This window comes from Aquila chrysaetos, chromosome 13 (assembly GCF_900496995.4).
Source record: "Aquila chrysaetos chrysaetos chromosome 13, bAquChr1.4, whole genome shotgun sequence".
NCBI lineage: Eukaryota > Metazoa > Chordata > Aves > Accipitriformes > Accipitridae > Aquila > Aquila chrysaetos.
The window spans coordinates 34,257,190-34,329,278 of NC_044016.1; the positions used below are offsets into that span (position 1 = coordinate 34,257,190).

At 40.4% G+C, this 72,089-nt stretch overlaps 1 protein-coding gene across 1 annotated transcript; it reads left to right on the forward strand.

The window, feature by feature from the left end:
• Nucleotides 1-9,091: 9,091 nt before the first annotated feature.
• THBS2 (thrombospondin 2) lies at nt 9,092-44,203 on the forward strand. Its single transcript, XM_030035939.2, has 22 exons — nt 9,092-9,305; nt 10,498-10,572; nt 11,489-12,045; nt 13,588-13,672; nt 18,130-18,323; nt 19,120-19,260; nt 19,512-19,608; nt 20,808-20,978; nt 21,833-22,009; nt 23,347-23,520; nt 23,969-24,096; nt 24,203-24,355; nt 25,395-25,613; nt 29,237-29,344; nt 31,137-31,296; nt 32,761-32,879; nt 33,152-33,386; nt 36,478-36,705; nt 37,164-37,435; nt 38,389-38,486; nt 40,770-40,909; nt 41,611-44,203. The coding sequence occupies exons 1-22, from the start codon at nt 9,299-9,301 to the stop codon at nt 41,616-41,618; spliced, it is 3,546 nt and encodes a 1,181-aa protein (XP_029891799.1). The 5' UTR covers nt 9,092-9,298; the 3' UTR covers nt 41,619-44,203.
• The last annotated feature ends 27,886 nt before the right edge of the window (nt 44,204-72,089 follow it).

The following is a 72,089-nucleotide window of genomic DNA, read 5'->3' on the forward strand; positions in this document are numbered from 1 at the left end:
CAATTACTAGCTGCTTTTGAACGTGGGAGACAATGGCATTTTAGTATGATTTTGGATGTCTGAAAGAATAAATAAAGATATATAGCCAGCTTTATGTAAAAAGATCTTCAGTTCTGCTGGGACACACAGGGTGGTAGCTGTGTACCTCCCTCTGCCATCCTTAAGTACATCAAACTGCCACAAAATTCTGGGGCCCAAAGGAAGGAAAAAGCTGAACAACAGCTAATCTAAGACAGCATTTGTGTAATTTAACAAAAGTATTTATCAATGTTACATTATTTACTTTGGAAGAAAAATATGGTTGACTTTTTCTTTCTCAGTACTAAGAAAGCACTTAGTAAGAAATTTAGTAGGAAAGCTAGTACAAAAATATGTTCTCTTCTCATTTTCTATATGGGCATTTCTTATTCAAGCCCATAGCCTTACTTACACAGCAAGTTCCATTTCAGTCAGAGACAAAAATATCTATGTGTATACAGAGACAAAAATATCTATGTGTACACAGAGTCATCGACACCTCTTGATAAGTGTAACAGGCATAACAGTACATCATTTAAATGATTTAGATTTTCAGGGCATCTTCTACCTCAAAATATAAAACCACCCTCAGGCATGACTAATCTATGAAATAAATAGTCCCATGAGGGAAGTAAGAAACATTACAGACATGGTAGAAAGGAGTAGATCTTGCCAAACACTAGGAAGATTTTTAACAAAAAAGGGTTTTGGCTTTTTTCCTAACTTTCTTTCAGATTATAACATAGAAATTCAGCAATGTTGTATGTTTTAGATTTTTTTTTTATTAGCTCAAGGACAGAAATTTCATTTTCCTTGAGAGCAGGATCAAGAAAATAATGAAATGTTTTTCTGAGTAAAATTTAAACTCTTCTGCTATCATGTATATTAAATGTTTGTCAGTTCTTTTCCCTAGAATCTTTTCAACACAGATCCATCACAGTTGTAAATAGAGCACAGTAACTGCTGTACTTGTAGGAATGGTTGCAAGTGAAAGATCTTCACTGTGGGTGGCTGAAGAGTTAGTAATGCAGAGAGGTCCTACAAGGGGCTCTTCTCGATGCAGCTATGTTCAGTAGTTGTATGTGCCTAAAGCAATATACTAAAACTGCTGAGGTTTTCAGATTACACTTAAATTTGAGGTGTTCTCCCTTAAGAACACGTATTTTAATTCAATGAAATGTGAGAACATAGGAAGTAGTGACTCTAATAAAGATTTGTAAAGGGTCGTGATGCAATAATTAATTGAACAATGCATCCAGCACTATGTTAAGATTATGAAAAAGCATGTAAACCTTGGACACACATACATAGGCAAATACTGAGTAGAACAGGGAAGATATTTTTATCATTCATTTGACTGCAAAGCTCTATCCATTTCTGATGTTCATATTTCAAAAATATACATTGATTTTGAACACAAGGCTAAAAAAAAAAGAAAAAATAAGAAAAGGAAAAGGAAAAAGGAATAAAGCAAATTGAAAAAAAAAAAATTATATCTGAGGTGGAAGAAAAACCCAGACTCCCAGACTCACACATGTTCAAAATTTACATCACCAAAAAATCTCTGTACCAGGACTCTGAAGGAACTGGCATGGGAGGTTCCAAACCCAGTAGCAAATAATTAGAGTGAATCTGTCTCATCTAGGACAGTCTCACAGGAAATGGGAAAAATTAATATAAATATATTTCATAAAGGAGAAGAGAGACCAAATCAGATCTCAGTAAAACACAAAGAATTTAGAGTAAATACTGAAACAAAAATAAGTGAAGATAGGGAGAAAAACTGGATGAAAGCAAGACGGATTTACCAAAGCAAGCTCATGGTACCTTTTTTGGTAAGATAGACCTTGTAGAGAAGGAAAAGGCAAAATATCTAATTCTGTAGTTGTTAGCAAAACACTAAGCCCAGTGTCAAATGAAGAATTATTAGTTAAACTGCAGGAAACAAATTGTGCTACAAGAGCTGGACTTTTGAATGAAGAGCCTGGACTTTTGAATGAAGTTGGCAGATAAGTAGCTAGCAAGTTGCCTTGGAGATGACATTGTCTGAAGGTTGTTATTGAGCTGGTGTCTAGATGGTTTCTGGATGGAGTTTTAATAAATATGCAAGGGATTAGACCTGTAAGTGGACATCTAGACTCGAATCCAGATTTTCTGTACTTTTTTTAGTGACTGTTAAATGTCACCTTCATTAAGGATTTGGGAGCAGAAGAATGAGGAATAACAGTAAGCACAATTCAAATTAAGTAAAGAATTGCTTGTTTGCTTTTTTAGTTTTGAGAAAAATGTATTAAATCCAAATGAAAAGACAATTGAAAGGCATTCTGCTATATTTGAACAAGGGGTGTCTGATGACAGGATTAACATGTAGTATATGATTAACCAAAACAAATAGAAGTAAAGCTACACATTTTTACCCAAGCTGGGTCTGAACTTCAGCGTCTTTAATCTAGCATAACACAGGTAGCTTCCAGGGATACTGTAGTGAAGGACACATCTTTGAACAGTCACACACTTATGCTTACACAAATGCATAAACAGAACACCATGCAAACCTCACCAACATGTAGGAACCCACCACAAGTGACACGAACGCAGGCTCATCCCCACCTCTGCAAAAACATTCACCCAGTTGCAAAAATGCCACAACCATCAACTTAACGTTTTCTCTTTTCCTTAATGTTGTGAACCATGCAAATTACCATGCACACTTAAAATGCATTATGTGGTTAGCTGAAAGAAAAATGAGACAGTTTCTGGTCAGCAGAGCTTTTCCTGAAGTAGAACCAGCTTTGTTCATGTGTGGTTTCCTAGAAGTGAATATTCTCAAAACACAAAATAAATAACTAAATAAATGCAAGACAGTAATCACTGTCAATGTCCCTCTTCATGAGGGATGAATATCAGTCCATTCCTGTGTCCCCATTTCCAGCACATTATTGTGAGCATTCATGGAAAGGAAAATGAAGCCATGTTAAAAAAATAATATTGTTAGGGAGAAATGCAGTTAATTGCTGTAAGGTAAGTAAACAAGCAAGAATATTAATATCAGTAAACCATGCATAGGTTGAATTATATCACTGTTGATCAGCTTATAATTTTTATTGCCAGAGAACAAGGATAGAAATAGGAAGAGTATGCTTTGTAGGAAGGGGAACAAATTACAGTTTCCTTATAGTCTTTTGACTGTTGTGAAGCCAATTAGCTCTTAAATAGAGTGAAACATAGCACTAATTACAAATAAATAAATAAATAAATAATAAAGCTAATAACTTGCAAGAACTGGCAAGTCTGCAAAAAATGTGTGTGGAGATATATTGTTCTGTTTCTGGTGTATGCTGTAATAGATATTTTTCCCATTGCTCTAGTTTCCCCAGCATTTCATTACATGACTATACCAAACTGAGTAGTCTATGGTTATCATCTGAGCAAATTTCTCCCTGTTCACTTTTCAAGAGAACCAGAGACAGCCACAGTGCAACAAGGAACATAACAGCAAAACCAATTTTCTTCACCTTTGAACTATTTCAGAGGGGTTTTTGAAATGATTTAATTCTATGTGGATGATGGCTTTCAGAGCAAAAGGGATGATGATAAGCATGAGTACTATAACAGGCCCCACCTTTAATACATATGCCCCAGTATTTGTTCGGGAAGTGATGGTGTGCTGACTGGGGAGCCAAAATGCTGCCATCTGACTCCTCTGACCATTCACAGCTAAGTAAGGTGATTTGGATTTTACATATTCATCAACAATGCAAGTAACGGCTATATGAGCACACCCAAGTAATTAATATGCTAGGGGAAGCTGTGGTCTGTGTGTGGATGTTCTTATGAAGGGAAAAAGAGGTGACACACATATTAAAGTAAAAAAAAAAATAATATGGGAATTATTTGTTCAGCTTTAATCATCATAATCATTATCAGGCCACAGCTGAATGACGCTCTTTCTCCCAGTTAGAGACCCACAGCCAGCTGTAGTAGTTTCATGAATTGCTTTCTTTCATCTCTTCACTTCATCCTGTGGGACCCATGACTCCATCTGTGGACTTTTGAACATATGGAGAGATATCAAACCCCCAGACTGTTCTCTGTGGCCTTTCAAATTTTTTGCCATCAATTTCAATTCTTTTGAATACGTTTTTTCCTTGCCTTGCTGGGGCTTTCGTCTATTTGGTTTCTCTTCCCAGTTGTGCCTCTTGATCTCTTCAGGTTCTGCGAGTCCCGTGTTTCAGGGATGCACAGTACCTGGTGAGACCATACTTTGCCGTCGGCCAGCCACCCTGCCATACCTATAGAAAAATGGAGGGCAAGGGGAAGGGTGCAGATGCCCAGGCCCTTGCTGGGAGGAGGGGGAAAGTGCGGCAGAGGCAGCACCCTCAGACATGGGGCTGCATGTCTGCCCAGAAGAGGGGCCCCTGTCCTGTGTTTGCACCTAGAGTCCCCTCAGGATGGGTCCCCCAGCAGTCAATGCATGCAGCAGTGGAAATAACCCACATTTCATGGGGCTGTTGTGTGGGTAAGGCAAGGACCTGGCACGATTCTGGTCAAACACAAATGTGGGTCTCATTGCAAGAAAAAATTGGTTTTAGACTGGGATCATTCAAACATTCCCTATAACTTGTTAAGCCTTCAGTAAGCGTTTGGTATTTTATTTCACCTAAATAAGTGAAAAGAAGCTAGGCCCCAGCCTTCAAAGGTAGTTTGGCTCTACCTCCTCCTGAAATGAATGGCATCTGGTCTCCTGAACAACTTTTATAAACCAGCTGGACCACTGAAGTTATCATTTTAGTTGTATTCACTTGCTCCTCAGCTAAAACTACTATCAACTTCGGTATGTTTTACTTCTAAATAAGGATTGAATCCAAATCATCTAAAAGCTTTGAGATCTGGGCTGTCCTTGAACATATGTAAATACAACAGACCAAATTCCATTTGACGTATAGAAAGCACAGTACTACAAATAAAATAAAAATTATAATATTACAGCCTGGATAATAAGCATAGTCTTAGCTGTTCAAAAGTCAGTGCTGTAGTGATGTATTCTTTTCCTGTTGTAAGTGAAAATATCAATACCTTTGTGATAGAATGTGAAACTATGCAACAAAATTGTAATAAAAGCAGGTCTTTGGGTAATAAATCTGTTCTGAATCTAGTAAAAGTGGTTTTTTGGAACCCAGAGCAACAATGTGGGATTTACTGAGCATTTTCAGTGCTCATTTGCGTTGCACTTGGTAGGGGAATGTTCCTTTTTGGAGGCTGAAAATATTTGGCAGCCCTAACATGTTCAGCAGCTCACATGTGGGGAAAGAATACAAAAATTCTGTAAAATGGTTAAGAACACATTTAACTGTTTGTAGATGGGTATTTGTTTTGTCACATGTACGTTAAGGACAGGAAAAAAACAGTTTCCAGATTAAAGTTTCCAACTGTGAGTTAGAAGCCTAGGGCTTCATTTATGGCCCTTTCCGTAAGTTATTGTGTGACACCAGTTAAATCATGTAGGAACCAATTTAGCAAAGCACTTAAACATGTGCTTAGCTTTAAACTCAAAGTCCTCCTGCCGACACCAGTGAGCAAGCTTCTGGGTATGAGCACTTTGTTGAGTAAAGACGAAGTTTGTAAACGGCTGGTAACAAGACTTACTTCCCTCTTTGACAAGACTGTTGTAAAAGTATACCAGCCAGTACTTGTACAGCCCACAGCCATTTGTGCTGACAGAATGTGTTAGCATTTGTATCTGGATACATTTTATACCTGGAAATTATTTAAAGAAGGTTGGAAATAAAACACTTCTCCCTCTGATTCAAAGAATGGAAAACTAAGTACCTGATTATGATGCCCATTTTTTCTGACTACTTATGCACCAGAACTTAAAGCATACATAAAAGCTTTGTCAAAAATAACTTTCTCCCTCATCACAGATGAATCCACTGTCCCTTGTGCAATCTATTCCAATACTCAAAATCTGCATTTAGCTGGAGTACTTACAACATGTTGTCTGAAGAACCACCCAGGTCTCTCTCCCTATCACTACAAGCTCATTCAAAAAACTGAATGACTGAGTCACATGCTAATCTGAAGTCATCTGTTTCAGTTTTGGAACCCCAATACAGTGAATTATGAAAATCAAACCTCACCACAGGAAGAAAAAACTGAAAAATTCTTCATGCCTGTGGGACAGCATTTCAGAAAGAATGTTTATCAGCATCAGGTGAACAGCTAGGACTGCAGGATAAGACCTGAAGGACTCCTCATCATATTTGTGCAATTAGATTCATTTCAACTAGTAGGGACGCTTTTGTGGCAAAAGAAAAGAAAGACGATCAGGATTTCACCCAGCGAAACTCATGGAATTTGTCTTCCGGCATCATGCCACAGTAGCTTCAATTTTATCCGAAAAGCAGTCAAAAAAAATTTTCTAGTATGTATAGCATATTCCACTTCATTAGTGGGATTTCTTCTAGTGTAGGAGAGTTCAAGTCTTGCTCCAAGCTAAGCTAAGTCAGAATGTCAGTCATAAACTCCTAGGCAAAACCAAGGATTGTTTGGTGGAGATCCGTTGAATCACAGTTCTTTCTGAGATAGTGCCGTACCAGAATCCTGCCATTCCCCAGTGATTTTGACTAGTGCACGTTACCTTGCACGATGCTCGCATGATCTGGAATGGAAGTCCCCTAGGGCTGGTGCAGAAGGGAAGAAAAGCAAAAACCCAAACAGTAGACTGAAAAAGGCAAAGGGAGGTGCATAAAGAAATGAGAAGTTAAGGACCTGTGCTCATGCTTGATGTGCCAGTCTGAAGCAAAACGCAATGAAAGGTAAAGCACTACAGAAAACCAGCAGTATGAGAACTACTGTTACTTCACTGGTGTTCCTAAATGTTAGTAAATCTGACTTTATTATCTCTCTAGTTACCATTGCTCACTTTCGCCTTGTACTAAAAAAACCAGGTAGCTTGAGAAACGTGAACGTAATTCCAATGTTTGCGTGTGTACATTGACTAGCTGGGGAAAGCAGAGTGCGCATTCGTTCCTGCGAGCCGTTCCGTCAGGAATCCTGGAAAGGAGAGGATGTTTACCTCTTCCAAGGTGGCCAGAGGAAAGTGAGCAGTGAGGGTTTTCACAGTCGTGGAAAGAACAAAACCAAATCTGTCTTCTGAAAGGTCATCATCCTATATATACATCACTCAACTTGAAACAATATGCTATCAACCATTCATTCCTGCAACGCCTACAGAGATGGAAACAAGAGTTTTGTTATGAGGTAGCTGGTTAAAAGCAATCACCATAAAATTTGGCTCTTTTTTTTGCACTGTCCTTTTACTGGTTCAAAAATTTCCACTGTAAAAGATGTTCTTATATGAACGTACAAATAGTAAGCTGCACTATCTCAGATACCTTCTAGGTCTCTTAAACACTTTGCTGCCCTCTCTTCTCCAACTGTAAACCTAGAGCAGCTTCCTGACGAGAGTTGTGCCAGTGCTGTTCAAAGTCTTGTGGAGAACACACCATACAGCTACATATATAGATATAAAGACTAAGTCTTAATGTAGTGGGGGGAATGAGTAAACTCAGTAGAATTTGAGGTTTTGTGAACTTCATTAGCTATTTTTTTAAATTCTTGAGGTTTTGCAAAACTGAAAACCAAATGTCTTCGGAAGACAAAAAAGCCCTCTCCCTCCTAGCTTGGCTCAGTCCCCTGGACCCTGTGAGAAAGGGGAAGGCTCCTTGGCTCCCGCTAGCCTGCCGGGCCACGGCCAGCCAAGTTGGAAGGAGCTTCCATGGCAAAAGGAAAGGCAGTGATGCTTGCATTGGCGTTTTCTGCTCTAGTGACAGATTAGGCCTTTTGAAGTCTTCCGAGTTCTGAAACATCAACACCTTTTTCTACTGGAATTTCAAATTGTGATGAGCAAAGTTGATGACTTCCTATGCTGTTTCTCCTTTACCTTTCTTTTTCTTTTTTTTTTTTTTTGGGTTAACATTTGGGGTGTTTATCCACCTATGCATTTGACAGGGCCCCATTTCTTGGGGATTCTGCAGGCAACTCAGCCAAATCCATGCCTCTTCGCATCACTTGCAGGATCCTTCCACAGATATTCTGCAACCCCAGTTCGGGCCTCAGGAGCAGGGATCCTGGTCTCCTCGTTTGACTTCTGAAACGTTCCCGCACGTCAGGGCAGGTTCTGTGGAACCACGCAGGCATCCACTCTCGGGCTCCAGGCGAAGCATGGTGCCTGCAGCTGCGCCGGCTGCTCCTCAGCACAGCGACCCGCTAGTCCAAGGGCTGGGACTGGAGTCCTGTCTTGTGGAGGTACTTTCCAGTCCCCCCAACGAGACCGGGAGCAGCCCAAGAGTGAGATTTCTTGTGTGCCGCTTTCATTAGCCGGAGGCAAGGCTCCCTCCGTGAGGAGGAGCAGGCCCAAGCTGCCTTTGGAGAAAAGCGGGACCGGAGCGAGAAGCTGCTGACTGACCTCCAGTAAGCGCTTTAGAAGCGGAGGGGGGGAGTCAGTCTCGCCTTTGGGCTGCCGGATAGTTTAAAAACACAAAGGATAAAAATGAGAGGATTCAGTCCTCGGGAAGGCTGAGTTTTGCCGCAGCGGCGGCAGGAGCACCGAGCTCTCCGCCGGCCAGGTTTCGCGAAGCCCCCGGCCGGGCCGGAGAGGCCGGGGACGCGCTCCCCTCCGCCGCCGCCCGCGGGGACCGGGCTCGGGAGGCCTCGGCGGCGGGTCCCGGCCGCGCTCCCGTCGCCGCTGCCGGGGCCTGGCGCCGCCTCCCGGGGGCTCTGCCGCGCCGGGGCGGCCGCGCTCGTCCCCGTCAGTGTCCGTCCCCCCCCCCCCGCTCCACACCGCGGAACCCGGGGCACGACGGCGCGCTCGGCCGCCCCTCCCCGCCAGCCGCGCGTCCGCTCCCGGAGGGGAGGGCGGCGGAAGCCGAGACCGAAAGACCGCAGAGGAGGGAGCGGAGGGCGGTAGAGGGGGGGCGAGCGGGGAGGGAGGGCAGGGATGGGAGAGGTAGGAGAGGGAGGGAGACAGGGGGGAGGGGGGGGCGGGGGGGGGGGGGGGGGTGGGTGGGTTATGTCACCGCCGCGGAGGGGGCGAGCCGGGGGCGCGCCCCGGCGCCGCTGATTGACAGCGGGGCCCGGCCCGCAGCCCATAAAGGCGGCGGCGCGGGGCGCGGGGCCGCGGAGGGACTTGCGACGGCGGCAGGGCACCGCGCTCCACTCCCCACCGGCCTCGCCCCGCCAAAGCCTCAGCTCGCCGTCGGCTTCCCCCCCCCGCCCCATGCCAGGTGAGGCGGGAAGGCGCCGTGTCCCGCCGTGAAGCCCCCTCCGGGGCGCGGGGTCGGGGCGAGGGGGGGGGGGGGCTGCTCTCGCCGCCCGGCCGGAGCTCGCCGTGGGGCAGCCGGCTGGGCGCCCCGCGCTGCCGTCCCCCGCAGTGGGGACTCGGGGTGGCGAGGGGAAGAGGAAGGGCCGTGCCCCGGGGAAGGCTCGGCGGGGGCGGTGTGCGGCACCTGTCCGCTGCGCAGCCGCGCCCGCCGTGTTCGGCGGGGGCCGCGCCGGAGCCGTCCGGGCAGGGTCCCGCGGGGTTTGTGAGGTAAAAGCCGGCTTGCAGGCGTTCGCCGGGAACTGGCTGTAGCGGTGATACCTCGGGCTGACAGATGCGAAGGGTTCCCCGTAGGAGAAAAGGAGCCGCGGACAGGAGAAGGTGGCATCCCTGAGCCCTCACAGAGATGTGCGGCGTGGGTAGGGCTGTAGCCGGGGCAATGGCCGGCTGCGCGTTCCCGGGAATGCCGGCCGCTCCATTCATTGGGAGTGCAGACACACACGAGGATGCAATTACGTGGCTCACGGCTGCTGAGTGGTTCGGGGCAGAAGTGGCATCACGTTAAAAGTCACTTTATCCAGCTGTGGTTGCGTACAGAGGGTTGTAAGAATGGGTCAGTGAGATGAGGTTGTATATATATACAGGAGAGAGAGAGGAGTTTGTGTGATGGCAGTGAAAAAGGTACTGAAAAGTACCCCAGGTACTCAGAACCAGCACCTAGTGAGATCCCATTATCCTACAAGGAATTTCAGCTGAACGTCGTGCTCCAAAGTAAAGGTGCAGCTACTGGTGTGCTGTATGTCATGTAATGTGGTGCGGTCCCTATGCCAGCTACTGAAATATCGTGGAGAAAATAATAGCATGTATAGTCTGTATGTCTTTTGGTTTTTATTATTAAGGACATTTATTTACATAAAAAGGAGCTTTGTCGTCCAGAATTCTTCTTCCCTTTACTTGATGTCATGTTTTACTTCTGGCATCAAGAATAACCCCTGAATAAGTATTACAAGAATCGGACAAGACAGAACTTCTGTTTTTATATATATAGTTGCTTATAATGAGAGTTCTGTTTATGGCATTTCATGAAGTAAATGAAAATATTTGTAGTTGATAAATATTATTTCCCTAATACTTACTAATTCTTGGTTTATTCATAGGAGTTATGCTGCAGAGGAGGGGGCTGTTGTGGCTTGCTGTCTTGATAACCCTGTGGGTTTCCTCAAATGCTCAGGGTAAGTTCTGACACTTCTTAACTAGATACAGAGTAAAGCTAAAAGTTGGTGTAGAACATTGGCTTACCTGAACTACAGTGGGAAAAGTCATCAGATATGTTTTTTGTAGAAGTGCCTGGAATAGTAGTTGCTGGGGGTATTTTTGGTAGATACATCTTACCACTGCTAAATGAAGATTCCCCAATAAATATCCAAAACCTGCTTTCTTTAGAAATTATTGATCAAAATGTACAGAGTCTCAGAAATAATTGCTATTATACTTTCCTCTGCGGTGGAAATGTATGGTGAAATTTACATAAACTGACTCACTGAATAGGGTGAACATTTTAAAAACATAGAGAAACAGACATCTACAGACTAAATATAAGTAAACTGGCACAGTGCCAGACCCTCATTTACATCTGACTTCTTGGCCTGAATCTTTAAAAAGCAAATCTCTTGCTTCCTGTTGTCATGTGGCCACGTCGCTTCTCATAATTTGATTTTTATTAGCTGATAGTCAAAATATAGATGTTGGCTCAACTTCCTTATCCCTTCATATATATTAAACATATTTAATGAATACATTGTTACATGCATCCATGTGTAGGCAGATACATGATATACAGCATGTATGTATATATATACAAGTGTGTATTATATAGTGCTGTAAAATATATAGCCATATGTTTAGTTATCAATCAACCTACACACATAGAAGGAGAGAGTTGTCATGTAAATGAAAATGGCAGGTGGAAAATATGATTCACTTGCATGCTAGTAGGAACAGTTCTGTTTGTGGAAGTAGGAGAGTACTGGGTTTACTCTGCTGGTCCTTACACCTGTCATACAATTGAAGTTATGAAGTATAGCGTGCAGAGTTGTTTCTTGTAAGACTTTTTGTAGACACATTATCACACAGCGTTAACTTTTTCAGATGGTGACAAGGAAGAGGAGATTACCTTTGATTTACTTCAAATCAGTAACATAAACCGAAAGACAGTTGGAGCAAAATTGTTTCGGGGTCCAGACCCCACTATCCCAGCATATCGTTTCATTCGGTTTGACCACATACCGCCATGTAAACCAGAGAAATTAAAAAAGATTGTCAAACTCATACGGCAGAATGAGGGCTTTATCCTTTCAGCCACCCTGAGACAGGACAGGCAATCTAGAGGCACTATCCTTGCTTTAGAGGGTCCTGGCATCAGTGAGAGGCAGTTTGAGATCATTTCCAATGGCCGGGCCAACACCCTGGACCTTATCTATTGGGTGGATGGCTTCCAGAACGTGATTTCCCTGGAAGACGTGGACCTCGCTGACTCACAGTGGAAGAACCTCACCGTGCAAATAACAGGCGAGAACTACAACCTCTATGTTGGCTGTGACCTTATTGACAGCTTCATCCTGGAGGAGCCTTTCTACGAGCAGCTGAAAGCAGAGAACAGCAGAATGTATGTGGCGAAAGGGTCCATTCGGGAGAATCATTTCAGGGTAGGTAAGCTGGAGAAACTCGGGTCTCTGGTGAGGTAAGAAAGTAACTGCAGGTAGTTTGAGAAGATACAATAGGTGCAGTTTTGTTCTCCCAACGCCTCTTCGATTTGATGGGGTCACAGGTGTTCCCAACCAGAATTTCTCCAGAGTGTGTTTTTATTCATTACTGGTTTTGTGTTGTGTGAATTTGGGGTTCCTGGAAGCAAAGGACTGGTAAAGCAAGGTCTAGATCCAGGAAAAGTGCACAAAACCAGTCTATGGGCTTTCCTATGCAACCATCCACTTTCTTTTCCAGATGTAAGATTTCTAAACATGTTGCACTTTTGTGGTGATTTGTAGAATTCTTTGGAGACTTCTTGAAGAACTATTTTTCCATTGAAATCTATCTATTCAAGTCATAAGAGCCTGTCAATATTTATAAATTTTATTTGAAAGAGGAAGAAAAAAAAAGAATTTTTAATGGAGCTGAAGCATGTGGTGTTGGTCCATCCCCTAACAGAATATCTTGGTTTGCCATTCTGAATAACCTTTTGTTTCAATTTAAAAAAAAAAAAAAAAAGAAAAAATTGAACACAAATTAGAACAAAATGTTTTGATCAGTCCTGTAAATGAGATATTTTTTTTTTCTTTTTGTGGAAACCGTTTATTGTTTCCCTTTTGTTTTAAAATGAAGCAATCACAAACTTTCTGGTTTTCCTATAAAATGAAAATTACGTCCTGCCTCATATAGTGATGTGATCTAGCCCAAGTGCTTTGAGAATGGCTTCTTTTCACTCAGAGCTGAAATCAGACTTGAACTCATGGCTTCAAAAATTTCAAAGTGCCCTTTCTTTCTCATGCTGTTGTGCCATCTAGTTGTCAGCCAGAGCGTGACATGCTGAAGTGTGGTTCCATGGGGTGACCAGTTTTGGCAGGGAAGCTAGAAGTTCTTGCCCACGGTCTCTCCGTTCCTGCCTCCATGGCTAAGTTTCTCCATCAGTTGTGCTCATAGAACTGGTTCTGGAGCTGTACTGTTAAGTGGGTCACTGAAATAATCTGTTTTTAAAGTAATTTTTTTCTTCTTTGAGTTTTTTTCTAAGTGAAACAGATACCAGTCTGTTTTTATAGCGTTGTCTCAGGGTAGTGTCAGCACAATTGAGGAGGCAGTGAAGTACGGTGCATGGGAATGGCTGGATAAGGATGGAAGTGCAATGGGGCAGGAACTTCAAAAGTTGGCTTTGACCTCATGACGAATGTCTCGTAGAACTAGTCTAAAAAGTGCGCTATGAAAATGGAGATTTGAGCTCATAGCTGATTAATAACTTTTATTATGACTTATTTCAGAACATAACTAATTTTGTTGCTTATTGAAATTGTATATAACAAAACTATAAACACATTTTTTTTCAGTGTGTGTCAGGTTTAATGCCTTATAGATTGTTTTTTGCATATTTACTTATGGCTGAATCCAGTCAGTAGCATGGGATTGAGACAGATCAGTTATTAGTTACTCCCAAAATGATCTAAATGTTTTTTAATTATTTTTTATTATTATTATTACAGGGTCTTTTGCAAAATATTCAGTTAATCTTTGATACTTCAATAGAGGATGTTCTGCGTAAAAAAGGATGCCAGAGAAGCCAGTCAAGTAAGGCTTTTTTACCTCATTAATACTGTTCAGTTGACTCTGAAAATGAGAAATGTCAATGGTGACATATTATCCTGAAACCATGCAACAGATCCCTTTGAAATGCAAAAGAAAATGAGTTGCTTTTTGGTGGTAAAAAGAACATACTTTTTACCTGTTTTGAGATACCATTTCTACTCTCTAGCCTACTATTTTAGTTCTTACTGCTTAGGTTTAGAACTCTGAGCCTCTGTTTCTAAGTTGGGAGGAAAGCTGTCAAGCAAGAAGTTAATAGAAATAGAAGGAAAAATGCATATGTTTGAAAATGTCTACATTCTTTCCATGAGATGTCCATGATTCTTTGAGCACAAGGCTGGTAATGTTGCTTATGAATTCTGCTCCTGACTCTCAATGGGCCCATGAACAAGTCTGCAGGTCTTAAAAGACACTGAATTCCTCGGCAGTAGGAAGTTTGTTGACTGAAAGAGGCTTTGGGTTTGAGTTCCAGAGCATTGTTAATCAAAACAACCTAAGGCAAATAAAAAAATAAAGAGGTATGGAAGGCATGTATGTGACAGGTTGACGTGTGTTCTTGTTAGTCCAGTTCATGGTGACCTCACCAGGAGGGGAGCCCTCTGTGCGTGGGAGTATATTGGATTCATCATGAAAGAGTTATGAAAATTTGTCAAGTATGCACTAAGGTTTTGTACTTGAGCTCACGAGAGGTGCTGGCTATTTTACTTTCCAGTGTTTGTAACTGGCAAGAGCTCAGTCAAGAATCAGAGACAACTGAGTCCATCCGAGGAATGTGGTGGGTGCACAAGGCAGTCAGGACTTCAGGGTTTTATTTGAAACTCCTCCCATCTGAAATGCCATTATTTCTGTCACTCGCTAAAACATATGACGTAGAGCAAATCAGTTAAGCAGACTGTATTCAACCTTTTTCCTTGTTCATGCAAAACCCAGAAATTAAGCAGTAGCAGGTCTTTACTTCTTCAAAGGGGGCCAGAGTACTGATACTTTGTCATAAAAAGTCTCTGAGATACGTAAACGTGTGTATATATATGTATGTATATATCTATATAGGGGTGCGTATATATGTATACGCACAAAAAATTTAACTGAGCTTGCTAGTCTGTTTTTAAATCTTCCTAAAGGATATTGGTTGGTTATTTCATATGTTCCAGAGCTGTGCCCGGGTGCAGGACCTCAGACACAAGTGTGACAATGTGTTAGAAATGAGTCATGTGGGCTGGAATAGAAGTGGCCTTAGATGGCACAGGCAAGAAGGCGTGCCCTCATTTTTTGATTGTCTTCTCTCCCAGCCAAGCTGTTTTCTGTACTCAGAAACTACTCAGAACTACTGATCACTAGTTTTCAGCTTCGTTAGTGGGAGAAAATGTTTGAGGAGCAGAACAGCTGTGGGAAAATAGAACATATATTTAGGTCTAATTGTAATCTGAATAAAAGAGAAGGATGATTTCAGGAAGGATGCAGTTCAGCTATCCCGCTTCATTTACTGGTGGAAAGAAAATTCCCAGAAGTGGAGGTAGAACCTTGAGGGCACATTCAGCAGTCAGAGGCAGAACAGTCTCAGTCAGGAGGATGGGATCCCTAGGTGTAGACAGATTGAACCAGCAAAACCAATGAAAGACAGTGTCTACAAATCTTTTATATTATTATTGGTTGACTACCACAAAGGGAAACAGTGTGACCAAGTGTTTTGGAATATCACCAAGTAGAAATGGGATGTTACTGTACTTCTACTGTGAAGAGGAAGCCAATGGGAGCTTAAAGGGATAATTGAGTTCTGCATGCTGAGACATACCTTAGGAGGAATTCTTACACCCTTCAGTTGTTGCAGCTGTAAGCAACAGATAATATTTGCTTAATGTATTTTTATCACATCTGTCAACTACCAAATTTTCAGGTCTGATACATTATACAGATTTGGGGTTCTTTGTTTTATCCTTACTGGGAAGTATTTAGCAAATAGTTCAATTCACAGTATCTTTACTTTTACTTTGCAACACCAAGAGAAATCTACAAGATGGAAATTACTTGTCCAACAACAGAAGAGGGCTAATAGCACACTGTGGCTTGAGGCCATCAAAATTACTTGAGAGGCTTGTTACATGCATGGCTGATTTTCTGGCATTGCCTATCCAGCTTAATTACCACAGCTGAAAAGCCATGGGCGATATGTTACTGACCACAAGGTACATATTTTCCCATTTTGATGGCCCACTCGTTGAGCTGAGGTACAGGCACTATGGTGCCATGTTTATGTGTGAGTGTCCCATAACAACATGGCAGATGTTACCAGTGAAGTGCCCTCAGCTCTGAGGACACAAAAAGCCTGCTGCTTTTTCAGACACAGGACTGTGTTTTTCTTCTGTATCTTTAATCCTAGTATGAGAATGTGAGGTATGGTGAAATGGTAGCTTGGGAATTGCTGTTGGGTTGAGAGTGGGAAAGGATCTCCGTAGTGTGGTGGCTGCAAATACTTTAGGCAGGACTTACACACAGCGCTGGATAGGAGAGATGGCAAAAACACGCCTAAATAGGCACATCAATAAAATCCCTTCTTCAGCTAGATCAACAGAATGACATTTGCATATGTGAAAGGATGCACATTCTGCTCTTCTGGTTTCTCATTTTAAAGATAATCATGTGGTCCTTAGGAAATTAGCAGGAAGCCAGCAGCAGAGGACTGATTTCCCAGTGATCCCCAGGCATCTTCTTTCAGTCACTGCCAAGTACCAGTAGGAAGTGTGGATTTAGTTCTTCTAACATAGTTTTGGTTTATGTTTCCTGCTGAGATTGCAGCTTTATTAATGTCCTCAGAATGTTCCGGTCAAGGCACACTCCGTGTTGGCTTGAAAAATATGAAATTAATGACCTGAGAAGTGCTATGGGGGAATCTGAGAAACCTAGTGTTTCAATGTGGTAGGAAAATTGCATTCTTTCCAAGGAATCAAAAAGCAGCTGAAGTAAACAGTTATGACACAGAGAGTTCTGATCTGCTATGTGGAATATTGGTTTTCTCCCATCCTGTAAGTGAAGCTGGACAATTACTTCAACTCTGGAATACTGCGAACAATTTTTTGTAGACCTTGGCTAGCGGCAGATACTTCATAGCTAATTTAAAAGCACATCAAGCCAATCATTTCAAGTATGGTTGAGAAGTAATTATTTAATGTCATCTTATGGGTTGGTTCTTTGTTCTTTTATTTTCAGCCTTCTAAATGAATGAAGAATACTTTGCTCCCATTTTCATTGCTTGTACATTTAAATATAACACTTTACATTGTATAGTCAAGCATCAAATCAAGCCCTCAAAATTTTTAAAGTGTTGCCACCTTCTGTGACGTGTCAACTATTGGCGTGTTTTGAAACATATGTTTTATGGCACACGTTCCTGTGCTGATTTCTTCTTTTTAAATTGCTATATCCTTTGCTTCTCCTTTCTGTTTGGTAACCTTGAGTTATTACAACATTACTAAATCTGGTAAACAAGTCTTTATCGAGAGGCAGGGCAGTATGGATTTCTGTATAGCTGATACCAAGTTTGAGTGTACCATGGAGTCCTTAGAGAAAGCTTCCATGGAATCCATAAGATATTTACCTGGTGGAGATTTAAATGCTTAACAGACTACAGACTGTTTTATTTAGTTATCTATGTTCTTTTTTTATTAATTACTGCTGATGCTCTTTGTTGTATTCTTTTTCAAGAATTTGCTATATGGACAGGGGCGTCTTTTAAACTGATATTAGAACACGTCCAGTTCTCCCTGTATAACGCACACAAAGTTCTGTTTTAATTATGATCTGCCTGATGGAGGAGTGCTTGAAGTGACAAATCAAATATTCAGCCCAATCTTAGCTTGACTTCCATTTCACTTCAGAATTAAACTATCATTATAACAGCTCCTCTGAGTTTTAACACCAGGCAGTGCAACATAGAGCAACCCAGAGTCTGGTATAAATTGCATAATGGTCCGAATTCGATGCAAGTAGCCATGGAATTTATGGGCAGAACACAGACAATGACTTTCTGCAAGGAAACTCTTTCCCCTGCCTTTTTCTCTGCATCGAGCAAATGTGATAGGTCATGAAAAAATCTGAAACCTTTCATGGCTCTGAATGGATAAAATGGGTTTGCTTTTTTGATACTGTGTCCTTTTGTTATGCCTTCTTCATAAATTAATGTGTTGCAGTGCCAACAATGTTTTAAAGTGAGGGCCGTGTGAGACACAGCTTGGCTCTTAATTTTGAAAAGGGAAAGCCTATAATTGGAACCAGCTGACATCTAACCCCTCTCTTTTATTCATGGGTATAATCTAGCATGAAGCCATGCCAAAGTAGATGTGTTTAAACCCTACCCATGGGTGCCAATCTGTGATTTCAGCAGGAATCTGTAATCTGTGGAAGAACTTTGTATATGCTGCTCTTCTCTTTCCTTCTCGTGCTGCCAGCTGAAGTGAACACCATCAATGAGAGCACTGAAATCCTTCATTTGAGCCCTGCTGTCACAACCGAGTACGTGGGTGAGAAATCAGAGAAGGCTGAGTTCTGCGATCGCTCCTGTGAAGAGCTGGGAACGATGTTCACAGAGCTCACTGGCTTGCGCATCGTGGTGAACAACTTAGCTGATAACCTCCAGAAAGTGGTAGGTACCTGTAAGTCTGAAGAACTGAAGGAGGTCTGCTGTGCAGTGCTCTTTCCTTCTTTGTTTTATACCAGAGGCAGTTAATAGATATTTCTGTATTGCATGTGTATACCTGTTGGTATATCTACATAATGTAGAGATGACTTACATTTTCAAAGTGACTAGTTAGGTAGTTCTTGAGTATAACACCTTCATGAAGGCTTGGTTTTCACAGGCTGGGTTCAGAAGAGCACACACACATGCACTCATACACAGAGGAGATCAATCCTCTTAAAGGTTACTGCAGGTTTGGGAATCGAAAGCTGACAAACCCAACCTTGGCTGTGTACTGTTAAAGCGTTATTGCCATGCTTATACCATTTATGAATACATCAGGGTACCTAAACTGTAATTAAATGTATGGGATTTTCATCATAGAAGTATGATGGTGACATTTTAGTGAACTCTGCCCCTCTTCTTGTGAATCAGTTAATTCTTTCTGAAGGTAGTTTATTACTATGCCATATGTCTCAGGACTAAAATCTTCCCATCTAAAGATGAGCTGTACTAGCAGAAAGCAAAACTGCTAAGAACATATTTTCCTTAGTATTATGTGACTGTGTTTGTAATAGTATCTGAAGAATTGCTGTGCAGCATTGTGGTACCTGGTATCATCTTCTGTATGTACATAAATATGTAAAAATACACTTTTTTTTTAAATGGAAGAATTAAATCCAGTAGTGTCTCATTTAAGTGTTTATTTAAAACTGTTTGCTTACAAAGTACACAATTTGTTTTCATTTACTTCATCTTCTAGTCTGAAGAGAACCAAATTATGTGGGAATTGATTGGGCCTAACAAAACACTGAAGAACCAGTCGGTTTGCTGGCAGGATGGCCGTGTCTTTGCAGATAATGAAAGCTGGATTGTAGATAGCTGCACCAAGTGCACCTGCCAGGTAAGGTTTTGGAAACATCCTCCTTCTCTGCAGAAATGGGTAGTGGGTTTAATCCAGCCCAGCTGTCCAGGTCAGGTCACATTTACTCAGAGCTTTGCCCAGTCTTACTGATATTTATAAAAAGTAGTCCCCATGTCCACGACAGTTAGAACAAATGAAAGAGTTTCCACACATGAAACTTCCCCAGATGCCCACCTTTATTTGCCTCGGTATGTGAGCCTAAGTCAGTAAGTTGATTTCTCTGCCTGTAGGATTCTAAAATTGTGTGCCATCAAATCACCTGCCCAGCAGTCTCCTGTGCCGATCCATCTTTTGTTGAAGGTGAATGCTGTCCAGTCTGCTCTCACTGTGAGTATTTAGCCAAAGAGAAGGATACTCTTTGGCAATATTTAAAATCATTACTAGTGTGCTGGAAATGTCAAAATGAGTAAGAGGTCAAGGCAGGTAAGATCAAATATAAAACTTAAAGGTATACAAAGATCATATGAAGTAACTTGGCTGCTTGAAGTTACCTTCTGGAAGAGTTGGTGTCTCTTCAGTGATTATATTGGTTACTTAGAAGTAAGCTGATAATTTGCCTAGCTAAGTGGGACACTGAAGGTTAGATGCATGCACCTCCCCAGTCATGTATTCCAAGGCTGGACATTCTGATTTTTGTTGGTTTGCAGTAGCACTGTGCACTATTGTTTCTTTTCCATACTGCCTGGTTAAAGCAGATGAACATAGGTTAGGATGTTTCCTTGTGGAGGACGTTTAAGTTCTAGATGAAAAGTTTCATACAGTTTGATGCAATATTTATTACGAGTGCAAGGTTTTTTTCCCTCTCTGTTATTGCCATTCTGTTACTGTTTTATTTCTTCTCCGTCATATATCCTCTTTTGGTGTAATGCTTTACTTAGGAACCCTGACAATCCCTTCCACATTTAAGACAATATTGCAGTCTGTGAACTAGACTTTGGAGTGACGATAGGTTTTAATGATTTCACTGATTTAAGTGACTTCAGTGTGGGTTCAGTACATTTCACTCTGTAGTAGAAAGGTCTGTTAAAGAAGAAAATGGTTGCTTAGATATTCTGAATAAAAATGCATCGGAATATACTCAGAGGTTTTTTGCCTATTCAAAGCATAGGGCATATTCTTTTACAGTGTGCTTTTCATCATGTTCACCATTATGTTGTGTTTAGAGGTGGGGCCGCATCTTATCATATTGACCTATATTCTGAAGTCAAAGGCAGTTGGGACGTGAGTTTTTGGCTCTGTCCATTCTTCAGATAAGGTGTTCTTCTTCCTCCAAAGGTCAGTGCCTCGTGCAAACAGACTGCGCACAAGTTCATGAAGATCCAGGACTCTTATCTGGGCTAACCTCTCATTACATTAAACCATAATTCCCTAACTGCAGTGGCAGCTTGGGGAAGGAAAATTAGAAAAAGAGAGATCTAAAGGACAAAGAACATGTTCTACAGAAAAAGAGAAGTTGAAAATCTTCTGAATAGGATAATAGAGCGACTTTCAATGCTAAGCACTTTTTCTTACCTTTTGCTCTGCAGCTGATGACAGCGAGGAAGGCTGGTCACCATGGTCAGACTGGACAAAGTGCTCAGTTACCTGTGGCTCTGGGACTCAGATGCGAGGAAGGTCATGTGATGTCACCAGGAGTGCTTGTACAGGCCCGCACATCCAGACAAGGATGTGCAGCTTTAAGAAATGTGACCATCGCAGTAAGTAGTAAAATTTGTCCCTTTTTTAAAGCTTCTTTGGACATCTCTAAGCAAAACCAAGCTTAGTCTGGATTTGCTATGAATGCTCACTGGTCAGGATGGTATGTATTTGAACACTTATATGTGCATAATTAAAGTAGCTATCATTAGATTCTTTGTCATCACCCCCTTTCAAATATTTCTCCTTTTCCTGACCATTTAATAGGTATGTGCATTCTGGGCTCAGCTCTGTTAAACAAAAAGATAGTGGGTGATCATTTCTTGAACATTATGAGCTGGAGTCTCTTGTTTGAAGCCACTTTGGAGACAACACTCAGTTCATAATCACGATACATAGGGTCACGTTTTCATCTGCCATTCGTTCATGATTGGCCCATTCCATTAGCTTAGTAGTGTTTAGGAATACAGTAATCATAGAAGACTTTTGCAAAGTATCAAACTGCTTTTATATTTAAGGCATTTAGAAGGGTCATACTCTGTCTCCAGAACTGTAGTTAATACTATTGCAGGTAGCTGCTATATCCAGGCTACTTTAGTACCTAAGGCTATTGCTGAAGCTGCTAGATGTCCAAATGTGCATTTTAAAGAAGTGTTTGTTTCATTGGAACAAGTTTAGTTTTAAGTAGAATATCTAACATCCATGTTAGTCATATGTTAGTCACTGAGATTCTTAAGCAAGCTGTGCTTGAATGCCTGAGCTGACATGCTGGGCTTTGTAAGCGACAGTGGTAGAAAAGAGATTGGACATGCATCAGATGTAGTGAGAGGCTTATGAGAAAGTTAACTTCACAAGTGAGTTTGTACTACTGCTGCAGGTGGGCTATTTCCTTGAGTTTTGCTCTTTTCTCTGACAGTACGTCAAGATGGTGGCTGGAGTCACTGGTCTCCCTGGTCTTCCTGTTCAGTTACCTGCGGAGTCGGAAATATCACCCGCATCCGCCTCTGCAATTCCCCTATCCCCCAGATGGGTGGGAAAAACTGTGTGGGAAGTGGGCGTGAAACAGAGAAGTGTGAGAAGGTTCCATGTCCAGGTACGTCTGTGGTCCAAGGTGATGCAATAATATTCCAGCTGAATTTCTTCTCTTTATTCATATCTAAATTACAGTGAATTTCTATGACAGAAGATATAATTTGTAGCTTAGGGGTGAAATAATACACAAGGGTGCTTTTAAAATGAAGACAACGAGGCAGTTGGAGGTTTTGTAAACCTCCCAAGTTATGATTTGGCTTTAAACATTCAGAGGTTGAGAAATTTTCATTTTATAACTTAGTGATTTATCTCTGCATATCAAAAATATAAACACTTTCTATCTAAAAGGAAGCTGATACTGTACATGTTAGGAATAGACATATAGTCCCCCAATAGCCAGGTTTCTTTGAAAGCATGCATACATATTTTATACATACTCAACACATGTAATTGTTATAATTCTTTCTTCCTCATCTACACTTTTTAACCTTTTTAGAGACCATTCATTCCACTCACTTTTACTTTCCTTTCATATAACTTTTCCTCACTTTTTTCCCTTTGTATATTTTTCTTCATTCCCTCCTCTGTTTAGCCTTTCCTTTCTACTTACAGGCTATGAGCTTGAAACTGTTGTCAAGCTTCTAACCCAATAGTACTTAAATAGCTATACACAATTCATCTATTTTTTGATCTACCTGTGCATGCTAAGTTAGTGAAAAGGTTATTTATTTAAGGACACATACCATTGCCCTTACATTTTTTTTGCAGTACCACGAACAAACACAGAGTTTGGTTCAAAGATGTTTGTATTTCAAGAAAATTCAGGTTTGATGACAACAGGATCAGTAGAGTTGTACCACCATAAAACGTGCAGAAGAATCATTGAAATAAGTTATTTATACTGAGTCAAGCAACACTATTGAAGATACACTGATGAATGGATTACATACAAAACAAGAATAATAGCTGCAACCTTACTGAGCATACAGTTGCCATAAAAAAAGCCACAGAGCTCAGGTTTGGCTCAGCACAAGTTTGTATCCTGTGGTCACACCCTGCTTTGTGTACAAAATGAAAGCTTAGTAGGGAGCTTTGAAGGCACTGTATTTGTTCTGATCAACTTAAATGAAAATACACCATGCCAGTGGGCACGGCATGTTGTTTTGAATTATTGGCCAAAAAATGCCTATAAAGCAGTTGGGTATTTTTTATTTGCTTGTTTGTTTCTGAAATACTGCTATCTCAGTGTAAGGCTTTGCCAGCATCTTTCTTCCTATGTGCGTAGTGAGAAACTGTCTCCAGTCAGGGATCTGAAGAAAGGGTTGTTGTCATTGGCACCAAATGTTGTCCCCAGTATATTGCCTGTGATACTCTTCTCCTCTCTTCTGCATATCCTAGTGAATGGCCAGTGGGGTCCTTGGTCTCCGTGGTCTGCCTGCACTGTTACCTGTGGAGGAGGAATTCGTGAGCGGTCTCGCCTCTGTAACAGTCCAGAGCCACAGTACGGAGGAAAGCCCTGTGTGGGAGATACCAAGCAACATGATATGTGCAACAAGAAGGATTGCCCAATTGGTTGGTATTTAGTCATTCTTTATTCAGTCTGAGTAATTATTATTGCTGTTATTTCTTTAATGGATAATTATGAATTGACACTACAGAAATCTACTAATTATACCTTTGTTTCAGGAAAGCACTTTTAACTATTTTGGGTGCTGTTTAGATCAGTGGGATTTTATATATATTCTTAATACTGACTTCCCCTGAACAAGGATGTGTTTCTTAAACAAGGCTTCAATATGTTGCAATGTATTCAGCTGGATGTAGCAATCTGTAATATTTTCATATTAAATCAATAGTATATTAAATGCATTTAATAACCCTAATTGTAGCGGGTTTTTATAAGAGTCTGTTGCATCACATATGATTTAAGCTGATGAACAGAGAATATCTGTTTCTTAAATGAAGTTTTATATGCCTTTATGCTCCTAACTTAATTTACACTTTTATGTGTCTTTGCCAGATGGGTGTTTGTCAAATCCTTGCTTTCCTGGAGCAGAATGCAACAGTTACCCAGATGGGTCTTGGTCATGTGGGCCATGCCCAGCAGGTTACCTTGGCAATGGTACTGTCTGTGAGGATCTTGATGAGGTATTGACTTTGATTCCATTAACCTCAGGAAATCACTGTGAAATTTTCATTATTTGGGAATTACACAGCGATCTAATTGGTGTCTTCTTTCTTTCTCTGCCGGCAGTGTATAGCTGTGTCAGATGTGTGCTTTAAGGTGAATCAGGTCCATCGCTGCGTGAACACAAATCCAGGTTTCCACTGCTTGCCATGTCCTCCACGCTATAAAGGAAGTCAGCCCTATGGGGTAGGGCTGGAAGTTGCCAAGACAGAGAAGCAAGTAAGTGATGTTGAAGAGAATTTGATGGCTTTGATACCGAGTAATTCTCACCTGAAAATACCTGTGAATGAAAGCATGACAAAGATAGCCTCGAACAGCAGTTATCTCTTTCAGGTTATTTTTGGTTCGAGTAACAAAACACTGAATTTGGGGTTGGTTTTTTTTTAAGGGTTTTATTTAGTCTAGGCATCTGCGCAGTTGCACCAAATGAGTGTGAAATGCCAGGAGCAAGCATTCCCTTGCTTTGCACTCCTTTCAGGTGTATATGCCTACTCTGGGCATTGGAAACTGAAGAATCAGGATCATTCTCTCCACAAATATAATGCTGTTAATGTGGGTGTCATCGGACATATGTCTGAAGTTCTCAATCCCTAAATTCTATTGGGCCAACACCTATCAGCGGTGAAGGATAGAATGAAGTGGAAGTGATACTGAAGACTATGGTCTGATAGATAAAAACGTTTAAACAGATGTCATGGGATGCCTTCTCTTTGTGGCTTTTGAATCAATCTGTGGTTAGTTCAACATGTGAAGTCCAAATGCAAAACATCTGTATAAGATTCTCGGATATTGTCAATGAAAATAAGCAAAGTGATAAGAAAGAGGTAAAAAAAACTTACTTGAGGGGAATGTGAGAATTCATTAGGGTCTCTTTGATTTAAGAAAATAAGGTAGTCCTTGCATACTGACAGGCAGAACATTAAAGGAAAGAGGTGAGTACAGTCCACTTTCTGTTGCAGTTAATTTCTGGGGATTAATGACATCTGGAAGAAAGCAGATAGAGTTCTGAAAATGTTAATCACTTTAATTTCTTCTTGAATAATGTCCAATTTTTCCTGTGGTTTGTTTTAATTATTTTCATTGTACACATCGTCTGGAGTTGTGAACTGACAGAGCAGTATGACTTACTAACAACAATTAAAACAAAGTTTCTGTCTTTAGGCATCTAAATAACTGGCCTGATTTTGACAAAGTTGAGACAGACACAGCTAGCTGCAAGTATCATCAGGTTTCAGTGAGTATGCTCTATCTGTTACAGGTCTGTGAACCTGAGAACCCATGCAAGGACAAGACACACAGCTGCCATAAGTCTGCAGAGTGCATCTATCTCGGCCATTTCAGTGATCCTATGTACAAATGTGAATGTAGGACAGGTTATGCTGGCGATGGACGCATCTGTGGTGAGGATTCGGATTTGGATGGCTGGCCTAATAATAACTTGGTCTGTGCTGCTAATGCAACATACCATTGCGTGAAGGTAGGTAAAGAAGGTTGATAAAAATACCATGCCGTAACCAAATTTTCTCTCTTTTTTCCTAAATAGTTGTGAATAACACTTTTCAGCATCAAGCTGGTGGTTGCTTTCATTAAGCTTTGACTGTTAACAGCATGCTCATTTTCTAGGAGATGCTGTGAAATGTGTATTCACTTAAGACTAGATCCAGTAAGAGATTCTCAAAATGAAATCCAGAGTCCTCTGCTTTGGATTTCTTCCTGCTCAGAATACACAGAAGGTTGGGATGCTTCTGAATAGAGTTAGCACACTGAGCAGGAGCTGCCTAAAGCACAGGTGTGGAACACACAGCTAGTGAGAACTAAACAGGAATCTCTGGGCACAGGTGAGTATGAAATCCTACCTGCAAGGCTTGTAACAAGACAGACAGCCACGTAAGGTCTACAGTTCTAAATCCTTTCTTGAACTACCCCTTCCTTTTAAAGAGTTAAGCAGGTCACACTGTGAAAACTGGATTCAGAGCCTGAGATAATTTCTGGCGATAAGAACCTAAGAGAGGAGTGAATATGAGTAATTAGACAGAGGAGTTCTCCTTATTGCATAAGCTCAGCGGGGGAGGATGGGAGATTGAGCTTCTCTTACCCTTCAGAGATGTGGAGTCCCAGCTCTCACCCACCCGAGGGGAATGACCTGCCTGCCACCATTGGCTCTGGACCTGGCAGGGGACTGTTCACTCTTGCTGCTGCAGCTGTGCCATTGTAGTGAAAAATCAGACATTACTACACCAAGGAGGAAATAAGCATCAGGGAGCCTGAAAATGGTGGTATGTAGGTTTAGCCCACCATGGTATGTTCCCTGGAACCTGGTTCTGTGCTCATCTGAAGCACACTGTAAGTCCTCCTTGGCTCCATGGCCTGAGGTTCCTTCCAGTGGAAATTGCTCAAAAATGGTGAGCCTGCTTTGATGTCAACCTGCTGCAGTTACACTGCTGTGCAAAAGCAGGCTGGAATTTGTTCCAGGTCCACCAGTTTAACAGTGGCCCAAATAGCTGAGGAGTGAAGGCATACCCGACAGGTAGTTCCCTGGATCCCAGTTCTGAGTGGTGGCCTCACTGATGGTTGAATGACAGGCACAATACAGAGGGGCATATACTGTTTGCAGCAGCAAAGTGAGCAACTGGGATGAAGTGAGCTTTGTCTGAGCAGAAGGCATAATCAAGTGCTCAGTTTTAAACACTTGCCCATGGGACCACTGACAACACTGGATTACCTACATGCTTTCACTAGGGCAGATGCTCAAGTATTTTGCTGAATCAGTTGTGGCTCCAAGGGCAATGCTTTCTTTTGTGAGGTTTTTAGATACTTTTTTTCCCCACTGCCCTGAAACATTTTGGTTTCTCCTCCGTGTTAAAGTGATCTACCTCTAAACTCTCATGAAGTTCTAGCACAATAACTTTGGCTTAAAAAAATGAGGAAAGAAATGCAAAAATGACAGAGTTCTAGACCACTACAGTGGTTAAAAAAAACAAACACAGATCAAGAGACTAGGAAAGTTTGAAATCAGGCTGTTTGAGAGAATCAGAAGTCACTCGGGTGTAATCCACTTGAAGTTGTGAATCTGGGCTCTCTCAGCAGAAGAGTTTCAGACATTGATGCAAATTTGAGCCTCAGATGTTGATCTTCCTCACCGTAGCTGATGTCTGTTCATGGTGGATCCAGCCAATTCAGCTATTGCATTTCATATATTCTTTTTTGGTTCCTGTCGTCAGAATCTGCAACATGTTGATTCAAGATGTAAGGCCAATGATTAGTTTTCATTAAAAACCCAACATGCTGAACCCATTCAGAAAAGATTGTTTCCAAAGGTTGATTCATGGTTTCTATAATATATGTGTTGATCTAATAGACACAAGTACATCACTGAAGGGGACCCCCACGCCCACCCCCCAAAAAAACCCTTAAAAATACCAGGTATTTTCAGGTCCTTATACTCATTACAAAATATTCTAGTTGAGTAATTTGATTTTAAAAAAACAAACTAAAGATTCTTTCCTTGAGCTGATAATGATTGAAAATTAGCTCACTGTCTAAGTAAAGCTATATGAATAAAACAAGTAGTTGTAAATAATAATAAAAATAAAATCTTAGCACTATCTTTTAGTATAAATTTCTTTCATTCACATGAAAGTAGCATTTTTTTTCCATAAGAATTATCATACCAAAACACAGCTTTGTCAATAGGTGAACCAAAGAAGCCTAGTTTCCAGTGGGTTTGTGCCTCAAGGTTGAGTTCCCAGGTGGAAGGTGCGATGTCTAATAGGTCCTCTTTCTAATATCTAATAAGAAACTTCTAGGGTGCACCGGTAGGATCTCTCCCCTGTACCCCATTACCTCTTTTTGCAAAGTTTATAGGAACTTGCTGTCTCCACCTTACTACTTGATTTGTATGAAACTGGACTTGAATCTGTAGAGAATACAGACAGACAGAAAAACATATAGACAGAAACATACAAAGTGATTGAGCAAGCTTCAACTAATTTCTTCCATTGTTGCAAAAAAATTTTTTTTGTATCACTGCTAACCAGTGTTGAGTTGGACAGTCAAGGCTGTTCACAGGTATTTGGTAAAAAAGTGCCATAAAAAGTTTGGAGTTGCATTGGGGTTTTGATATTTATCACAAATTTTCCACTTCTCTTTTTCTTAAATTATCTATAGTATTAGAACCACTAAGATTGAAAACAGGGCCAGGACTCTTACTATAATATTCATTTTCTTAGGGCATGTGTTACAAAAAAAGATATTTCTGCGCACTATTGGCAGATTCAGTTTTGCTCTGAGGTAGATACGGGATTTAAGAAAAAGTGAGAATAACAGAGTGGGTTTTTATAGATGTATGTATTCTTAAGCTGTGGTAGAATTGCAATCCATTTTTAGCTGATTTGGGTATTTTAAAAAGGAATACATGTAAAAAGTTTGCCAAACTATTTCACTTCTTACTTTTTCAGTGTAACCTAAGACTTCCTCATTTAAAATAATCATTCTTTACAAAGCCGTGATACAAAATAAAGGGATACATTTACCTTTTATTTTCGAAGCCATGGGAGTGCAAAGGTACTGTTCTGCAGAACAGTATAAAGGCACATTTTTCAAAACCCTTTCTTACTGTGTTCCCCTTTGTTGCTGTGTACTACTTCAGTCCAGTAACTTTCCATATGAACAACTATTTCTGAAGACCATCTCCTGGCTTGTGTCTATTTTTCTGGCAACCAAACCTGATCATTTGATATGTAATCTTCAAACATACTTCATGAGTTGTCTATAAAAAGTTGATGTAAGAGTGCATGTGTGTGCATGTGGTGTGTTTTGTTCTCTGCTAGATAGTTTCATCTAAAATTTACTGGAAACATCCCTTTAACAGAAGGAGAGCTGGGAAATAGAATGATTTGCAGATGCATTTCACTTACTTTACAATATGAAAGCAGCAAATGAACTACTATCTTTGGCAGCAAACAAACAGGCACTTTAAGAAGTATTTGTGATTGATTGTTCTTGTTTTATAGTCTCTGGTGTACCGTATCTACTCTTCTCCCCAGGCAAGTCATTCTGACATAATGTAAACATAATGTATTGATTATTTCTTTTGGCCAGGATAACTGCCCCCTTCTGCCTAACTCTGGCCAAGAAGACTTTGATAAAGATGGCAAAGGAGATGCCTGTGATGAGGATGATGACAATGATGGTGTTGAAGATGACAAAGTAAGATGCATTTCTGTGTCTTCAGTACATTTGACCTAAACATCTGGTTTTAAGGAAAACCATTGCAATAGATGAGAGCGTTATTGTTCAGAGCTTCAGCTGAGTTGTTCTGCACTGCCTTCCCTCAATGATATCTGATGCAGAATAAGGCTGTGTTGGGTCAAAGAAGAGTAGCACTGTGGAGAGCAAAGCAGCCTGGGGAACCTGGGGCTGAATTACATTCTCCGTATCAGTTCTGGGTTCAGTTGTGTGCATGAAAACAGTTTAATGGAAAGTGGGATTGGATTTCTTATTTTGCAATGGGAGAATGATAGGTCCATTGTATTTGAAAAGCTGGTAAATATTACATCTGGGGTATGTTGGAAACAAGTTATGATGAATAATAATAACTATAAACACAACCAGCATCAAGGGGAAATGACAGGAGGAAGATACCTAGCCTGGTTCATACTTTCCTCCTTTAGATCTGCCCACAAGACTGAAATTCATTTACCTGTAGAGCCTAAAACATAGGCAGTCTAAACCTGTTCTCCCTGGACATTCAGAAAAAGAACAGAGGCACCTCCAGAGTGGGCTTCATCCTGCCTTTTCTGAACATGTTTAGGATGGGTGAATTTGTTTTAGGAATTTACTGTTCCAATTTGTTCCCTTCAGAGGGAGCCTAGATGCTCTAGAGCTTCAGATGGTTAAGATTGGGTTAGAACTGTGTTGATGGAGCCTCTATTTGGAATATTTCAAAAACCAAAGAATCATTTGATAAAATAATATGATGTAGTACATATAGTTGAAAAATTGTAGCCAGAAGTTGTTTTATGAGCAGTATAAAATTTTGACTTGCCTCTATATCTTGACCTTGAGTATATGAAATGTATTTCTGAGAAATTTAAAATGTTGTGCTAAAAAAATTATTTCCTAGTAAATCGGTTTTGCTTTAGCAGAGGAAAAGTAGTTTAAATATTTTTTCCATATGACCTCCCTTCAGATTCCATGATACTGATACAGCCCTCACTCCCACTGCTTTGGTTTGGTTCCATTCTTCTTTGCTTTCCACACTGCATACTTCCTCATGCCTGTGCAAAAGTCCATGTGTAATTTGGGGATGTGTGAAACGTAAGAATTCTTGTTCTGGCAGACTTTCAAATTAGGGACTAAACTGAAATTAAATTTTCAAAATTCCACTAAAAGAAATGGTCTCAGGAAAAAAATATTTTGGGTCAATGAGAGTATTTCATTTTAACTTTAATTTTTGAAAGTTTTTACTTTTTATTATCATATGCAATATAACACAACCCACAAAAAAGTCAGTCTTTATTTAAATTGAAAAATCAAAATACGTGGTTTAAAAGTGAGAATATTGATACTAGTTTGTTCCAAAAAAGTCAGAGTATCATTTCTAACTTTTTCCAAAAAATACAGTATGCAGTTGAAGTTGGCCTGATCTTGCAACACGTTCTAATTTTTCTGAAAAACACATGTACCAGTGATACACTTTTGTTGAAATAGCTGAGTACAGATCCAATTTAAAATGCCTGTTCCTCTCCTAGTGAGGTGTGGAACATGTTTCACATGGCTTGTACAAAAACACAAAACCAGACAGTGAGCCAGGCTGTCCAGATGCCCTCTCGTTACCACTGAGATCTTCAGTGTAGGTACAGCTTGTCCATTGAAAAAATAGTGGATTAATAGTTTGATTTTGGCCTCTGTCCAAGATGAACAGGAGGAGTTATCACTTCATAGTATGCTCTCATGAGTTGTGATTTATATTCTGAAATCTTCTATTTCTTCTTACCAGGACAACTGCCCTCTTCTGTTCAACCCTCGTCAGTTTGATTATGACAAGGATGAAGTTGGTGACCGCTGTGATAATTGCCCCTATGTGCATAATCCTGCTCAGATTGACACAGATAATAATGGGGAGGGTGACTCATGTGCTGTGGATATTGATGGAGATGGTATGCTTTCAGTTTTGAGAATTAAGTGCTGTTCCACAAGTACACTTTGCTTTATGTCCAGCAAGATGGGCTACCTGCTTTTATACATGGAATAAAATTGGGTCTAGCAGCTCAAAAATGCAGAAGAAAGGGAAGACAGGTTCATCTGTCCTGTGTAGTGTAGTTGTCCATAAAGTCCCTAAAGGATTACAATGGATATTATTCAAGAATAAATCAGAGCAAGTCTTTTATCAGTGTAATCTTAAAAAAAATTCTTTCCTTCATCTGTGTTCCAAAGTAATCAGGGTCTAATATAACACTTCTGTTGCCTTTTTTTTTTTTTTCCTTTTTAGGGAGGGAAAAGAACATCAGAACATCTGTGCGGTTAAGACAATATCTGTAGGAAATTAATCTGCTTTTCTATGAATGTAATGCAAAGCCCACAGTAATCCAAATACACATTTTTTGTGTGTCTTAAAATATTATTAAAGGTGTTTATTTCATCTACCAGTACATGCCTATGTGACCCAGATTTGATCAGAATTAAGGAGGGGGGAAAGCACTTAAATGTCTTTCAAAAATCATAACCATGCAGCATTTCAAATTTATGAGAATCCAGAAGTACTAGAAGTTGAAGAAACCTAGTTTTGGATTTCTTTCAGTAACATTTTAAACTTTTGGATTGAAGTTCTGAACATTTTGAAGTCCTCTCATCCTTCTGATCATCACGTTCTTAGTAGTGCTCATGGTAGTTCTGCATTTGAAGAAAAAAGTAGTCGTGTGTTATTGGCTGAAAGATTATGCAAATACCCAGGGACCATATCATGTGGGAAAGGGTCCTTGTATCCTTTCCAGACAGACATGCCAACGTGGCTTGATTTTGTTTCTTTTCAACATATTATAGTTTTGAAGGAGATTGTTGGTTGTATAATAAAGCTTCCTGAGGAGGAACAGTTTCTTTTGAAAATTTGGCATGCTGTACAATAAATGATGCGGATGTTCTAGTAAAATTAAATTATTTAGTGCTGAGGCAGCTGAACATTAATGCAGTTGTTACTAAACAAAACTATTCAGAAATTCCACCATGATATAGCTGTGTGTTCTATGCCATTTCTTAGAGTGTGGGAAGAAAATCCAAACCAAATTATTTAAAAAGAAAAATAACCTGCCTCTTTATCTGTTATACTGTGAAAGAGGGCTAAATTCTTAAGACATAATCAGCCCTTACTCTAGCAAAATTCCTTAGGAAAATACATATAGAAGACTTTATCATGGCAAGAAAACTGGAATTGATACCATCATTTTTCTTTCTAATATTAGTCTTTTCACTATTTCATGTTGTAGCAATAATGTTGTAGCAATCAGAAAGCCTATGAACCCCCTAAGAGCCTTGCTTCTTTACTGGTGACTCCTGCAGTCTATGGTTGTCTGTGCTGGATGCTATATCATTCTGACTTCTTCAATCTTTTGGTTTTTTCCTTGCAGACATTTTTAATGAACGAGATAACTGTCCTTACGTCTACAACACAGACCAGAGTGATACAGATGGTGATGGAGTTGGTGATCAGTGTGATAATTGTCCGTTGATGCATAATCCAGACCAGGTAAATGTTAGAGACGGTTTTCTTAATGGTAGCATCAGAATAAGGGCAGAGGAAAGAACCCAGGAATTGCTATCAGTCCCTGTTTACGGTAGAGCTGAAGAGGTGGATCTGTATTGCTCATTTTCATATCTCAGGGTGTCAGATCTCTTTGTATCAGGGAAGTCTCCAGAGAAGTCCTTGAAGAGAAGTGTTGAGAAATTAAGTACCAGGCTATCTGTACTTTTGTGTTCAGCAACAATAATAAATTTACTCTCTCAAATTTTTTGGGGTAGACTGATGCAGATAATGACCTTGTTGGTGACCAGTGTGACAACAATGAGGACATAGATGAAGATGGCCACCAGAACAACCAGGATAACTGCCCTTACATCCCCAATGCTAACCAGGCTGACCATGATAAAGATGGTAAAGGAGATGCCTGTGATCCTGATGATGACAATGATGGTGTCCCAGATGACAGGGACAATTGTCGCCTCAGATACAACCCTGAGCAGGAGGACTCTGATGGTAAGAACAATGTCATATGAATTTCATTTAGTTCTTAGTATCCAATTCTGATCTTGGAGTATTAACATCTGATGAAGAGAAAGATTTCAGATCAAACTGAGCTGCTTTTGACAGTTGAGACACCATGGACTTCAGTGGAACTGAACTGGCCAGTTTGGTCCAGGGTTAGAGCATTAGGAAACCTCTTTGACAGGGGCTCAAACACGCACATACTTATTTATAGAACACCTTTAACAAATTTAAAAATCAAAATTAAGGTGTTTTGTTTTTTTTTTATATTTCTGATTTTCACTTTGTTGGAATATTACAAATCTGGGAAAATATTTCAAATAGCTTGAATTTCAGATGTCTTAAAAAATGAAAAATGAGCTGCTTTGCTTTCAAAATAAGTTATCTTCTGAAAATTAAAATGGAAAAAATTATGGTTTACTGCTCTGTTTTATTTTGAAAAACAGACTGTTTCTCCAGGTTTTTTAAGTCTAAAATTCTTGTTAATTTTTAACTATTTTTGTAAAAAAGATTCCTGAGCAGCTTTTCTCAAATTTGCTTTATAGGTAGCTTTAACTATGTCTTGATGATGTACATGTTACGGTTTAAAACATGGATACATAGTTGTTCTTCAGTTCTGTGGGAAAATGTTGCTGGTCACTCTCAGATGGTCCTTTTCTATGCTTGGCAGTATTTCAAGAATGAAATAGTGATAGTTTCACAATCATAAATGTAATTTAGAAAACATTTATGATCCTTCAAAACCCACCATAATATATCTATAAGTAATGGTGCTTGCAATAAATACAGGTGAGCAATTTCTGTTCTGAGTTATAGAGCATGCTGGAGTCATTCCATGGCTACGCTGGTGAAATTGAAAGCAGAATTTAGTACCTACACAATATGGTTTTATGCACATTTAGAAAGATAAAATCCTGAGCCCTGACTGATTTCCTGGTGAGACAACTGCTGGCAATAGGGAGTTTCTGGTTGGTAGTCAGTAGTAGTTCTTAAATTACTTAACCCTTCAGTCCAATTATATATTTGGAATATCTTTGTACTTGCAAGTCCCTGGAAGAGCCCCTTAATTTCAGAAATATTCCAGAATAAGGGTGCCCCCAAACTGGGATAGTTTGTTATAGTCATCTGTCACCTGGATCTTGCAAGGGAGACTACATTTATGTATGGAGTAAGGATTCACAAAAAGTGTAAATTTAAACATTTTAGCCAGCTCATCACTATTATTAGTGACAGATCCAACAGAAATCTTGGAAAAGTGATAAATAAAGCCAAAAGATGCTCCCACGCTCTTGAAGATGTGAGCTATAGCATATAAAGATGAGGCCCTGGAGAGAGCTGTTGGACATGGCTGGGTAAACAAACGCTTTCTAACTCTCCTTGATAGGGAATCAATGTTGTCAGCAGCAGCTCAGTACCAAATGAACATCAGCAGGACTTTCAGTGAATAATTAGATTCTCCTGTGACTCAAGAATTACCTCTTTGATATTGGCAAAGGGAATAAAATTAGAAATTCATTCTCTTTTCTCCAATAAGTACTAAGACAAACAGGTGCAGGAGCACACAGCTGGTCAGGATTTGGAGTTCTCCATGGCTGATTGCCAGGGTGGAAAATGGGACCATTTTACCATGTATCTGAACTGCAGAAAGTCTTTGAGATATTGGATACTTCAGCTTTCTCTACTTTTTTTTTTGGCTGTTGCCTAAACCTCATTCTGCTTTCTTTTTGAAAGCTTCATACTTGGATAATGCTGTGCTGGTTAGGCATAGTAATGTAGCTTTCCATTTGTCTGTGAAGCATCTAGTAGTAGGTCAGTATTGAATGAGCTGCATCATTGCTCTTTCCCATTGTGTTAATTCCCATATTCTTAGAGTGGTCACAAACACTTAAAAAAAAGCAGATGCTCAGCTGCATGAGGATAGAAACAAAGTAGCTGGCAGTTCTGGTTTTACATTAGTACCCAGCGCAATATCCAGTGGTTTCTGTTGTAAAAGTCGGAGCCATTTGCGAATTTGTTTCTATACTTGTCTAGCCAAGTTTTTCTACTTTATTTTCAAGTGTTTTGTGTGCCACTGAATAACAGTGGCGTTGGCAATGAGGGTTTTTTTTTTTTTAGATGCCTCCTTTCACCACCTGCTATTCAAGGCAAGTCACATCTCCTGGTTTCTACCAATATTAAGGGTAAATTAAGAAAGGAAATTATTTTTTTAAAAAATATTGAGCACAGTAAAAGTGTTGAGCAGATGCACAACTGTGGCTGAGCTGTATGGACGTATTTTTAGGCTCTCTAAAAAGCTTCTTGCAAGTCATGTAACAAAACTCAATATTTCTATTCCTCCAAGGCTAGTCCTGTTGGATACAGTACTTCTTTCTTTTTTCTTACATTTTTCTGAAGCGATACATTTCTTATAGACAAATTGTTCTACCCACAAGTGAAAGAGGTACTAAGCACATATGCATATTTTACTGCAATACTGTCCCCACTTTCTTCTGACATAGAGGTGACACTTCTGCAATCTGAAGCACCTGAGATGGATTGTTGCTGAAGGAATCTTAAAACAGAGATAAAAGAGACTGAAGAAAGTTTAGTATCTTCAATAGTATATAAGGATTTAGTAACGTGCAAGAAGATTAAGATTTTAACGCTATTGTTTGAATTCATTTACACTGATCATATTAAAATGCGGCGTTGTATCCACATCTGGGACAAATCAAACTGAAAATGTAATACAAGCATTAGTGAATTACATCGACATAGCAAACTTCCAGCTTTTCCCACCCTGATTCTAAAGCAGCATATAGACTGGGGCCAGATTGATCACTGTCATAAACCACCGACAGGACAGTTTTATTAACAACAATTTTGGCCCTGATCTAAGTTGATGACTTCTTTCAGTCCTTACCACCAACATTTCAAATGTACTTTCAGAGAACGAAGCTTTCTTTGGAGTCATTTGGAGCGTTCTTTGGGAAACAAGAGAATAACATATATGTATCATAAATTTCTTCCATCAGTGGGAGAGATGTTAGGAAGGCTGAACAAATTGCTAACAATTGCATTTGCTTATTCACATTGCTTATAGGTGATGGCAGAGGTGATATTTGCAAAGATGACTTTGACAATGACAATGTCCCAGATATTTACGATGTATGCCCTGAAAACAATGCCATCAGTGAAACTGATTTCAGAAAGTTCCAGATGGTCCCCCTGGACCCCAAGGGAACAGCTCAGATTGATCCCAACTGGGTTATTCGCCACCAAGGCAAGGAACTGGTGCAGACTGCCAACTCTGATCCTGGAATAGCCGTAGGTGAGTATTGGATGTCAGCTGTTGTCTGTGGACAAGTAACCAGTGATCTGGTGATAAGGGAAGGGAAAAAAAAAAAAGGTAGATAAACACAGCTTTTTGGTGCTGCAAGCCTCGGACTGACACACGGGGACAGTGTACATGCCCAAATTAAAAACAGCTCAGTACTGTTTGCCTTTGACCATTCGTCTCATCACTGACTGTAACACACAGAAGATACCCAGAACTTGATATAAGTGCAGTGCTGTCTCCAATGCCCCTTGTAAACAACTTAACTTCTCTCCAGAAGCCTCCATGTTATAGGTAGGCAAGTGTGACTACCTCCTCTCCTACAGGCAAGGAAACTGAAAAAGATAGTTTATGACTGTTGGCAAAACTCAGGATAGAGCTGGGACTCTTGGGTGTGGGCAGCCTGAACCAGCATTGTAACTCAATGGTTTGTCTCTTCCATCCTCTCCCAGGCTACGATGAGTTCAGCTCTGTTGACTTCAGTGGGACGTTCTATGTTAACACAGACCGCGATGATGACTATGCTGGCTTTGTGTTTGGCTACCAGTCCAGCAGTCGGTTTTATGTTCTGATGTGGAAGCAGGTCACTCAGACCTACTGGGAGGACAAACCCACCAGGGCTTATGGCTATTCTGGTGTGTCGCTCAAAGTAGTGAATTCAACAACTGGTACCGGTGAACACTTGAGAAATGCTCTCTGGCACACAGGAAACACCCCTGGACAGGTGAGAGATTTAACACTTCAGGTCAACAATGCATGACTAATATTTTAAAAGGAAGGGAGGTGTCTTGAAAAGAATTTCCTTTCACACCTCAAATTTTTGCAGACGTTTATCAGCTTTTCTTCATTTCCCATATTACTGGTGTCAATAATAACATTTGCATTGTGTTTCAAAGAAAACATTACACGTATAAAAAATTATGAATGGAAAAAATTACATGTATAAAAGGGAAGATGTGGTGTGGTCCAAAGAAAAAGGAGTGAGAAGTCTCAGTTATCCACAAATCCTTTGTGACCTCTGTATTGGCACTTGCTGCTTTGGCATTCCAGCTTGTTTGAATTATACGTGGTTTAGAGTTCAGTAACCAGTGACAGCCAAAGAGAAAAGAAATGAAAACAAAGAGAGAAAAACTGCTGCTGTTCCAAATAGGGCCCAGCCATGGAAGAAACTTGTGCCTTTTGGAAATGAAGTTAGTGGGACTTCGCACGTGGATAGGAATTTCGCACTTTGGAGCTCCTTGCAGGAAAAGGACCTTTACTGAATGCGAGGGATTTCAAGGAGCAGGCCACAGGCAGTAACATCTGTGGAAGCCGCAGTCCCTCTCCTTTGGTGGAGGTGCTCCTACAGATAGGAAAAGTAGCATCGTCTCTGGCAGTGTGGGGGTGTGTGTGCAAACGGGCAGGACTTCCTAAAGGAAGTCAGGTTCAGTGCTGTGATGGTCTTTGGTGACTCCAGCTATGAAACTACAGATGAGTAACTGATCAATAATTTAAGACAGAAATTTTCATTGCTCTCACCCTATAAAGGAGGTCTGTTGATCATACCATGTTAAACACTATTTTCGGTTCCATGCTCTGCAGCAAATAAGCTTTGGCTGCATGTACAGTTACTATAGTGGATGTACAGTTACTGGAGCACAGTCTGTTTCTAATAAGGCGTTTGTATTCCTACTGTAGGTGCGTACTTTGTGGCATGATCCCAAGAACATTGGCTGGAAGGATTATACTGCTTACAGGTGGCATTTGATTCATAGGCCTAAAACGGGACTAATAAAGTAAGAAATGTTTCTGCACCTCTGTATTTTCTAGTAGCAAAACTTTTGTCTCTGTTGATCTGAGAGCTATGTTATCAGTTTCTTGCTTAGTTCTGATAATGATACTTGTGTGACAGTTTGTTCCAATATTTTGGGGACATTTTGTCTTCTTTAGAATAAGATATTTTCCTTTTCAGATGTATTTAATGTAGTCTGGATGGTTCAATATTTACATCAGCTAAATATTCTTAAATTAAAGAAAAAAATAAAATTCTTTCTCAATAGCTCTTTTGTAAAGGGACCAAAAATTCCTGAGCAAAACTCAAAGCAAGATTAGAATACGAGATTCCTCCCCAGCCTCTGGAATTTGAATGAATGAAATTAATTAGAAACATCAGAATTGCCACAGGGAAGTAGGCCAACGGCCTGTCTACTTCAGCATCCTGTCTCCCATAGTGGCTTATCCGAGATACTGCAGAAGTAGCCATGAGCACATCTGTACCGCACACAAGGAGTTATGGTGTATGACTTCCCTTAGAGCCCAGCTGTTTATCTGATGTTCCAAAGAACGAGCATTAACTGTCCATGTCAATTTTATCTTCTACTAACTACTGTAACTGTAAAGGATGTTTTTCAAAGGGCAGAGTCTGACCTTACCTTTTAAGGTCTTGTTTGTGCTTATGAGCAGGGGAGTTTCGCTTGGCTGTGAAAGACAAAAGGGTAGACAAATTTGGATAGACTAAGTTACTAAGTTATCTGTTTCTTGGAAAGAAAAGAGTTTCATGCATCGAAGTATTGCAGTGCAAAGCATTGACTGTTATAGGTCAAAAGGAAACTTGAGTTTTTCATTTGTGATGCTGTTACCTGTATCTTCCTTTGCAGGAATCTACTTAGTGTCAGACAAAGCATGTTTCAGCTGGTATCCAATTAGATTAATCTAGCATGACAAATTCTGTGGTCCAGGGCATTAAATTCCTTCATTCTTCAGGGTGTTTTTATAGAAAATAAATAAATAAAATCAATTGTTTCACTAATATAGTCATGAAGCCATTTTATTTGTACAGAAATAGCAATTTAGTATTAACATGATTAGAGCTGCCTAATTTTTTGCGGTGGGATGAATAATTTTTTAAACTCTTCCCATACGTTTTGTGTTCTTGAAATTTTGAGAATTACGTTAAATAGGGTTACATGAACCTTTCATTCTTTTTGCTTTTCTTATTACCATCGATGAAATACTGTTTTCAGGGAGCAGTTTCATACTTGTTTTTAGGCACCTTTCAGAAAATAAAACACTTCAAGGTAGAGCAAGTGCTGGACGTGCATTTCTGCCTAAGTAGAAATCTGTCCTGAACCCCTGAGTTATAGGAAGTTGCTCAAGCGTGTGCATCCTCATGTGAAGCCATCCTGCTTTGTATAACTCATGTATTGTCAACTGAAGCAGGACCATAATACCTTCCTCCAGAGACTGCTTTAATTAACAGACTATAGAGTCATTTCTCATTTGGCCCAAAAGCTATTTTAAGAGACTGAGAGCTAAGAACTTTGACTATCTCAAGGTCTCCCATGAGAAGTGGAGAATCCAAGTTCAAGGAAGGGTAATCTATCTGATAGAGAAGGAAAATGAGGAGGCATCTTTAGAGGTCTTTTGGCTCTAGGGTGAATGCCTGAAACACTACCAAAAAAAAACCCACCACCACCCCTAAAACCCCAAGTTCTCCTTCTTTTCCAATTTGTTATTAGTCTAGCTGTTTGTGTCCAAATCCTTCCAGCTTTCATTAAGCTCTTAAAATGTCTGAAATTGAGATTCAGCATGGCTCCAATTAATGTTTTGTTTGACTCTAAAGGGAAGGTTCTTCCAATTTCTGATGTTGGCCCTTGCACCTAAAGATAAGTAAATCGGCCGTTCACACAGCTGTAATGACGATTTTGCTAAGTGATGTGGCGAGGTCTTGTGCTAACCTCTGAGTTCACAGGGACAGAGGCTTATCAATGAATGCTAGTACATGACATAGTTCATTCCAGGAGACATGACTGTTCTAAATAAAGAATTGGGAAATCTTTTGCAGATGGTGTGCATAAAATTACTTATGGAACAGCTCCACTGCTTCTGATTAATGTGTTATGGCTGTCCGCCAGGTGGGCGTGAGATACAGATGAGAAGTGATCCTTACAATGAAGTTGGGTTTTTTGATGCCTTCTTAAAATTAATTCTGTTTCAGTTCTTGGGAACCATTACCAGCCCTTAGCACTGGACTCCACATTAGCCTCCTTGTCTAATTTAAATTATGTTCTTCTTTACAGAGTTTTAGTGTATGAAGGGAAACAAGTCATGGTGGATTCTGGACCAATCTATGATACAACCTTTGCTGGTGGACGATTAGGTCTTTTTGTCTTTTCTCAAGAGATGGTCTATTTCTCTGACCTCAAATATGAATGCAGAGGTTAGTTACAGAAAATGTCTGGAAAACGCTGAAGCCTTTGATAAGCTGTGGAGCAAGCATGAAATATGGAAATGAAAAGTATCCTCTAGTCACAGAAAGCAATCTGTAATATCAAAGCATGGAGTAAACCTTGATTTGTTGAAATACCATGAATGCCCTTTGCCCCTATAGTAATCTCAATTTGAATAACAAAACCCAGATGTTTAATACTACCCACCTGGAAAAAATGAGATAGAAATAAATCTCTGAGTGAGATATGCACTTAGAATTCTGTCTGTATATCCACTTTCCTTTGTAGGCTATTTGAGTGTGTCCTGCGGGCAGAGAGCTACTTCTGGATCACCCCTCTTTCAAGAGGCATGAAGGAGAGAGCAGATATTTTTAATGAGCATGTCTGTCTATAGTGCCTTGTCCAAAATGTTTTGAAATACAGAAAATGCTTTCCCAAGTTTTCTTACGTATGATTTTTTTTGTATACATTTAGATACACAGGTGCACATACACATATGCGTGTGTCTCTATCTATATAGGCAGATATCTATTTTTATATAAACGTCCTCACATTTGTAGGAAAATGCAGAATGGGAAACATTGTGCTGCATCCCTATACTGTGTCATGATGGAGCTCTGTTCTTGTGTGACTGACTTTCTAACAAAATAAGACAACCACAATTAATATTGTTTTTTCCCATTTCTTTCAGATGCTTGAGCAATGGTTGCTGCATTACCAGCAAAGTACTGTAAATGCTATGCAACCTAGACACCTCAGTACATCCTGGTACTCCCAGTTTCTATTTTTGTGTACCTCCTGTCCTCTGTCCTCGTGCTCCACTCACCAGGTACCTCCCTGCTGCCAGGAGTGCCTCAGCCATCCCTCCACCCAAGTGCCTTCTCACAGCCAGGACTAATGAGACCTAAACGTGAGCGTCCGACCCACCACCGAAGCAAAAGCAGATTGATATATTAGAACACTTTTGTAGAGTGAAAACTTAGCAAAACATGTTTGTTTGTTTATTTGTCTTTTTTTAAGGAATGACGTTTACATATAAAAATGTAATTACTTAATGTATTTATATATATATGGAGAAAAAGAGGGGGGTGATGATTATCAGTCATTGTCTTTAAGTGAGGAAAAATGTGTTTGAATAACTTTTTAGGTGTATGGTTGACACTTCCGTGCTCTGATCAGGACTGGACTTCAGTAACACAAAGCCTCTGGGTCTAATTTTAGCAAAGTAATGGAAGGCCACGCCAACAGTATCTATATAACAATGAAAATGCCTTTGGATAATAAAGTAAAGACCAATTATGAACACTTCTTGATCCAAAAAGATGTTCTTTAGCTTATGAGGATGCTCGTAATAACACCTGTTAAAATTAACAGCTGGTAGAAATGTCAGATTTGCAACCTAAAGCATTGTCTAGTAGACATTCAGGCCAAATGGAACTGAATGAGAAACTCCCATGTGAAAGGGAAGAGTGACCCGTTTAAACATCCAAAGCTATTGCTGTTGTCTGACTTTCAAAAATTATTTCCAGTTGTTCTGTTTCCATCATATTTTGCATTCCCTTGTAATAAAGAATATACCATGACCATGTGGAGCAAAACAAACCTGAACCACTTTCCCACCTCTGCTGCAAAAAGCACTTTGACATCCTGAATCCTGATGTGGGTTTTTGAAAAGGTGGCAACGCCACTATTACTTAATTTGGTAACGTAGGAATTTAAGGTTCCATTTATAAATATTTTGTTAGTATTTATTATGATTATCACACCAAGCTACCTTCTCTGATAATTTATTTTAAAGCATGTCATATAATGCATCAGTAATACATTCACAAATAATGATATTTTAAAGCTATTTTTAAAAGCATATCACAATATGTAGATATTGTCAAAGCATGGTATACACTTAAGTAGAGTTTCATGGGTTATATTCATGTATGCTTTAAAGTTAAATGAATAATAATAAGGAATTTATAAATGGAACCTTAATATATATCCAGTTACCCTAATTTTAATATTTTGTATTGTTACCTATGTCTGCTGTATATAGAACTTCTTAAATAATGCTGAAGGGATACCAGTGTTTATTCTAAACAGATACAACAGTTACTCAGATATACAATAGTATAAACATGTTTAGCATTTTTTTTATTTTGTTTAAGTTGTATGAGCTTTGTTCACAAAAAGAACACACGCTGGTGTGCTTTTGTTCATAGATGGGTTAACTGATGGAATAATACAGTACCTCTGCCTTCTTACAGGGCACAGTGAGCTAAATGTTGAATCAACTTTTTCTCCCTTGAAATAGATTTTGTTGCTATATTCATTAGAAGAGAATCCACAGTTGCTGGCTTTATTGCACATTTTATAGTGTTCATATTATCAAATCTTTTTGGTTTTGTTTTTGTTTCAATTTTGTTTTGTTTCTGGTTTGTGTTTTGGTTTTGTTGGTTTGTTTTTTTTTTTTTCCAAATCCTCTTCATGAGGTTTTTAAATGTTTCAGTTTTTTACTTTTGGTGTTTCAAATTGTATCCCCAAGTCCCAAGCAGAAGGGAGGGTGACTTCATTAAATGTAATGATTGTAATGGCTGTGTAGGGTTTTTTGTTTTGTCAGAGAGAGACATCAGTGTGGGGATGAAGATGTTAATATTTGGACTGTATCATAATTTTCCTATTCTATGTAAATTATTTATGATGTTTTTTAAATTTCTTTTTCTTTTTTTTTCCTTGCAAGTGTGTGTGAGAGAGTGAGATCAATGAAATTTCATTTTGTTTTGCCAAAGATTGTAAATAATTATTTATTTGTTTACATGGACGGAACTTTATCATTTAACGTCCTGATTCATTTAGTCAGATCCTCATTTTTATATATATATATATATTTTAAGAAATTAATGATAGGAAATAAACTGTAAAAAGGTTTTATAAACAAAATTCTCTTTACCTTTTTTATAGTTAAAATGTTTCTTTAAAGAAAAGATTCCATTCCCCAAAGCCCTCAGTTAAATAAGCCTCTTGCCTTGCTATAAACCAGTTCATTTCAAGCAAACCCACAAATCTGTTGCTTGGTTACAGATCACCAACTGTCTGCTAAGGTTGTAAACAGCAGGTTTCCTAGTCTCTCTGACAAGACCTCATTCTCCATGAAGTCTTTATCTGGCAAACTACCCCAAGTTTTATTTATGGCATTACAACTGAGAAATTTTGGTCCTGCTTCTCTTTTTTTGCTGGACTCCTACACATGGTGTCTGTATTGTGTCTGAACAAATACACGATCCTGTTCTGTACCTGCTTTTGCTGTGAGTCCCATCTGAGTCGCTGGGATTTGTTGGTGTGAGCAAGGATTGCCTTCCTGCTGGAGAATTTCAGGAACCGGTGAATCGTCCGTCACTAACCAAACAGAATAAAATACAAGAAAAAATTGCTAGCATGAGAGATCTTTGCCATCAGTATGAACTGCTCGCAGGGAGGGGAATTTGAATTGGATTAGGAGAAGTAAGAATGCCCAGCATGCCAAAATGCCAGTTTGGAGGTGTGAACTCAAGTCATATTCTCTTATAAATATCCCAACTATTCACTGTTCTTGGCCTTACAAATATCCCAGCTATTTGGTTTCCTTGGCTTTTGGTTCCAGTGCAAGTACTCAGAACATGACACAAGAAAGCCGTATAGTCTTCAGCACAATCTTTTGGTGAGTCCTTGAAAGTAATACAAATGCTCAGTTTTGTAGAGAGTTGGGTGGCTTGCTTCTATTTATGCTGTGAGGACATCAATGATTAACATTCTTCAGGTAATAGGGTGATCAAGATCTTGTTACCTGCGTTCTCAAGAGTCCCATTTAAATCTCTGGTTGGGATCTGCAAAAGAGTTTTGAGCATGAACACTTAGTGATGATGGGAAGGAAAAAAATACATCCCTTCATGGCAACCAAACAAAACCCCGCAAAATGGACCCAGGGAAATAAAATGACTGGAAACATGTGAAGCCATAACAGCAGCACTTCAGTACTAGTACAGGGTCTTGAAGAAAAACAGAGAGGGAAGGACCAAAAAAGCAAATACTATGCTGTGAATGAGCAGGCTCGCCTAAAGCAGTGACATCCTCTGACCTCTGTCCATTGTTCTAACTACAGGCTTTTGAAGGTATTCAGGGATATTTGGGTAATATGGGAGCAAATACATATTTAAAAATTTTGCAGCCCCCGCCTTGCTGGTTCCCAGAGAGGTACGGGTGTGGAAGAAGGCAGCCTGAAATCTCTGCAGAGAGGCTGGTTTCTCACAAGAGGAAGCAGAGCAGGCGCTGATTCTGCCACTGACTCCAGCCTGACACTGGGCAGAATATTCTTCATTTCCCTGAGCATCAGGTTCCCATCTACTAGAAGTCAATGATAAATTTCCTCCCCTTTACAAAACTTTTGATAAGTTTTATGTATCCTATTGTTTCTGGACCAGCCAAAAACCAGGAAATACTGAAATCCTGAACTCCCCCTGAAATTTGAGTTCAAATGAGACTTCTTGACCACATTTAAAACATGGGTTTTTCAGATAAGCTTTGGATAAGCCTCTGAATTCTGAAAAGTTAAGCTGAACTCGCAGCATTTGAGGATTTGTCCGTTATAAGAGTAACACCTTTACCATGGTTTCTTCTAGAAAGGAAGGGAAAAAACCCACCCAAGGATTATACCTGTGATTTCGCACATCAGGCAGCCCGAGTATTAGCATCATGAATGCTAACATCTGTGTCTACTCCTCGCTAGCTACACAACGGCGGCAGAAGCTGAACAGACTCTCGCAGTCAGTGGGCCAATTCCTCATCTTGGTCAGCTCAGTGGGGGTTTTGCTGTGGACTTGAGCGATATCTGGATGAGATTCAGGGTTCGGCTTGTGCTGCAAATGTCCACAGAGGAAGAGCTCTAATGCTCACATGGGAACATCTGCTCTCTAAAGGCATTTGAAAAATAACTAACGATGTAATAACTTGGCACGGTGGTGTTCCCAATGTGGAGAAGACCACCCTTGTAGATCAGGAAGGGGGACTTTGAAGCAAAAGAAACCTGGGACTGATTAAACCAAAGGTCCTTCTAATCCATTATCCTGCTTCTTGAAAGCTGCCTGTACCAAATGCGCCAGAGGAAGGTGTAAAATCTTTATCACTAAAAATCATACATCAGCATACCTAAAAGGAAAAGATCACTCCTAGCCCCAGGTGGTTAATGGGTGGTTTCTGCCCTCATGCCTGCATGGCTTCTTTTGCTTTAATTTAACTGCAAATATTCCTGTTATTCATATAAAGATCTCGGGTTTTTAATCCCACTTCTCGACCTCTTGAGAGTTCTGGAGATTGCTTATACATGATATACAGTAAAAATTTCCTTTTACCAATTTCAGGTCTGTTACTGTTTAATTTCATTGACAGGCTTTACTTCTCACAGACTTTGGGAAGGAGTGAATAGTATGTATTTCATCATAAAACTGCATGTTACAAGAAAAAAAAATTCTGCCTTACTTTTACTGCTTGTGTGCATGTGTCTGTAATGGGTTCCTGCAGTACATCAAAAGTAGAAGAATTTCCTCTGCTTGCTGAAAAGATCAGCTGTCGTGTTGCAATTCTGTTTGGGTACAGGATGCTACCCATGGTTATGGCTTTCTCCAAGGCTCTCTGTCTAGCTCTTGCATTGACATGTCATCTATGTGTGCGCGCGCGCATACACACACACAGATCTACGTAGTTTGCAAAGGATACGTGCCATTCTGCGTTTGTCTTGTTCTTAATGCTTCCCTAGCCATCTGCTACTGGCCACAGTCGGAATCAGGCAAATGAGTTGGACAGATCTTTTGCTACCTTTTATCCTATCAATGATCATTGATCATTACCCGTTCATCTTGATATTCGTAGAGCTAGACGTGAACGTATTTGGTGTCGTTCCTTTAGAAGCAAGTGACTTTCTTTTCAGACATCTTCTGGACTCTTTTCAGCACTGCTGAATGCACCGGTCTCTGGATGCTGGAGGTATGCATTGCAAATCACACTTCAAATCATAGCAACAGCTGTAATAAGGTAACTTGTAACTCAGAAATTATTTTTAGTCATTGAGATTACATAGTCATTCAGTAACTTTTAGGAGATACAGTCTTGACTATATCTTGACTCCCTTTGTGAGCTGATTTCCTCTCTAAATCATGCTGACACAAAAGAAAACAAGGGAGAGGGTGGAAAGCTGCAGGCACTGTCAGTGGCTGCAATGGATAATTTTTGACCAATGTGAAGAAAATGAAACCCAGAATTTTCAGTTCCATGCGAGGCAGGTTTCTCTCAGATAGTCTTCTGATTGATCATTCAATCCAGTTTTCTTCCTGGAGCTGCCGCTGCTGCTGCCTTCTTCAAAATAGCAACAACATCCAATAGTAATTTTAGGGACGGATCTGCCCATCATAACGAGATGATGATTCAAGATATGAAAAACCAATATTTCAGCTTGCTTTAACAGATATTCAGGAGCAGTGGATACCAACTGTTAAGACATTCCTTGCTGGTGAGACTCAGGTACTTCAGAGCTGGAGTGTGGAGCCTAAGCAAATTAATCTGTCCTGATTGCTGAAGATTCAGCTGCGGTGTCTCTGCTCTAGGATTTTGCAGTAAGAAGTAAAGGACCACCCAGCTGGTCATGGATGTAGTCCAGTGGGTTTAACTATACACAGTAACTCAGCCTTGATTCTGAAGAAGTGGGGGCAATGTCTAGAGCTGAAATCAGTGACATGTGGAACGTCACTAGCTTTCTCCAGTGAGATTCAGTTACAAAGGTATTGGCAATCACTGCTCTAGAAAACAGCACTTTTCCATTTAAAGAAAGACGTTCCAATGTTTATAAAGGAGATCAGGAGCAGGGAGAAAACCAGAATGTTGTTAAATGCTCAGGTTAAGATTTGCACAATTTTCAGAGAAATGGAGCATCCATTGGCAGTAAAATGGCAAGAGACCACATTCTTATTTTTTTTTTTCTTCTTGGAAATTCTTCTTTTTAATTAAGTGCAGAAAAAAGATGGAAATAGGGAGTCGCTCTGCATTCATTTTTTTCATTAATATATCAATAAAAAGCTCCCACTTGTTTGAGAAAGAAGCTTCCTCTATTGTGCACAGAGGGAACTGAGAGGACTATTATTTATGTAGCACCAAATCCTTCCACAGGATTGAATTCTTTGCTTCCAGTTGAAGACTTTACAGTTTTCTTGGTTTATTCAACAATATTAAAATGGTCAAAGATACTAAATTACATTCTTGAATCATCTTACATGATGTCTCCATTGAAGACTGGTGTCCAGAGCTTGAAATAGACCTTAAATCAGTATTATTCATTAAATGGAAAGAAATTAAGCTATTTGTGGTTGTAGATAGAAAGATTGCCCAACTCTGAGTAGGAACTGTATCTTCCATCACTGGACAATCAAGAAACTGTTGTTCTTCATGCCTAGCATCAGCCTTCCCTGTGGTGTGAGAAGATAATCCCCTCCCCCTCTTCAACATGAGGGAGAGGGAAGCTCTGGCTGAACAGAAATGAAGCAGAGGGCTTCTGAGCATCGGGTCAATGGCTTTATCACAAGACCATCCATTTCAAAACAAACAGGCACAAGTCATTATGACAGCAATATGAAAACATCAGCTCCTGTTATTTCTTGTTCAGACTTCCCTCTAACAATGAATTAACCTCCCTTTAAGAGAAATGAAGACAGACAATCACAAAAAATGATTTTATTTGGATGCTTTCATATTCCCTTATTTACATCTGAAAATTCTGATTATTCATCCAGCCATGGGGCACTATGCTGGAGAGGTAGATCAAAAGAACACTCTTTTGCTAACCTGTTAGATTTGGCAGGTTGAGACCTATACACTGAAAGGCCCAGACTTTCAAACGTATCTCCAGTTTTGAGTACAGAAAAATGTTTCAGAACTAATGGCTACTTTAACAAGTGACCCAGGTATTTAATATTATCTGAGTTTATTAGTAAGACAAATAATGTTTCTGGAATATTTTCAAGGGGGGGGGGGGGGGGGGGGGGGGGGCAGAATATTTACTATATGACATCTGAAAATGAGTGGATAATATCCACTATTCTGCAGTGATTGAAGGGTCTTCCATGTAAAATCTTTTCAGCTCTTAGGGGTTTTTTTTATTCCGTTTCCATCATCGGTAACTTTTTGTGGATAAAAATAAAAGGCTGATTTTTGTTATTAGCAATCATTCTTAACTGCATGGAAGACCTGATGCCTGGTTAAGTTTTTACTGAAATCATGTGTCTAGGGAAGGAAAGTTCTAGCCAGAACCACTTCTCTCGTCTGCAGAGAGGAAGAACTGTTCTCCTGCAGCGGGCATTGACTGATGAGAGAAACTGTACAACTGGGTTACTGAAAGCAGGAGCTGGCACCTGGGGCATGATTCCACTTGACCCATTGCGACAGCCAAAGAAATAGCAAAGAAATCCTGCATGCGGCTACCCCGTGCGCAGTTCCCTGCGGGAGAGAGAGGGAAAATGTGCTAAGCCCACAGAGAGTTACTTCAGACACTGAGGTCTGCAGATCAGCTCCATGGCTGCTGTGTTGCCTGTACTTAAAATACTTTCTCCTATCCTCATGCCAACGCATCTGTCTACAGCCTAGTTCCAGGTTTAACACCTGAATGCTGTGCTTAAGGGTTTTTTTCTTCTTAATGATGCATATACACTAAAACTAAACACATTTACTTGCTTATTTCTGGAATATTCATGCTAGTGTTGTTTTTTTCTTATATGAACTGGAGTCTCATAATGCTCCTCTATGTCCCAGAGGATCCAATAATGTTTTGAAAGAGTTCTTAAAAAAACTCCAGCGCAAAGCGTTGTGGTGTTGTAGCCCTGTGAAGGATCATTGCTTGCGTCTCTTCATTCCTGTCCAGGACGAGTTCAGAATGTGGTGGCTGCTATTTCTCAAAAAGTGTGCATTGTTTAGCTCCATAATTACATACATACTTTCTTCCCTGTATTGTTTCTCCCAACAGAGCATGAAATACTGTGATTTAACAATGCAGCTGGTAAATCACAACCTATTTCATATCAGCTATTACTTCATATCGGCTATTTAGGTCCTGCCCGATTCCCAAAACACAGTGGAGACACTGTAGTTTTCGCAGTACTTTCAGAAATAAAAGATTACTTGGAAAACTACTGCCTTAATTTCTATATCTTCAAAAGAAATTAATGCTCCATTTGCACATATGACCTTCTCATAAACAGGAAGTTTACTTCTCTGTCCAGTTTTGATTAAATATTAATATGAATTTTTAAATGTTGACACTTCCAGATGGATATGGAAAAGATTTTATCAATGTACATTTTTGTGCCCTTTTCCTGCAATATTCTAGAAAAATTTTAACACTGAAAAGTGGCTTGGAAAACCTTTGGGCTGTGATGTTTAAATAATTCAAGATGCAGAACTGGTATTTCTCAAGAAGAAAGATTAATTTTTACAAGAAACTGTAGGCATTTCACTGTGAAGCGATTAATAAGTAAAGTAAGAAATGGCAAGTATCTGAGATATCTTTACCTCTTCTGTTGCCCAGTCATTACTCTGCATAGACGTGTCCATGTGGGATAAGCCAATATTGTCAATTTGCCTTATTGGGACTACCAGGTTTTAATACACATGTTCATAATTTTGAAGGACATACATCATCTTTTAGCAAAAAGCCTGACACTTCTTATGGTGCAAGTGTTTTGCATTAGAAATGTAAAATAAAACTGAAGCCGTGGAAAGAATTATTAATTCAAAAGGAAACAATTTCAGAGCGTTTTAATTTCCTGCTATATCCATATTTTTGTATCTCATCATCTGGGGCTTTGACACATGTTTATGCTCTGCACCGTGATGTCCCTATCACAGGAGAAGCTGTTCCAGTTCTCCCGGGGATAACCGATAGGAAAGGTGGAAAATCCTCCCTTTTTTACCTGCCAGAGTTCTCTGAAGTGCACTGCAACGCCAAGGTGGGGGGGGGGGCAGAGTGTCCCAGTGTCACAGACCAGCACGTGCTGAGACGGAAACTGGAGAAGGATGAAGACCAAAAGGCTGATAGGAGGAACCTGTACAGCTATTTGCCGGCTCCCACAACACCAAATACCAGTGTTTAGGGATTTCTAAATTTTCTTCAGGTTAAATATTAATTTCCTGAAGTGTATCAAGCCAAAGGGATTTTTTTTAAAACTTGTCTAATAAGAAACTGTGAATGGCAAATGTATTTGTCACCTGATCTACCTAAGGTTGATTTGTTTTTGTTCTCTTCCATCGATGATACTTCACTTTGATATTGGTAAAACTTCAGGAAGTATATTGCAAAAAAAAATCTTCCTTATTTTTATACTGAATGAAACACATTTTGTGTACTACAAAGAGAATTGTTTCATTGTCAAAGAGAGTTTTTTACTTTTTCAGAACGTGGTAGGGAGCCTCGCAAGCGCCAGAGGTGCTGCCTTGGGAGGAAGGGAAAAAATCAACCCTTGTGATGAGACAGAGATATTGCAGGCTGAGGAGGAGGGAGGGCATCTGCATTCGTGAGGTTCAACTGTGAGGCACAAAACCTTGGGAAACTCTGTTAATAAAGTCTATTAATAAAGGCTTTCTGTTGCTTACTGGGTCAAGGCTATTAATTTTGCTCACCCTGGGTCAGTCACAAAGCATTTGTGCCTATATCCATTTTTAAGTACATTTGCATATAGACAAATGCGTATATAGACACATACAAGGTAAGTGCTCATATGCACAGGGGGTTGCATGCAAATCACAATGAAAAGTGAACTTCTTGCCCAATCCCTGTTAACAAAAGCATAGCTGCTGATTCAAAATAGTCATAGGCAAAAATATCAGTACTAAACTTACTGGCTCAGTGGCAGAAGGAGACATATTGCGATGATTTGTGCTGCAGTGGGGCCTCTGCTTTTCTAAAATACCTATGCCAATATCACTTCACTGAAGCTATTGGAAAGCCAGCAGAAATCTCTCAGATGGAGACATGTAACATACCAGATGTGGCGTGGAGGAATGAGTGCAGGGAAAGCAGCAGCAATAAAATTGCACAAAATTTTACAGGGACTGACAAACCGCACAAAAGAGGCGGGCAGAGGGAGAAAAATACTCTGCTCAAAGTCATAATCAGTACTTGCAGAAATGTAGGATCTAGTCTGCAGAGGTCATCAGCCAGTACCTGAACCACCTAAGACGCCTGGCCGGAGCCCCCGGGGAACTGCTGCGCTGTGTGCATCAGAAGCCAGCTGCTAGTCTTTCTTGCTTGCTGCTTATTTTTTATTAAATCGATTATAAAACCAGAAAGCCAAATTCTTGCTTCACTTGTGCAAAGGCAGGCTGAAGAATTGGACGTATGCATAAATTACAGAAGTTATGTTTCTCAGAGTGAGCTTGCAGAGGTGGCATTTTTCACTTACATACTTTTTGTTCGGGAGATTTTTCCTTTTTCTGTTTTCTTAATCCTTTCAGAACAGAATGAAGGCCACTGATCCATGGTCATACCTAAGAAACACCAAGACTTCGTAAAGATGGAAACAGAAATGATTGGAGATTGTTAATGGTGAGCTGAGGGCAATTGTTAAATCATGTTTCCCAAAGGAATACTGGTTATAAAGGATCGGCCATTTGGTCTGTGTATCACAATGCCCCGTTTGCAACTATAGCTGTAAGAAATGCTCTATTTCCAGATGTGCCAGACAGATGATATTCTGGTAAATAAATGGAAGAAAAACCCAAACCAGAAATGGGATTTAACCATCTGAGAAGTAGATATCTATACCTGGCCTAACTCTTCATACTTCCTTTTCAGTTAGTGAAGAAAAACAGTCTTTCCTAGAACAAAGATTTTATTTTAATGTAGGTGTATAAAATAGTACAAATAAACCTGAAAAGCTCAAATCCAAGCCAAAAGAGGTATGCACTTACTTACAAAACTATTCTTTAGGATACAGGAGGAAAGCATCCCTCCTGTTGTGGTCCACTCACAAGTGATTATAACACTATAGATACTCTGTATTTTTCTGGTGTGGTCTTGTAGTGAGAACATTTCTCTTACGCACTCTTAGTGGGGTATAAAAAAATAATTCTGTAAAGGTTTTTCAAGGGGCACTTAATTTTATCCAGGCAAATAGAGCAAGTTTTTGTTTCTGACTATGCCGATTCAGGATTCATTACCTGTGTTCATTGGACCAGCTTCATCCAAGTTGACCTTTGCTTTACTCACACGCCCGCATTGAGGCATTTGAATAGAATGACTCACTAAGGACTGACTTCTGAGCTTAAGCAAAAAGACTCTGACCAGACAGAAGGACCCAAATGGCTGTGATTCTGGCTCCTAGCAGCTGCATTCACTTGACATTGCTAATACTAGAGATATTAACAATATTGGAATAGATATAAATCATGTCCTAAAAATTTAGGAACACTGCTGTGATATATAGGCCATTGCTGGGATATAAGAAACCTCATCACTAAACCAAAGATCAGTTCTGAGCAACTGGTCCAGCTGGCTCTGCTCGGAGCAGGGGGATTGGGCTAGACAATTTCTAGAGGTCCCTTTCCACCTTGACCACCCTGTGACTCTAAAAAAGATGATGGAAAATTGAAGGAGCTCTTACACAGCCTGCTAGAAGCACTGGATTCAGGTGCTTCATCATTAATGGCAAAGCTTCAACAGCAAATTAGACTGAGCAAGAAAATCTGTAAGTAGGTTGGGATTTCAGTGGTGAACTTAAATCTGACATTAAAAAAAAGGAACAGTGATATGCGTGAGGCTGTGCGGTTATCTTATATTTAACCTGTATTTAGTACCACATGCAGGACATCAAATTCCGTAGATCCTGATGGAAGACAGGGTCCTGACTACTCTATTAGACAGACACAGGAAGTCGGTGTAGTCCTATTTAGACCAGCAGATGTCTGGAGCTGGGACTGGGTTTAACCATTACCAAAATTGCCTGATTGGTCCCAAGATACCTGCTCTCTCTCTCTCACCAGAAAATCAGACAATTGCAGAGCATCGTGATGATGCTTCTTCTCAAGGGCTTCCACCTCTTTATTCCTCGGACTGAAAAACATTAGCCTTGACTGTAGTCTAAATAAGAAAAATATAAAATAGAAAAAAAACCCAACAAAACCGAAACAGTCAAAAGAAGCAAACCATTAAGGATACAGACCATCATTTGTACCTACTAGACCAATTTCACAGTGAAAAATTAACTAGGAACTGAAGTAGGCTTTTTACTAATCCTGGTTTCTCAGAGAAAGGAAGCTGGCATGATCATGCTGTCCATCTGTCTGTCATATGCTAGTAAATCACTAACAGAACTTTTAAACTCACTGGCCAGTTTTAATTGACTTGACAGAGCTGAATTTGACAGACACTTCACAGATTATTAAGTACATACGATTTTTGTGCAGATAGGATTGATTAAGATTTCTCTTCCATGTGGATTCTCTTTTTACTAGTAAGTTACAAAAAGACTGAAAGTTTTTCTCATAATTAGCGGATCTCTAATCTCTTTCTCTTTGATGTCTAATAAGGGTAAAGCTCATGAGGCAACATTCAGTGAAAAAATGCCTAAAAGACACAAAAACGCATTGGAAGCCAGTCACTAGCTCCAGTGCCCACGGAGTTACTTGTGTCACTGGCAACACTGGGAGACACCTCGTGGGAGTGGCCTATTCACAGGAATTTAAAACAAACAAACAGAAACAAGTTGTCCTTGTCATTTCTTTGTTCTATATCAGCACTGAAAGCTCTAGCCAAGCTTCAGGGCTTACTTGCTAGGCACTGGTAAGCGCAGTTTAAGATGCAGTTTGTTGTCCTGGAAAATCTGTTAAATGGTCAATATAGACTAAAGATACACGTGTGCAAGTGCGTGTGGAAGTCATGGGTGGAGGGAAGGGCAGATGGAGAATGGTGTAATAGACAGGTAAGGGGGTTTCCCCAGATTTCCACAGAGGCCAGTGAGGAACGGAGAACAAAACACAATTTTCCCAAATGACACTTTTTGTTCTTTTTCATTAGCATCTAACAAGAATTCTTAGGCAGGATTTGAAAAGGCAAGAGGAATGAGTTTAGTTTGTCCACTAGCACATAAGATCTTTTAGACCAATTGTCTTCCTCCATGTTGTTGGACACTAACGTTGCTGTCTATGGTAATACAGAGAGAAGTAACAAATATGCATCCTGGAAAAAGGTAGGAAAATATTTAGGGAAAAAAAAAATCATGCCACTCAAGGATCTGCTATTCTTTATATTTCAATAGAAACTAGTTTGAAATAGTCAAACAGTCTGATAGCTCCCTGGCAGACTTTTATAAGGTCTTTCATCCCTTTTTTTGCTCTTTAGAGCTTCTTAGACAACTATGGTATTTTAGTATTTTATCTTACTTCCTGACATCCTGAAGAAAACATACCACCCCACCCCCCTAACCAACCAACCAAAAATTTACAGAATTCCATGATTATTAACTGATTTTTGCATATTTCCCAGAACCTTCAGATATAGTAACTAAACTTTGGTTCATTGGTTGACAAAGCATTTTAATCCAGAACTAAGGAAACTATCCTGTTTAACTCTGTGTCTGTACCTATTCCAGTATTCAAATACATTTAACCTTGGATAATTTCATTGGATAAGAGGCTTTATTATCCCAGATTAGCACTTACTGTGCCTGAATGGCCTAACTGAATTTCTCTCCTTCTCACTGGTACATGAATTACTAAAGCACACAATGACTCTTCCCTTCATTCACCTCATCTATAAAAGGAAATAAGCACAAAGAAGCTGAGTGTATTTCCTAGTTTCTCATTTTATATACTTCTGTTAGTATTCCCATGACTGGTCTTTCACTGTAATTATAGTTGGGACTGAAATAATGCCCTGGATTTGAAGACTCCACTGTGTAAGGACTGCTCAGATGTACCACCCATGTTTTGTAACTCCTAATATATTGTCTGGGATTTTTCCTACTATAAGGAAATGTGATTCAGAGATATGGTTTATGAAAGTTAGCCACTGATGGGATAATGAAATAAGTTTATTTTGCAAAATAGATTTAATACTGGAGAAGACAGAAGCATGGTGGAGAGTTTTGAAGATGAGATCTCAGACACTGAGGAACACACAGAAAGAACTGAAGTCAAGCAGGGAAAAGACCATCCGTGCTGGTGGAGGTGTGGTAAGTGATATGGGTCAAACCATATGGAGAAAAAGTGGCTCTGAGCAAGGTAGAGGGTGAGGGGAATTAAGCAGAACAGGCTCATACAAATAAGGACAAAAATCTTGAATTGTAAATTGTGAAAAAGAGAAAATCAAAGAAAGATTGGCTTAAATTGAAATTTAGAATAGTAGAGTAAAAACTGAAGATGAAACAATGGATAGTAGGGGTTTTTAACTTTTTTGTTTGTTTGTTTTGGTGAAAACCTCTCTAAGGCGTGAACCTTAGCCCTTTTTATATTATATCAAATTATTGGCATAGCATAGGAAAGATCCATGGTTCAGACCCATGCTTCCTCCTCAAGGCAGGGCAACCTCTGCCTAACCCACTCCTGACAGATGATTTTCTTGGTCTGTTCTTCAGAATAGGGATTTCACAACTGCCTTAGATATTCTGCTTAACTACAGTTACAGAGAAGAAATTCTCTAACTCATGAAGTATTTCTAGCTGCTCTTTGAGCCTATTAATTCTCATCCTATCCACAGTGAACATAGAAAACACTTCACTGCCAAACTCTGTGGCAACCTTTTACGTATTTGAAGACCTAAATTTTTTCTAAATCCCTTCCTCCCAAGCAAGCCAATATCAATCTTTTCTCATAAGTAACACATTACAGGGCCAGAAACACTCTTCTTGTTTTCCACTGGACTGTTTTCAAGTGTCCTGTATTTTTTATATGCATGGGACCCAAATCTGATTGTGAGCAGAGTGGAAGGATTACATCCTGTGTCTTGCAAAATGATGCTCCAGTTTATGAACATCCTCTATGAAGTTTTTCTTTTTTCAAAAGTTTAGTTCGTGATCACCTCTGATGTACAGGTGCTTTTCTGCACAGTGCTGCCCAAATTTTGTGCCACCTGCTCTCTGTTTGGACAGTTGGTTGCTTTTCCACTTGTCTATATGAGGTTGTCCCGTGTTGCAGGTTTACCGGGGGAATGGTCAGCCCATTTGAGAGCAGGAGTGACTGGCTTTTTCAAAACCCAGATGTCCTTTGCTGCTGTGATCCTACTCACTGCTGTGAATTCCATTCTGGACTAGCACAGACATAGGTTAATGAAGCAAATGTATACAGTGTTGATGCCCTCTCTATTACTGAACTTCACAAAGCCACTGGGCTCTGTAAGCAATGTTAGAAGTTATTCCAGTCTCCACAGGGATAATTAGGTAAGGACATGGCTACAGAAGCGGACTAGGTCTCTTGTTTCCTGAAGTCCACGTTTGTGTTTGCAGAGTCCCTTTGGTACAAGATTGAATAAACCAATTAGATTTCTTTAACAAAAGTTTAAAAAGAGATCTGTTTCATCTAGATTGCATGTTCAGTTATTGCTGTCCTAAAAACACACCCTTTGAGAGTGATATTACCTTCAGGATAAAAATGACGAGGGTGAGCAGAGCTTGCTGAACCAGGAGGAGTGAGGATGAGTCCTGAGAACACAGAACTCGGGAGGAACTTCTGCTCTAAACTGGGGTTTCAGATAGGGTTAGTTGTACTGAAAAGGGAAGGGTGTAGGAAAATTTAAAAAAAAAAAAAAAGGAAAACAGCATCTTTAGATACTTCTTGCAGTTTCTGAGGTCCTTCTTTCTAAAGAAGTACTTTCTTTAAGTAAGAAGCAATTCTGTCTTAAAAGATGGGCAGTGTTTCAGTCCAGCAATCCCAGTGTGGAACAGCTTATCACAAAGAAGGAAGCTGATTTGCTTTCTGACTACAAAATAATCTGATTAAAGAACTTTCAGGGAACAGCTACCTAATTAGCACTGTTAAGCTAACACTACTGCATATATTGACTATAGTACAAATGCTTATACTGGGAGAACATGAATGCTGAGAAGAAACTGTGCTATTATACCCGAACTGCTCTTTACACTTTTGGCATCATGGCAGGTGGACATGCAAGAAGAAGGAATGTCCCCAGCGGATGCTGCTGGCCAAAGATTTCACATTTCAACCCCATACTGTGTATGGTTACCAATAGTGGAGTACACATATGGACAAATACTCGAAGTGGAAATAAATGTTTCAGCAGTCACACTTCATAACAGTAGTGAGAATCAGAACCTCATGTTTGCAACTCTTCATCCCTTCTGTGTGGGAATATCTGAAAGCCTTAATCGTCCACGGACCTAATCATGAGGTGGTGCTCACTGCCAACAAAGTGCTAAGAGCTCTCAGCTCCCACTGCAGTCAGAGTGGGGAGATGAGGATAGTCCGTACTTTGCAGCAGCAGCAGCATCGTCCTGCCTCTCCAAACACGTACTGTTTTCTGAAGGTCCTAACTGAGAGCAATTGTTGTCACTAAACAAACAACAGCAGCTCAGCTGGAGTCACAGCTGTGCTCAGGCCGACAGCCTCAATTCCCTAGTTCGGCTTCGAAGAAATCAACTCTGGAGGAGAAACGAGGCATTTGAACTGCGACTCGCAGACGACCATTCCTTCTCCCGTCCTCCCGTGCCTTTCATGTCTCCTTGAATTGCGTCTCCTACCGCCAGCGTGCAAGGGAAGCCAGTTCTGGTGATGTCAACAGGACTCCTCCGAGCAGGCTACGTGTCATCAAAGAGCTGCTCCTCGGAGGAAACCTGGAGCAGTGCCTAGAGCGAGCGCAGGCTGCCAACCTTGGAGAAACATTCCCGTTACTGAACGGGGCCAAGGGGCACTGGCGGCCTGTCCTTCTTTTCATCAAATCAATCAGGCACCAAGGAGCAGTTCCAGCAAAACGGTCCAAAGTAAACATGATGATTTTGAGAAGGATAAATGACACAAGAAGCCAAAGGAGTCCTTGAAGAGATGGTGTGGTAATATTTCATTAGACCGCCTACTGCCACAGTTAAACAGCTCCATTATGTACAAGCGTAAGGTGATGAGGACCTGAAAAGTAGGGGAGCCCTGCGGGAAGGATGGGCCATGTTCTCACTTCAGAAGCCGACTAAGAAAGAGCTTCAGAAATCCTGGCCCCAAAGCTTCTAATAATAATAACAACGAGGCAAATTTACCTATAAGAATGCTTTAAGGTGATCATTCCTTCTGGATGTATGTTGATATTGGTTGTTTGGTTGGGTTTTTTTTTAATACACAACAAATCTTTACTAAGGCCAGGACTATGATAATGGGATTACTTTCAGTGTCCTAAGTCCCATGAACAATGCCAGTGGGTGCAGTATATTATTTTTGTTTTTACTGGCAGCTAAGGTGTTGTGCAACTTGATGAAAGGGACGTGCTTTTTAATGCTACTCTCAAAATCTGTTGAGCTAGATTTATTCAGAAAAGTGAGACTATTTGAAAGCTAAGTCCCACATTACAAAATTCATGGTTGTCTTGCAGTCCCAATGCTTGTGGTCCAAACGTTTGACTTCTGCCATTCTTACAGTGCGGTGAATTTAAAGGTTCCTGTAAAGTTAAGCAAACAAAATTTACATGTCACTTAACAGAGACATCTGCTGTGCCCAGGGCCAGGGCTCACAGGTGTGGGGCTCCCCGGGGGCAATGGGGGCTGCCCATGGGGGTCCGTCAGGGCAGGGCCTGGCAGCCAGGGCCCGTCCCACTGCCCCAGCCAGGAGCCGGGCAGCCGGGGGGGGCAACCGGGGCAGCCCCCGCCCCGGCATCGGGCACATCCCTGGGGACAGGGACGGGACGAAGCCGGGACGCGCCGCGGGCCTGGGGTGGGAGCCGGGATTTGGGCCTGGTGAGGGGAACCAGGGTCAGACATGGCTGCGGGAAGACGCGGCGAGGCTGAGGGTGGGAGCCTCAGCTGAGGCAGCCCCCGAGGAAAGGGGGTCCAGCCCTGGCCGCGGCATTTTCCAGCTTTTCCCTCACAGCAGCTCCTGCTGTGAGCGACGGCCCTGCCTGCCGCCAGCTGAGCCCCTGGCAGGGAAGGAGGGAGGGCGGGAGGCCACACAGGGCCCTGACAAATTGTTGTTATTCAGACACACCCCACCGTCTCTAGTCTAGAGGACTTGGCAGGGCTGACTCTTTCGTAAAATTTTAGAAATTTTGTGGTTCATATCAGGTTATGAAGTTTGGTGGTCTTTTAGTGAAACACAAAAGCAGTCCCGCCTGCCAAACCAGGTATTTCAGAGCCGCAAAGACTGTGTGAAAGGTTTCTGTAAACCATAGAGATGAGTTAAAAATGCATTCATGCTCACTTTATCAGAAACCAGAAAATCAGATGCATAATCTCACGCAGGAATTAGAGCCAGAAGTTGTATCTGTTCTCTAGAGCTGCTTTTGCCCACATGCTGTTTCAATGCCAAGCTTTGCCCTCCAGCAGGACAGCAGTCATCCCACTGCCTGAATTTCTGCTGCTTCTTCACTAGGGAATTAACTGGGACAGGCTGTGTTGAAATGAGGCTTCAGCTTTGCTGGCATCCCACTAGAAATGACCTTTGGCTTTTTCAGACGAGTCATGATAATGACACAGGCCAGTCTGGTGGAGGCTTCATCCTTTTCTTTCAAGCAGTTCTGTCATGGAGAAATGTCAGTCTTTAATTTAAAAAGTCATAAAAAATTGTTTCCCCATTTTCACGTCACTCACCTCTGCTATTACTAGTGCACTCTCAGAAATAAAACCTCAGCCCTGCAGCTTTGGATGGATGGAGGGACCACTCTGCACCCCTGCGCACCTCTGGAAAGTGTTGTGCATTAAGCAACGACTCCAAAGCAACTGGGCACAGCTGCAGGTCAGTGGTCTCACTGTGTTCTCAAGAGTGCAAACCATCTTTCTAATAGCCTCTTCCCAGTGCAAAATAAGGTTAATTTTGAAGGCGTATATATTTACATTGTTAAATTAATACATATTAAATAAACGATCACATAACACGTGGCCTAGGACACTTCTGTCATGCCTAATTTCTGTGAGTCTGTCCCTGCCTATCAATGATACTTACAGTTTAACAAGGTGTTTCAGCATTATTTAGTTTCCTTTTGATATGGCAATAGGGACTGAAGAAACAGACAACGTAGAAACCTGTTAGGGAAAAGTGTCATCGAATACCTGCTTTTTGATAGTATTTAGAAATAAGCAGATAATAGTAATTAGGAAATGTTTTAAGTCTTTTACCAGATGCCCAAAGTCAGAGATGCAAAGGGCACTAATTTTTATTTTTTCAAATAGAACTAGTTTAAATGGAAAGTGGAATCAACTATAGATGCTTGCAAAAGTCATAGATGCACAACCACACATGGTTTTCTTTTTCAGGTCAATAGATGAATTTTCAGGTATTTCACACTTTCATGAACTTTACATGACATGTACACATAGAAAAAGACTTTCTTTTGATAAACTCTTTGTACAAGCCATTTAGGATCATTATGTCTTCCCCGTTTTCTGCCAATCTCAGTTTGTTTAATCTTTCCATTTAACTCCCATTTTCCAGGCAGTTGATCAGTTTTCAACTGTCTCCAGTTAGTTCACATCTTTTTTGAAATGCAGAGCCCTATCCATGACATAGCACTCCACTAAGCAATGTTTACACAGTGCGGCAGAAAGCAGAGCAACTTCATTTATTTTGCAGGCTGGACTCTTATTTGAATATGCAGTCAAGGTTTGTTTGGGGATTTTTTGCAGCTGTATAACAGTGCTGACAGATTCAGCTGGCTACCAACTGTTAGGCCCACATCACATCCTTTAGCTGTTGCTCTCCATCTTGTATTTGTCAGCTTGATTATTTCTTTCAGAGATTACCTATTGCTTGTTCTGACGAATTTCATCCAGCTTCAGACTAGATTATACCTGAGATACATAAGTATTGAAATTAGTACAGTTTGCTCAGCATTCTCCATGGGTTAATTGGGTTTCTGAAAAGGCATGTAAAAACACACCAGCAAAAAGATGTGGTACAAACAAAAGAATTTTTTGTGACTTTTGAAGTCACAAACCCAGTTTCAGCTGCACTCCCTAATACGCAGACAGGAAAATGTTTCTGTTTGCCAGAGTTCCTTGGTCTGATCTACCACACTCTTTAGCCTAGGTCTCATTTGCTTATCAAAAAAAAAGATTACCTTGGTGACTCCACAGCGTTCAACCTGAAGTATTCTCTTCTGCACTAGAACAGAGGTCAGGTCTTGGAGAGCTTGATCATGAAATCAGACTTGCTTCCAAGGACAGTGAGATCTGGATAGCGACCTAGATTGAGAGTTTTTGCAACAAGGTGCCCTGAGGATCTGACATCTGGAGCAAGCACTGCATAGGTTCTTTAATAAACTTTCTGGAAAGGGGAGGAATGGCAACCTTCTGCAGGTATATCTTGTAACTTAATCAGTCTTCAGCACTGGGTAGAGAAGAATGGCATGTCTGGGCTGCTGAGGGGCCCTGGAGCAGTATGTTCTCCTCCTTTAAAATTCCCTGCTACCATTTATCAGGACGTGCTAAGAGCTTTTTTGCATCGTCTTCTTGTCTCGAGAGGATTAAAATTATGTGGAGAATCTGTAGTATTCACTTGTACTCATTAACCTCCCAAGTTGCTTCATAAGCATACAAACTCATCATACTGTGAGGGGATTGCACAACACTATCCATTAATTCATGTCAAGGCTATAGTCTCAATTTTCATAATCTTTGGAAATCTACCCAAGGGGTATAACCCTTGTAAGACCCCAGAACTCTTTTCTCATGACTAGTGAGGGTTACATAAACCACAGTGGGATTCTGTAATGTATCTATCTTATATTTGTTTTATTTACTAATTTTTTTATTCACTCCCCTTGAACCTTTCAGAATGAAATACTATTGCTTAAGTAGAGGGGAAAGAAATGTAAGCCAAGGTTGAAGAAAGAAACAGGAATATTTATAGTTCAGACAATTCTGTAATTGTTTTGTCTGGGTCAAAATGATCTACCAAAGCTTCCTTGGCAATGAAAACTCAAATGAAGAATTTTGGTCAAATCTGATTACATTTATGCAATAGTGATAGAAGAACTAGATCCTTCTGTCTGATAGATACATTCTTCTCTTTTTGTGCGTTATTGTTTTGCTTGTTGATTGCAATGCAGTATTCCTTGGAGGTTCCAGTGATCACTAGAGCCCATTCTATAAGTAGAGGGCAAGAGACAGTCTTCTCTTGAAGGGTCCTGCAATGGAGACAAGCAGGGTCAAGAAAGGGGAGAAATACATAAGACACATGATGATTTACAAATCTGTTGCTTCAAGATTATTATTATTTTTTATTATTCCAGTTTTTATCCACTGTTGACTTTTAATTGTATTAGCTAGAGTTCATTTACTGTATCTTTGACAGTATATCAAATGTGAGCTAGAGCAGTGGTGGGTAAGAAAGGAAAAAAAGACATGAGATAAAGCAAAGGCAGAGAGAGGTGAAAGTAGGAGGGTGGTGAAGGTGAACTGAAGGAACCGTCTCTCTAGTCACATAGGTGAACTTGCTAAGGAACAAGTTAACTAGGTAGAGAGCATAGCTTTATAACTGGATCAATTCCTGAAGATCCCTTGAGAAACTGTTTACTGCTGGAACCAATCCTCAGTCCAGTTGTTATAACACAGATTTTTCTCTCTACTCTACAAGTCTCTGACAGAGGGAAGAGTAGAATAATGCCTAGTTCCTCTATTAACCTCCCCTGTACAGGTTCAGTTGAGGGAAGGAGAGAGACACAATTGTTTTAGAAGATCACTTTATTTCCTCCTGCCTGTAGTGCTGCTGGAACTGCATCTGCTAAATTTTCCAAGGTGTAAGTCAAAACACTAGGAAATGAACTCTGAGTGACCTGTGTTAGTGTCTTAGGTGAGATCAGGAGTGTGCTTTTGACGGGAATCTCCTGATCATGCCCACTATCCATGCTGCTGTTCTTGCTGCAGAGTCGGCCTGCAGTGTGTGAACCTGGAGCTTTTTGGATGAAACGAGAGCAGCAGATGCTCTCCAGACACAAGCCCCATGCCTTGCAGCTGGCAGTGAGTCTTCAGTCCACAGGACAGACAAAAAGCGGCGTGTCCTGTCTGCCCTCCTTGGAACCAGTGGAGCCACGTGTCCCTCCCTGAAGTGGCAGATCTGTCTGTCCTTCTTCCACCTTTTTGTCTGCCTTTAAACTTCCAAACAGAGGTGGTTTTTCTCTGAGGACCCACTGGGCCTGAACTCAAATCTTGCTCTGGTTTCATGCTGTGAGCTTCCTCCCGGGTACCTGGGGGTTTCGGTCAGGGAGTCAGAAATGCCCTGATGACAGTACTGTCCATTGTTACTCCTTATTACTACTGCCTAAAAAGTTTGCGTGCCTCACACCAAGCCAATATAACTGTTTGATGCTTCCAGGGAGTGAAAGTAAAAATACGGAAAACTGCAGAGGCGATAAAACAGTGCCCTCATCATCCTTCGTGGTTCAGCTGTAACATGAAGCTGAAAAATGTCATGCCAGTTTCCAAGTCCATCCTTCAAAACAAAAAAAAAAGTTCAAATAAACTTTAAAGAGTGAGTTAGTCATCACTGGAATAAAGTTCAGAATTCTAGCTGACATGAAATTTACTAAAAAAAATAATACTATTCTCCCTGAAAAGTTCCTCTGTAGAGCTTCAGCTGTACAGAGACAAGATTTTGCACATTTTTTTTTTTTCCTCTCCTGTCTTGCTTACTGCAATGACATTGTCTTCTCTTTTACACTAAAACTTCCAAATGATGCGGAAAAACTTAAGCTCGCTCTGTTGTACAAGGCAGCATCAAAACAATCCAGGCAAGTTTTGAAAAACATGTGAAAAACAAACAAACAAAATCTATCAGTCATCATCTCTGCTTCTCTGTGAGTTTATACTTCAATCTATTTCACTATAAATATGCAATTTAGTAAGAGTCACATGATTTCTTTTATGTGCATAGGGAAATTTTGTAAGGAAAACAAACAACTACAAACAAAACAGTAGTAACTACAACATGGATTTTAGCTTTATCCTATTGTGCCAAAAACAGTTGGCCCTGACTCCTGGAGCAGGGCTCAACTGGTAAGGATTCAACAAATGCATTTTTTTTCTGGATTCTTTTCTTTCTCTAGTGTGTACTTGTGCTCTGGATTTCCACTGAACCTTATCCTTGTGATGTATTTTTTGTGCACTCCTTAAAATTTATTTTATTTGTCAGAAAATTTTTGTTTACGCTTAGGCCAAGCCTAGAAAAACACCTATGTCATTTTCACTTTTTAAAATCTGGACAAAATAAGCTAATTGATATCTTTACTGGCACACACAAAACTCAGTCTGTGAAGCAGGTAACCCAGTGTGGAAATTCACCAGTGATACATTGTACCTTGGTTATTCAGGCTGTGCTGCTGAGCTGCGTGGTCAAATCAGATCAGCTATGAGAAAATTTCAATTGTATTGATTTCAAAGCAGGCTTGCAGCTTTCAAGGTTGAAACTAACCAAATGAATTTTAGGAGCAGGGACTAAATGCCCTACTGCATTTATATAGAGTGAGGCCAATTTGTAAGGCAGGTGGAAGAGAGGAAGAAGAAAGAGCTTGGCTGAAGCCTGAAATAATGTGTGTGATATACTTGGTTTGGGCATAAAGAGGAGCCACAGATTTCAGGAGAGGGAAAAAACCCTCGGTATCTACTCTGGGAATTCTTGCCTAAATTAGGACATCATCATCTATAATCCCCAATCATTTCTTACTTCTGATGAGCTGCATGAGGCCTGTGCAACAACTGAGAGTCACTTACATTCCCAAACGCAAGTGGGACTTAAGCAGGACTAAGTAGTGCATAGGTCTGATGTATAATCCATTCTAGCAGGGTGGATTTCACCTCAGGACGGTTAAGAAGTAGATGAGCTGCTCAAGAAAAACATCAAGTCGCCTGGCTTCCCTTTGTTGTTGTTCTAAAGAAAGGATTAAGCGTCTGGAGTTGTGTGGGTGGCTTTGCAGTGGACAGTGTATGGTTTTCTTCAGCTACCATAAACCTATCAACAGAATATTATCTCCTCAGTAAGAAGTACTTCTGCACTTCATTAAGATGGAGAATTATCAATTCTGTAGCAGGGAAGCCACGTAAATGAGCCTTCTAAGTAATGAAAAGAAAATCACGTTCCACTGAGAGTCTTTTAAAAATAGCTTGGAGTTGAAAATTTGAACTGGTTGGGAGGTTGGAAGAGAGACAAGCTGGGGAGGCCTTAATAGAGACTTACTAGCAATTTTGGAAATATTTAGGTAAACTGCATTAGCTCTGCTAGTCTATAATCTGGATGACCAGATTTGGACAGACACCACCAATACTCCGAAGAGGAGCATTTTGCCACATTCTGTCTTTTTCTCTGGACTGCTGCTAACATCACAGAGATAATTACATGAATACTACAAGCGTTCTGTAGCCTTCTAACATAACAAGTGTCATTTCAAGTAAGAGAAGGATAAGTGCATTGCAGCTTTCGGCCTATTTTATATTCATTTGGCAAAAAATACTGTTATTTAAGTCCTGACAAAGGTTCTGCATGGACATGAAAGATAAAAGACCAGAAGTGTCCTTTCAGAAAGCTTAAGAATTTTATGGCAGCAGGACTTTAGAATGGTTTGAATATTCTGTCTGAGAGTGTCTTTAAACTGTGGATGTGTTTATTGTCTTTCATGAGTTCCATATGAAATCTGCTCAGATCACAACTAGAAGGTTGTCTCTTTTAACTAGCTAAGAACCTTGCAAAACTCATCACAAAATCTAAAAGACTGCCTGAGCTCTTTCTGGCTTCAGGGTTAGCAATAAAGATTCTGGAATCACAATTTAAGTAAAATCATACTGAAGAGATTGTACAGTGTGGCCTGGAATAGAGAAGAGAACCCGTTTTTCTAAGCACTGAAGTTAGAAGATCAGATGCCGATTAGAGGGAAGGAGCAGGTATTTTGAGCAGAACGATGTCATTTTTACATAGCTGAACTTCAGAGTAAAAGGTGAATTGAGAGACAAATTTTAAATATTTCCCCAGCCAAGTCTGCATAAACAGAAAGAGTGTTATAGTGCCCAGCAATACACTCAATTATGTGCTTTGTTAAATTATCCAGGGCACAATCGTTGGAGTATATTGCCCCTGTGAGTTCCCTGGTGTTGTGCTTTAACCCCAGCCATCAACTAAGCACCATGCAGCTGCTCACTCATACCTCCCCACCCAGTGGGATGGGGGAGAGAATTGGGGAAAAAAAGTAAAACTCCTGGGTTGACATAAGAACAGTTTGATAAAACAGAAAGGAAGAAACTAATAATGATAATAATAACAATAATAGAATGACAATAATAATAATAAAAGAATTGGAATATACAAAACAAGTGATGCACAATGCAATTGCTCACCACTCGCCGACCGATGACCAGTCAGTTCCCGAGCAGCTATCCACCGCCCAGGCCAACTCCCCCCAGTTTATATACTGGACATGACATCACATGGTATGGAATACCTCTTTGGCCAGTTTGGGTCAGCTGTCCCGGCTGTGTCCCCTCCGAACTCCTTGTGCCCCTCCAGCCTTCTTGCTGGCTGGGCAGGAGAAGCTGAAAAATCCTTGACTTAGTCTAAACACTACTTAGCAACAACTGAAAACATCAGTGTGTTATCAACATTATTCTGGTACTAAATCCAAAACATAACACTGTACCAGCTACTAGAAAGAAAGTTAACTCTATCCCACCCAAAATCAGGATACCTGGTCTGTGATGTCAGCTTCTGTTTTGTAGGGGAAAAAATTCCTGACTTTAAGCAATAAATCAGGCTTAATCTTGTACAGTGCAAATGTATCTGTTGTTTCAGAATGTCTGCCACAGCCCTTAAAAACAATTTAAAAAACCTCAACCCTAACTCTGTAAAAAAAGTTCTGTCCTGATGTGTGTGGAATGCTCAGAGCTAAAAACTTTTCATGATTTCAGCCACAGAGAAAGATTTCATCATTGGTCATGAAAATAATCTCATGATTTTCAGCCATGTGAAAGAACTAAGGAAGTATGCGTCTGAACCTAACTCCCTTCTGATGCACAACAGGATTTTCCACATTCAAAGCTGCACCACATTTTGCTGTGCAGTTCCTTCTGTTGTTTCTAATTCCTATGCAAGAAGCATTCAAGGACACATGATGTGTTTTTTTTAAACGCTTGTTGTTGCAGGTTAAAAAAATTGCTATTTGTGATAGAAGTTCTGTTTTCTCAACACTGCAAAAAATCTGTCATGTGCACTATAACTTTTTCTCTGAGCTCCCTAGTTGTCTTGGATTGCAATATACATGCAAGCCACTGGCAATGGCTAAAGCACAACAGGTAATTTTAAATGCTACTCCTATTGTGTAGGTTTGTCTTGCAAGCAGCTGGTAAAGAACACAAGTGTGAATATATATCTTCTCTAATTAAATATTCAGGTATTTTAGAAAAATGTTCTTTGGAAAACAGTGTTTATACCAAGTATTTGTATAGTAAATGCAATACCTGCCCATATATTACCCTCAAATATATTCCACTTAAGGTAACTGCATTTCACAAGATTGAAGTCAGAGCCTTTAGACAAATTGTCTCTCTGGGTTCTGTTGCATGTGAAAGATGCCATGGAGGGGACGATGGGCATGGATCCCTTGTAATTCAGATCTGTTTTCACCATGGGCTTCAGGTCACTGCCTGTCTGCCTGCTCACCTATGTGTTTATCAACTCCTCTCAAAGAACTAGAATAAAGTGAAGTACCTTAGGCTGCTTTGTTCATGCATACATGTCACTTTGGGGGATTTAGGAGCAGTTAGTTCATCTAAGGCAACTGAAGCCTGAAATCTAAATAAAAAAAGACTGCTGCACAGCTCTGCCAGTGCAGTCATCTGCCTTGATGCTTCTCTGTAAAACTACGCATTTGATTCTCCACTGTTTGCATTATCAATGTCTATGCTAGGGAGATTTTTAAGCAATGCTGCAGAAATTGCCTGTGGCAGGGGAGGGTGAGACCATCTAAACTAGCTGTATGACCCACAGCTGAGGAGAGCACTTTTGGAAGAATGTGGACCATGGCCATGGGCCAGGAACACCAAAAGCTGAGAAGTTGGTCTCGCACAGCCATGAAGTAAAAACGTGTGTGATTGAGGTTGCTTGGTCTTGAGAATTCCTTCTGAGAAAGATGTGCGTATGGTACAGTTGCCCAGAATATGGGAATCCCAAAAGAAAGGCTAACGTGTTTGGCTGTCTTTGTTACACAGAAACAAAACAAAGCAAAACAAAACAAAGAAGGAAAAAACAATGCCTTTTTGGCAGGGGGGGTAAATGTGTCATTGGGTAAAAATCCTGCAGCTGGCTAACACTGTAGCTGAGAAAGTTAATTACATACAAGGAGATGTCAGGATATAGCTCAGACAGCAAGAGGGAACAGAGCGGAGGTTTGGTCATGGCAGTCAGCGCTCCCTTGGCAGGGAAGTGCTGAGCTTGCACGCACAGCCCGGGCACGCGTCCTGGCCAGAGGAATCCAGCCTGTGGCATGCAGGCATGGAGGCTGAAACCCATCTGTGGACATGTGCTCAAAGCAGATGTGGCTATTTAGAGATGTGATTTTTCCCAAATGAAAGAGGTCGGATATGGCTTTTGGAATTAAGGCTAGCTCTGCTTTTAGTCATTCTAAGGTGCAAACAAATACTCAGATACTCAATATCTAAGTGACCAAAAGTACAGGACTGCAAAACTGAAATCTTGCCTCTGTTTTCTAAGTAGAAGGAAGGATCCAAGTCTCCATGGCAATACAGCAGGGTTAAGATCAAGAAAGATGTAAGTAAATCATTCTGGACTATGCTCAGTGAGGGTGGGATTCAGCTCCAGCTTTATTCAGGTTTCTGTACATGAACTAATGTCTGAGCACTCACTGGCACTCCAGTCAATAAAGTCAATGGAACCCATATGGAGCAATTAACCTGAACCTATGGCAGATACTTGGCAATAGTCAGCTGAATAACTTTCCAGACTTCATCAACATCCGTACAGCTGCTTGTACATGGGCATTTAATGCCCCAAGGCATCCTGCCTGACCCCCAGCAAGGCACTGATCTCCTGCAGGTCCTGTAACATATTTGCTAGCCCCATATGGATCTCTTGGACACCCCAGCACATCTCTAATGAAGAAGACTGTGTGTGGGCAGTGGAATAAAACCATATTGATTGCATAGACTAGACCACTGTTGACTATAGCGCCTAGAGCACCAGCTAGGAGCAGCAGATACTTTAAAAAGTAGATGTAGCAGACGCTAGAGAGCTATTGACCAAAACATTCCGGTATTGTGTTTTTGGATGCTGAATGGTTTGGTTCGCCTCTACCTCACTTCAGCAAGTATTGCACGGAATAGCATGTATTAGGAAAGTGCTTAGGTAAGGGCTAAACGTTAAATGGTAAGATTCACTGGTGCTCCTGAGGCCCAGCAGAACCATCCTGTGAGAAGCTTAGCTTCTGTACTATAATGCAAGAATTTTTTTTATTTCACTGCATTTTCTCCTTCCTTGAGGAGATGAGAGATTTGTCCCTTATGAGGTACCTTAAACGACTGTCTTCCGTCCCTTAAATCAACTTTTGAACTTCAAGATGGATAAACCATTATTTAGCACAAAGCAAAGCCACAGCAACAAACATATGACAAGCATATGGCAAGCATGTGGCTAGGCATTTTAACCTTAGCTAAACACTATAAATTTGTTAGGAGGCAAGGAACAAATATTTACATTTGCTTCTGCTTGTTGTTCTCACGGCATTTGGTAGACGGCATGGGACGTGGCACAGCAGCAGCAGGGAAGAGCTGTGGTGCAGTGTGGCTGGAGCAGGTCCCATTAAAGGAAAGAAAAGGTCCGGCTGCCTGTTCTATCCAGCCAGGCACTGAAGCTTGGTCCTCACTCACTTTACCATAGCCCTGCTTTGGAGGTCCATAGTCGAAAGTCCGTGGTGGTACTGCAATGCCTGCTGAAGGTTAGATGACTACTCCAGTCCGGTAACTAATGATTTGTTTTCCTTTTAAATGTATATTTTTGCGCCTGTTAAGCATAAATACTCTTCTCCTCATACACTTCCTTGCCACGTATGCCCAGTTTGGATACCACTACCCTTGACCTTGGCTTTGTCCAGTTTGGCTTTGCATTTTAAATGGTATTTTAAATAAATGTCTTAAGGAAACCTAGAATGTGTAAAGCAACAGGTAGTGAAGAGACACCTGAACTAATAGCAACTCAGCTGAGATTTCCAGATGAAGAAGAATAGCATGGTGCCAATTTATCAGTTCATGGTTGGCTGTTAATGAGAGTTTTACTAGAGAAATCCAGGTTTCCCAACCATTAAAATAATATTTCAGAAACTAGCAAGTAGATGGTCTGAAACCTCCATGAGCAGTTATTTGGCTCGAAGTGGTTCATATTCTTTTTGCAATGCTTTTAGTGTATTTACCTGAAAAATTTTTAAATTTGACAATAAAGACACAGAGTTAAACCCTGTCATTATTGAAGCTAGCAACAGCCACTTCTTGACTTTCCCTAGAGCTTGAATTTCACTAATAATAACGACTATGCTTTTTTCCTATCTCGCTAACAGAAGTGATACTCCATTATGACCCAGTTGGCATATTTTCCCATCTGTAGAGCAGAGCATGTTCTCCTGAGGTTGTTCTGGGAGAAGCCACTCCGGGAGCAGCTCTCCCTTCTGTCTGGAGTGAGGGCTCGGGATGCTCATGTGGTACCATCAGCCTGATGGAGCCCTCATGTGTGGTCCAGGTCCAGGCTATGGAGTGGATAAGGGGAAGAGACATGCCAGACAGAGGAGTAAGTGGGCCAGGTGCCATGTCTGATACCGTTTCCTCTTCATGGAAATTAGTGTGAAAAGCTATGTACATAGCTGTCCTGGATAACCAGATGATATTTTTATTTCTCTTTCTGTTCTAGTGTTTAACACTCATTGCTGCCTTGTTTCTTAAGTGGAAAACCTCCACATCAAACTTTGATGATATTACGGGCCTT

Excerpts from the sequence above, each read along its gene's own strand:
- THBS2 (XM_030035939.2), top strand. Across the intron at positions 10,573-11,488 it reads GGTTTCCTCAAATGCTCAGG|ATGGTGACAAGGAAGAGGAG; the intron begins GTAAGTTCTGAC and ends TAACTTTTTCAG. Across the intron at positions 24,356-25,394 it reads TTGCCAAGACAGAGAAGCAA|GTCTGTGAACCTGAGAACCC; the intron begins GTAAGTGATGTT and ends TATCTGTTACAG.